Here is a 70,702-nt window from a genome sequence, read left to right as displayed (position 1 = left end):
TCCCATCACCCCAACTCCTATCTATTTAATTAGGGGGCCATGGAGTTTGGTCTAATTCATATTTTGAAACACATATTTACATAATGGATAGTCCCATATAGGCTGTTGTGTAGTGATCACAATGCAGGGACTCCAGCAACACTTAACACTTGCATTGTGATTTTTTTTCATCCTCTTCACGCACCTTGGAAGCAGGTGAAGTTGTGACAGAAATTTTTTGTTGTGTAGGGATGTCATTATGAAATCCACAATGCACAACACAAAGCTCAGAGCAAGGCATACTCCATCTTTAGTTCAAGCAAACTGCTTAAGCTGGGCATACACTGTGCGATTTTTGGCCCATTTTGAGATGATTTTTCACTCGTGCGACCATTTTGGGGAACGCCCCGAGTTTCACCTTAATCGTGTCTCCTGCATCGTGTAGGTCATGGGGTAATGAAAAGCGATTGACACCACACGACCAGCTCCCAATCAGCAATCGTATGGTCGCAAGAAAATTAAACCTGTCTGTTCTGGTCGCTCCTCGTGAGGGTATCGCACTGTTTAAGCAGTGCCACGAGCCGATTTAACGCGATCTCTGACAATGCGCATGTGCAAACACAGAAATGGAAGTGAAAAAGACAGAGTAGCATGGCAGTGCAGCGTGTGATCCGGACACAAGCGATGGAGGCCCAACATGTAGAACTTTGGCAAACTCATCCGAGCCTTTTCGATGTGGCCTCACAAAATTATCACGACTGCAACAACCGTGAATAGAGTTGGACGGACATTCCTGCTCAGTTGCAGCTGCCTGGACGTTTTTGAACACAGAATGCCAAGTTTCTCCTTGGTGAGCATTCTCAAATTCTCAGATTACCGACTCCCCACTTCCGGGTTCTTACAGTTCCGGAAACAAGAACACCACGTGTTGTGTATGGACGCACAGTGTGAGCACTCAGGTCACATCAGAGTATAGTGTGAGAATATGCAACGTGAGCTACGAACTTCTAACCCCTGCAATTCAGTCGTACAGTTTGAGCAGGAGCTGAATAACGCAACTGAAGAAATCCCAGCTTTATGCCCAGCTTTACACAACTAGTGGGATCCTTAAGTGTGGAATATTATTGGAGTATTACAGGGCAGAATAATGGCATGTATTGGAGGTATTATGTGCTCATGTAAAGTTTAGTGTGGAGCTCATTGTTGAGGTAGGGATTAAAGAATTGCTTCAGATTTTTCTATGGGAGGCAGAGAATCCAGCATTTCTGGTACTTGATCCATAGCTTCTAAAGACAGAATAGCATCTGCAACTATTTTTGCAACTCTGTCGTAACACAGAATAAAATTTATGGAGTTCCCCTCATGCATAAAAATGCAATCAAACTGATGGATCACAGACTCAAAGGAACAGTATCAAAGGTGTAGCCCTCTGGCCCTAGACAGTCATTACTGTAATGATGGTTATTGCACCAACATGAAGCTGTGGCTGGCTGGGTGAAACTCATTACTACTTTTCTTACTATTTTATTTAGCTGTACTTCATTGTAATATTGATCAGTATGCCTTAAACTCTAATTGGATGGTGAAGTTCCATTGACTGTGTGCATACTTTAGATATCAGAACAATTTTTCCTGAAGAATTAATCTTTTCCAGCCTGTTTCCAGCACATTGTGCAACACAATATGTGATTTGGGGTTTTAACAGTAATGAGGTGTCTGCAGCTGACTATTATTTTCCCCCTACCATTGATTACTGAATTCAGCAGCCATCTACTTGCTTTAACACTAATGAGAACTACATGAGTTATCAGTTCCTAAGCTCACTTATTAATGTGACATACAGTGAATCTGAAACAGAGAAATTTTAAAGAACAAAATGGCGACCAGAATTTCACTTTCCATCCATTCATCCATTATTTACAGTGCACCCCTTTTACTCAGCCTCTGTTGGGGCTGCTCCCCAAGCAAACAGACACACAAATACAAGACATTTTTAGTCATCAATTAACCTTTATTTGAACTGTTGGAGGAACTGCAGGGGGAACCAAATCTGGTTCCCCCTGCAGTTCATTTGTAAAAGTCATGTTTCAAAAATGATTAAAAAGTTCAGTCAGGGCCACTGACATTTCCATCTCAAATAATTTCTATTTGGACCTTTCCACCCATTCCATGTCCACACATACAAAGCTGGGTATGGAAAGAGCAGCAGCAATACACCAGTAGATAACAGAGAAGGCAGTAGCGACAACAGACACAACATTAAGTTCACATACAACATAAATGGAGTTGGTGGGTTGCAAAGTGGCTTGCAGATGTCCAACAGCACTTTAACACATAATAGAGAAAGTATCACTGACTTCACTATCATATCAGTGATATGATAGTGAAGTCACATACTACACAAAGTACACAAAGTACGCATAGTACACAAAAGCATGCAGTTTCAATATGGTGATAGGTACCACCTGAAAATCAATCAATCAGAGAGTTGGCAAAAACTTTAAGAGCGGCCAAATAACGAATCTGGGGCATTCATAAAAAGAAGGAATGCACAGGGCTGCTCAGCAACACCAAAAGTAAAGATCAAAGAAGACAACAAAACTGGAAAAACTGAAAAACCACATCCCAACAACTAATCAAGTCAAGAACTTTCTCCAGGAGTTAGGAGTCTTATTGACAAAGTCTATGAATAAAAGACACCTTCATAAATGTAAATACAGAGTGATTGTGCACTACTAACTACACACAAGAATAAAAAAGAATAAAAAGGACTGCACAGTTCTGGGGGAAAAAACAGAGGACACCAAGATGAACTCGTACCAGAATCATGGCAAGAGAAAAGTATGGAGAAGGAAAGGCTAATGAAACAGTTAATGAGCTGAAGCAAACAATAATACTCTCTGTCAAATATAGTGGAAGCAGTATTTATGCGTGGGCCTGTAATGCTGCCATGTGGAACCAGGTTACTATTTGGGATCAACTCCAGATCTTTTATCTTTCATCTATTTTCTTATTTCTTCATGAAATGATGCGGAAACCAGCCTCTATTGATCTATCGATTAGTTCATTTAAAATCCACTGTGGTGATGGTGTAGAAAGGCAAATGTGTGAAAGACGTGATATTCCAAAAAACCTAAGGACCTGACTGTAACACTAAGCTTTATTGGTTAACTACTTGGCACTTAGATTTGATGATTTTTGAATGAAAACGCGAGCAGCTCTGGTGCCGTCTAAAAACAGTCGTATCAGGTAGACTCACAAACAAAGGATGATTTTTTTTTTCTTTTTTGAAAAAGTTTCTCTTGATGGTCCAATCGAATGGTTGACTGATTATTTCAACAGAAAAATGCTAGCTCACCCAGAGTCGTATTCTGTGAAAGACTCTGCGTGCCCTCACAGCCCTGCAACAACAGATATGTCTCCCCTGAGAAGTTAAAAAAAATCACACACACTTTAATGCAGTGTGGATACTGTGACTGAAATAGCAGGAGAGAACAACAAAAAAACATAGCCTGCAGATAAGAGATGTATCAGCCACAGAGAAGAAAGTGATAGTGGATTTGTTTTTCCTGTAGGGACCAGGAGAGAGGACAGAACATCTCAATATCAAGGAATGCAAAATCTGTCACACATCAGTTTGTGTAGCGATATCCAATCACTCTGATGATGTAGACAGTCAGCTTCATATGAAAAATAACACTGAGGCAACATCAAAGGATTTTCCTGTCAAGTCACGCTTTTTCTTTTGAGAACGAATAAATAATGTGTAGAATCAGAACTGAACCCTTTATTATCTACTACCTGAATTCTCGCACTTTAATTATTAGTGTTTTTTCCTCCTTTCTAACCAGTTAAGCTGGCTGCTGCAGTCAGTACGTTTTCAGCTTTCTTATGTCGAGGACAATGAGTCTCAGCATGTAAGAAGCCTTGCTGTCTCCGACTTCAAGCCAGCCTTTGGGTTTTGGCTCTGTGAGCAACCCCCTCCCACGGAGAGCCAAAACCCAAAGACTGGCTGTAGCCCCGCAACCCGCTTATTTTTCTTCTGCCGATGCGCCTTCCCACGAAGAAGATTATTGCGTTTCTGATAAAGTGTTTTAGTTGCCGCAAGGTCAACGCTATTCCTGCTCCAGATAAAGCAACACATAGAAACCTGGAGCTCCGCTTGGGGGCTCTGAAACCAGCTGATAAAACTGCACTGGGTGTGGAAGGGGAGGGTGTGTGTGTTTGTGTGGGTTGGTGTGGTGGTGGGGGGTCCTGAAAAAAAGATAAGAGTGAAAGGAGAAAGAAGGGAAAAAAGAAGAGGAAGAAGAAGATGGGAAAGGTTGGTGGGAGATGGATCGCCAGCTTCCATAGCCAACAGGATGTCATCTGTGAATGCTGCAGGCCACCCACACAGGAACAGCAGCAGCGACAGGCCGTTTACTTATCTACCTTGGCCTACTGAGCCTCGGGGGTCGGGGATTATTAGAGATAAATGCTGCATTTTCCCCTCTGATGTGCGGTAACGCTGCACACTCTGATGCTTTATTAGTAATCATTCCTTTTATGCTTGCTTGCTTCGTACAAATTCTGCTCTTAAACAGGTGATATTAAACCAAAGGAGACTGTTCTTGGCCGAGCACGCTGCACCAGCAGCAGGCAAATTCAATAACAGCGCGAGAGGTGGTTGGCTGTCTCTTCTGCAAATAAAGTTTTTCACCTCTCTTGATTAGACTGTTGGAAAGGTAAATATTCAGCTCGAGTTTCGGTGCCTGTCAGACAACAAAGCAACTCTGCCCTCCGCAGGATGACGTCGAAACTGCGTGAAACACACCTCGTCTGGCACTGATGAGGCAAAATGGTCACACCTTGTGAAATGAAATGTCAGCTCTATCCTGTTTCCCCCCCTGAAGTGAACTTAAAAGAACAAATTAATCTGTCAAGCATTCATCAAGAGTATTTGCATTTTTATTATTCATTTATATCTTTTAATAATCTGTATCATCAGTCAAGAGATTTTAAAAAAAGAAAAATATATATTATTCTTATACATTTTTATGGTTTGACTCACTTAAAATTTATTATATATGGCTTTGAAATAAAGACCATTAGTGCAGTGCAATAGTGCAAATTTTGGTATACCCTACAATAATACATACAGAGAAAACCCCAACAATCATATGACTCCCTATGAGCAAGCACTTTGGCCACAGTGGGAAGGAAAAACTCCCTTTTAACAGGAAGAAACCTCCGGCAGAACCAGGCTCAGTGTGATTCAATGCAGAGAGGTCACATGTTGAGTGAGAAAGGTGACTGAAAAGGAAATACTTAGTGCCTCATGGGAATCCCCCAGCAGCCACGCCTATTGCAGCATAACTAAGGGAGGATTCAGGGTCACCTGGTCCAGCCCTAACTATATGCTTTAGCAAAAAGGAAAGTTTTAAGCCTAATCTTGAAAGTAGAGATAGTGTCTGTCTCCCAAATCCAAACTGGAAGCTGGTTCCACAGAAGAGGGGCCTGAAAACTGAAGGCTCTCCCTCCCATTCTACTTTTAAATACTCTAGGAAAAACAACTAAGCCTGCAGTGCGAGAGCGAAGTGCTCTAATAGGGTGATATGGTACTACAAAGTCATTAAGATAAAATGGGGCCTGATTATTTAAGACCTTGTATGTGAGGAGCAGGATTTTGAACTCAATTCTGGATTTAACAGGAAGCCAATGAAGGGAAGCCAATATAGGAAAAAAAAATGCTCTCTCTTTCAGTATAAATAAGATCCTACTGCGCTTGTGTCAATCCGATACCAATACCAGTGTTGGTGTTGAAACTATCGATATTTGGATCCATCTGTACAGCTCATGAGAGTTCCACTTTCGACATTCCGCTCTGCCCTGGCTTTAAACTCAATCAAACATAAAGGTAACAAAATGACGAAGAGCATCAACATCTCGTGCTCTTAACTGATGCGTGAAGGCGTTGCTGTATCACTGTGGAGCTGCTGTGACTGTCCGGTAAAAGTGTTTAATCAATTCAGAGAAAATAACACACTACAGCAAGGTGCTGCTGACCTTATTTGTGGGGGACAAGAGCACTTCACAGTGTGGTGCGATACAGATCAGGGGAAGCAGGGTTCAGTAAGTGTTTCAGCAGCTTCCAAGGGGGTCGTTTTATTTGCCATCTTGTATCAAGAGCTCCAGGATTACTGTGCTCAAGGAGCTGTGAAATCTCTTCCGACACCTCAAGCCACTGAAACAACTGGTGTCCGCCTCCCCTATCACAGAAACACACACTGGTCAGCATCTAACCTGAATAACAAGGAACAAAAAATATAAATAAATAACCCACACACACACACACACACACACACACACACACACACACACACACACACCAACAGTCAAAAGAATTGGGACCTGTCCTTTTTAGACTTTTAAACACTAACCTGACATGCCACCAATCCAATTTGTGTCAACTGCGGTCCCTCCACACAGCCCCCCTCGACAACAACAACAAAGACAGCAATTGGCGCTGACAGCAGTCAGGAGAATACTTACTTGACACATTGTCGTAACCTTCCCTAAAACAAATGTCACTGTCGATGGCGGGGCTCATCTCGGCTGACACAAGCCATGTCCGGTCTTTCAGCAGAGGCATTTAAAAAGCAAAGATGACACACAAGCAGGAAGCAGGGCAGCAGAATTCATTTAAAGCCTGCAAATAGAATTGTGAAATTGTGTTTCTGATTTCCTTCAGCTTGATCTTTCATACCGTGATTTCCTTTTTTTATTTATTTATTTTGGGGGGGGGGGGGCGCTCCTGCTGAAACATGTTTGTCCAAGATAAGGCCAAACAACAAAAAAAGGCATATATTTGGGAGAGACTTTTGATAATGTATTATTGAGAAAATGATATATTTGGACAAACCTTTGAAAATGTTTCTCATAAATAAAGGAAAACATTCTGCTATTAAGTGCAGCATCAGTGAGAGGCCAAAAATAAAATAAATATATTTTCAACTGTATGCGATGGACATGGATGTGCTTTAACCGGAAAATAATATAGTACAGTCTGACATACAATGCTGCACAAAACTCCTGAGCCATGCTTCATTTCTTTAAAATTATCTTTAAAAATTTACTAGAGAGTCTGGATTCGTAGAATCTTTTTTCTGAACATCTTTCAAAGTGTTCTCTCATTTTCAGTCCAGTCCTTGAACCTGAGTATTTTCAGATCAGTGTTTTTTGGATGTCATGTCATTTAACACTGACCTATAAATCATTCAAGCATAAAAAAGACATAATTCGAGGGATGAACCAGTATTGTCCATCCATCCATCTTTTTCCGCTTATCTTCCAGATAAGCCAGATCGCAGGGGCAGCAGCCTAAGCAGAGAAGCCCAGACTGTCTTTCCCCATCCACCTCCTCCAACTTGTCCAGTGGAACACCAAGGCATTCCCAGGGCAGCCGATAGATATGATCTCTCCAGCGTGTCCTGGGTCGGCCCCGGGGCCTCCTCCCGGTGGGACATGCCCGGAAAACCTCACCCAGGAGGCATCCTTGTCAGATGCCTGAACCACCTCAACCGGCTCCTTTTGATCTGGAGGAGCAGCGGCTCTACTCTGAGCCCCTCCCGAATGGGCAAACTTCTCACCCTATCTCTAAGGGAGAGGCCAGCCACCCTTCAGAGGAAGCCCATTTCCGCCGCTTGTATTCACAATCTCGTTCTTTTGGTCACTACCCTCAGCTTGTGACCATAGGTGAGGGTAGGGACGTAGATCGACCGATAAATTGAGAGCTTTACTTTTACACTCAGCTCTCTTTCACCGCAACAGACTGGTCAGTGCAGCCGCAGCACGAATCCGTCTGTCGATCTCCTGCAGGAACTCGTCCCTGGCCCGGAGTGGGCACTCCACCCTTTTCCGGCTGAGAACCATGGCCTCAGATTTGGAGGCGCTGATTCTAGCTTTTGTTTTTGGCTCAGTCCAGTGTTTGAAAGGTTTATGGTCACAGCTTTCAAAAAAGGGCTTTCTCAGAAGCAGCATTAGATTTCTTGCACATGCCAAACCGAAACAGACAGAATAGAAGAGGGACAGATGAGAACAGGTGTAGTTGACATGTAAACGAAATCAAACCACAACAATATAGATGCATATTTGTACACATATCTGTAACTATATGTAGTGGCAATACCTGGACCCTACAGAGGTTGCACAGTTCAACTCCTCCACATTAATAATGTAGAAGAGCTAAACAGGGCTGTAGAAGATCCTTAACCCATCATATGCTCCTGTGTGCAAGGAGGAACAGGATGAACACTGCCAGAGATACCTCAAGCAGGTCACTGATGTGAGTGTCTCTGACCAAACAATCAGAAACAGACTTCATGAGGGTGACCTGAAGGCCTGACATCCTCTAGTAGACCCAGTGCTCACAGCTCAGCACAATGGAGTCCAAAGGCATTTCCCATAGAATACCAGAATTGGCAGGTGACCCACTGGTGCCCTTGCTTTTCATAGATGGGAGAAGGTTCACCCAGAGCACATGTGACAGATGTGAAAGGGTCTGGAAAAGCTGCGGAAAATGTTACGCTGACTGTAAGTTTGTTCAGCGTTACCAGTTTGGTGGTGGGTCAGTGATGGTCTGGAGAGGCATTTCCATGGAGGGACATGCAGATGTCTACAGGCTAGGCCACTGCACCCTGACTGCCATTAGGAATCAGGATGAAGTCCTTGGACCCGCTGTCAGACCCAACGCTGGTGCAGTAGGTTCTGGGTTCCTTTATGTGTATGATAATGCCCAGCCTCATGTGACAAGAGTATGCAAGCAGTTCTTAGAGAAGGGAGGAAATGATACCATTGACTGGTCCCCACTCAACCCTGATCTAAATCCATTGGAACACCTCTGGTCCATGTGATGCATCTACACATATACATATCTACAAACATATAGATGAATATCTGCACATGGATCAAGATAATTTTGGACCCTCCTCTGCATTTTAGTGCTGCATCTTGAAACAGTGTAAAGTACAGTAATTTAGGAGAAGATATAGGCCAAATTACACAAAGAGATGACAGTATTGCTTGTTGGAGGTTCTAATCCTCATTGTAAAGAAAACTATTTGGTTAAAAACAAAGACTCTACAAAGTTCACAAAAAGCCAAAGATGTGCATAAAATTCTAACCGATGCAGCAGCTGCCCAGATGTTTTTGTCTGAACCACATAGACTATCCTGCTGGTAGCACTAGAGGCAAGACCAGAGATTCATGAAAGTTATTGGCTGGAGACAGTGAAAGAGTCTGTTCCAGTACTTTATCTACATCTCTCAGTGAGTATAGCAATGGTTACACCAACAAAAGTTCTATGTTAAAAAGAAAAAAGAATGATGTGGAAACGCTTAAATTAAACTGAAAAATATTAGCAAGTATTATATTCGGCCTTCGGAGTCTTTACTGTCAGCAGGATCTCACAATTTGTTTGGCTTCCACCAACTAAACACAAAAGCGCTTCATTATTCCATTATTCAGTGTCAAACCCCCGCCTGCCTTCCTTCCTTTTAATATTTTTTTTCTTGTGAGGTAATTTGCATTTCAAAACAGTCTCACTAAATTTCCAGAGACAAAGCTGCGCCAATGAAAACCAAAAAAAGAAAGAAGGCAAGAAAGAAAGAAAAGACGACGCTGTGCGTGATTGCACCCTGACAGCCAATCGGCAACCTGACTCATGAGTGTAATCAGGAAGGGCTGCTGGATCTGCTGTGTCCTGCTGGCGAGCCAGTGATTGTCCACTGTAGGCGAGGTGGGAGGAAGTTTGGGATGGTGGGGGTGACTTTGTGGCTGGCGAGATTCATGTCAGCCTCCTGCAGAACCTTGTGGACTGATTACACGTCCAGGAAAATGCATGCGGCAAATGGATATTAAATCAGCACAGCTTATTGCCATGCCAGTATAGGACCGACCCTGAGCATGGGCAAAATGCATCTGCAGCCAGCCCCTATAAACAGGCAGTGGGAAGAATTACATTACTATGGGGGCTCCAGATGAGTTAGACGATCTTTCTTTCAAAGGCAATGATTAATAGTGATGGTACCATAAATTGCTTCGTATGAGAATCAGTTGTTTTGCACTTGGAAGCCATTCTGTTCTGTTTGAGGTCAGCAGTTTGATAAGCCTTCCACAGTAATAGCACAGATCCAGTGAAATCCACTCATCCTTCAGGAGAGCTGGTGGCTGATCCATCGAAACTTATTGCCACATGCCGTGCACTGATTTTTAAGCCCTTTGGTATAAAATTAAGCTCCCAGAGACCAAACAATACAAAGAGAAATCTGGCAGAAGTATCTCATTTTATCTCTAACCCAGCATGCTCTTACAGAGTGTCTGCTGTCATCTGTACAGAGAAGTCTATTTTTGGACGTGTGCAGGGCTATAGTTGAGTCTGGTCCCCAGACCATTTTCTGACGTCTTTCACTTCTTACAGTGTTTATTTAAGAAGTGCATGTGCCAGTCTGAATTATTAGAGTCATATAAAGCACTCCATTATATTAGGAAATCTACTATCACAAAAGAAAATCTAATAGTATTAACTGAGAAGAAAGCCAGTCTTCCCTTGAAATCTAGCCAATTTCCTTATTAGGGCCGTTTGTCAAAAGTTGTGTTTTATGTTTAGTATTTCAAAAATTCATGAAGTCATGGAGATGTCTGTTTGTACTCTATTTGTTAACAAATGGCCATCTACTTCAAAGTTGTTGCTTTGTGCTTTTTTAAAGTAACGGATAAATTAGCTGATTTTTTAATTAGGCCTTTTTTACTTAAGGGTTTTTTCTAACTACAAACATTTTGTGTTATTCAAGTTTTAAAAAAAAAGTTTATAAATTTCTGCAAATCTGAATGACCATGGCCGTATTGGTGGAGGAAGTCAGTGAGGGAACTGTTCTCTGTGTGATTAGGAACCTTTCTGCATCAGGAAGGTTCTGGTTTAGACTCCAGCTCGTGCCTTTCTGTGTGACTTTACATGTTCTCCCTGGACCAATGTGCATTTCCTCAGGCATTACTCCAACTTCCAGGCACAGTCCAAAGACAAAGGACCCATTACTATCAAATATTGTTCACAAATCTGTCTAAATCTGTGTTAGTGAGAACTTCTCGTTTGCCGAGATAATCCATCCCACCTCACAGGTGTGGCATGTCAAGGTGCTGTTTAGAAAGCATGAATATTGCACAGGTGTGTCTTAGACCGCCCACAATAAAAGGCCACTCTGAAATATGCAGTTTGATCACACAGCACAATGCTTTTGAGGGAGCGTGCAATTGGCATGCTGGCTGCAGGAATGTCTACCAGAACTGTTGCCTGTGAAATGAATGTTCATTTCTCTGCCATAAGCCGTCTTCAAAGGCGTTTCAGAGAATTTGGCAGTACATCCAACCGGCCTCACCGACCACATGTAACCACACCAGTCCAGGACCTCCACATCCAGCATATTCACCTCCAGGATGGTCGACCAGGTGAAGACCAGCCACCCAGACAGCTGCAGCAGCAATCAACCAAACCACCAAAGAATTTCTGCAAAAATTGTCAGAAACCGTCTCAGGAAAGCTCATCTGCATGATCGTGCGCCTCATTGGGGTCTGGACCTGACTGCAGTTCGTCACTTTAACCAACTTGAGTGTGCAAATGCTCACATTCGATGGCGTTAGGTCAAGATAGCTTGTGTTGCGTCGTGTGGATGAGCAGTTTGCTGCCGTCAACGTTGTGGATTGAGTGACCCATGGTGGCGGTGGGGTTATGGACAGTGAACACGAGTGCATTTTATTGTTGGCATTTTGAATGCACAGAGATACCGTGATGAGATCCTGAGGACCATTGTTGTGCCATTTATCCATTATCCATGACCGTTACCTTATGTTGCAGCATATTGCAAGGATCTGTACACAATTCCTTGAAAGGTGAAAATATCCCAGTTCTTGCATGGCCAGCATACTCACCAGACATGTCGCCCATTGAGCATGTTTGGGACGCTCGGCTCGGCGTATATGACAGCGTGTTCCAGTTCCTGCCAATATTCAGCAACTTTGCACAAGTATTGAAGAGGAGTGGACCAACATTCCACAGCACACAATCAACAACCTGATCAACTCTATGCCCATTGCACACCATTTGCCTCACAAGGTAAGGAGGCAAATGGTGTGTGAGGAAAATGGTGGCCACACCAGATACTGACTGTTTTGCGACATCTGTAGCATTGTGCTGTGTGATCAAACTGCATATTTCAGAGTGGCCTTTTATTGTGGGCAGTCTAAGGCAAACCTGTGCAATATTCATGCTGTCTAATCAGCACCTTGACGGGCCACACCTGTGAGGTGGGATGGATTATCTCGGCAAACGAGAAGTTCTCACTAACACAGATTTAGACAGATTTGTGAACAATATTTGATAGTAATGGGTCCTTTGTATATGTAGAAAATGTTTCAGAACTAAGTAGTTCAGCTAATGAAAAATGGGAGCAAAAACAAAAGTGTTGCATTTATATTTTTGTTCAGTGTAGTACAGTTCGTTGATTTAGTCATTTTGTGTCTACATAGATGAGAACAGATACAGGAACTGTTTCCTCCCACAACAGATGTTTATTTTGTTTAGATTTATTTTATAAATTTTTTTTAAAATCTTTTCTACCCCTTTACTTTCTACTTATGTTTATTTAACCTTATTCTGCTAGTTTGTTTTGTCACTGTAACTCTACGTAATTTAAATGTATGTCCTGCATTGCCTTTTGTTTTGACTGCTGTAACTCATTCATTTCATTCCCCAGTTGTGGGAATAAATAAAATATTTATAATCTTAAAACCATTCTAACCTCTTTCAGTTGCATAATGTGCTTTTTTTTTTGCCACTATGGGGCCGAAAAACATCAAGCTGGAAGGAAAGACCACATATACAGTATATCCATCCATCCTTAAGTTTAAATGACTTGTAAAGTCCATCCTTCTATAGAAGACAGTTGGAACTCAGCTGAAGTCAGGCCAACAGAGAAGTGTTCATTTGTCAGATTTTTCTGGTCTCCATTCATTTCAACCTAAATCTTGCTTTTCAGCTTTTAGATATTCACTTAAAGTTGTTTACTCCCAATGCCATCACGTGCTTGGTAAGCATCTGACTGTTAATTGCAAGAAAAAGCCCCGGTTTTCCATGCAGCTGAACAAAATCTCAGATGCTCCACAGATTCATGTAATTTGACCTTTCTAACAAAAATACTGACTGATGCAAAAAGGTTGATAGGATTTTCATATTTGGAAAACCTCATTACTGCAGATTTTGGAACAAGTATTGGCTCATAAAAGTCTCGGAGCTTTTCTGGCTGTAGCTTCGGCTCAGCTTTGAGTCTTTTGGACATGATCTGGCAGACTTGGACTGAACCCAGGCCCTCCGCACTGTAGCCAGTCTTGACTGACAGTTTTATCAACACATAAAAATTGAGAATCTGACTGCAGCCAAGCTCCAATCCTGACTGAAGCCCACATAGAGTGAAAAAACCCCACAGTGACACACTCTTTACTTATCTGTATGATAGGTGTTATAGATTTTAGTGTTAGCTCATTGATTAACTGACTAAAAATTAGTTATTATACACTATGGCAATTGTCAGTAAGGCAGAAACTCTACAGCACTCAATCAAACTATAGCCAAGAGCCACACTTTGATCAATGAAGACTGCAATTGAGATTTTTCTCTACTATTGGGTTATTTGGCCTGAAGCAACTGCTAACTGTAAAGAAAATATAATCGTGTGCAGAATGTGCAGAGAAACTCACAAAGCAAACAAGTAAAAGCTCTCCCCCAAAGCAGCTATTAATTCACAAGTCATTTTTCAAAGCTGGTAAAGATAAAAGTATTTTACAAACATTCAGGAGTGTGATTTCAGCTGGGCTTAATGGTGGTCTGTTTGATTATATAACTCCAGTTCCAAACATCTGGGATGCTGTGGAAAATATAAATACTATCTGAATGCTATAATTAGCAATAATTTAATTAATACAACATGGAAAATATTCAAATGTTTATAAAATCAGACATTACATGAAAATATAAGCTCAGTTTGAATTTGATGCCATCAAAACATCTAAGAAAAAGAAAAAGTTGGGCCGAGGCCACCAAAAGGCTGAAAAAGTACGCGATACTAGAAGGAAACTGCTGGAGGAACATTTTGCAGCTAGTTAGGTTAATTAGCAACCTGGAATAAACTGTGTTTATCAGTGTGTGTGCTCTTCAACATAAAATTGCAAAGGTTTTGAATATCTGATCATCTACGGTTCATAATACCACCAAAAGATTTGGAGAATGTGTAGACAGCCTAGAATCAATATTAGATATCTGTGATCTTCATTCCCACAGGCAGCACTACATTAAAAGCAGGCATGATTCTGAAATGGAAATCACTGCATGCGCTCAGGAACACTTCCAGAAATCACTGTCTGTGAACATAGTTCACTATGCCATCAGCAAATGTAGATTGAAGCTCTATGTGAACGTGATCCAGAGAAATAGCCATGTTTTCTGGGCCAAAGCTCATTACAAGTCAACTGAGGCAAAGTGCAAAAATGTTCTGTAGACAGACAAATCGAAATTTTAAATTCTTTCTGAAAAACGCGGACTCCTCTCTGGTCTATAGGAGAGGAACCATCCAGCTTGTTATCAGAACTCAGGAAAGGTACATACAGAGCAGCCCATACAGACGCTGTCTTTTCATTGTCTTCTGTATCAGCATGACAATGCTAAACCACATACTGCAGCTATTACAGCAGCATGGCTTCAAAGTAAAGGAGTCCAGATGCTATTTGATGATGATGGCCCTTTGGTGGCCCACGTCTGGTTTGCCAGATGTGGCCCACACATGGACCAGCACAAGACCAGTTGCAGACAAACTGGTGGTCCTGTGCCGGCCCAGAACAGTTTCAGCTCTGGCCCCAAATGTCAGCCTAATGTGCACCGTAATCAAGCCATGTAATAACAACATGTGCACAATAGTGCAAAAGTAACACGACAAACCTCTGTTCATACAGTGAATGGACTGATTCTTATGTAGCACTTTTCATTATCCCGGATTACTCAAAGTGCTCTATACAACATGCCACAGGGGAGGCCGCGGGTCTGATTCAAACCCTAGCTGCTACTCTTCAACCCGCTCAGTGGGTGGGCATGTGGTTGCCTGCCCACCCACTGAGCGAAACTGGGACCCTGAAATGCACATTTCTTATAGTTGTGGATATACTTCCTCAGAAGTGTTTGATGCTTTATTGATTTGCTTCCAAACATCTACCAGGAGACACTGTCTGGGAATGGTTAGGATTGTTGTTATCCCCATATTTAAATGAATGGCCTGTATTTGTATAGACAATGTGTCACCTCTATTTGGATCATGGCTGGTTTTCCATGATCCAAATAGGAAATGCTTGTTGGCATGGTCCTACAACATAAACTAAAAATAAGTATAGCTCAACCTCAAGTCACACAGTTTTTACAGGCTGAGATCATGACTTAAACTGAGATCACTCCTATTTCATGCTTATGCAGTACTGACTGCCATGTAGTAGTACACCAGAAGGACTCATATGTAATGAGATTTTTATGTAGCCCTCCACTGATTAAAAAGTCTGGAACAATTACATAAGTTGTTCTTTTGTAACTGCTGATAAGATCATTACAATTCACTTGGCTGGTTCTGGTGTTGCAGTGCTCTTTTGGGAACAAATGCCTTAACAAAATAGTTCCCCTAGAATTGTTATGCTCAACAAAAATATAAGAATATAAGAAAACAAGACATGTTAAATCAAACGCAATAATGACAAAGTGTAATGTCTCATGTGTTGTATTTCATCTGAGCTTATATTTGACCTGATTCAGACTAGATTTTTATTATGATCTATAAAACCTTAAATATGATAATGGGTGTACTTGTTTTATACTATGGCTGTATGTCCTCCTGCTGGATTGTAAATACATGGCGTTTGTCCAACATTGCCAGCAGAATCAGGTGTATTTGCAACAGGTCCACTGAGACGATCACCAGCTGATGTATGTATCCTGGAATAGTCTCCAACCCCACGTGACCCTGACAAGAAACAAATGACACAGATAAATGAAGTCCATTGAAACAGATTTGTATCTCAAATAATGTTAAACAAGAAGAAGCAGAATTAAAAATGTACCCCATGCTGACTCTAATTCGTCAGAGTGAAGCATCAGCGGACTAATGACAATGAGATGTGTGATATAGATCACACTAATGGCTTCTCATTCTTTTCTAAAAAGACAAATTATCCACAGCGGACAAAGTCTATTCTCTGGCTTCTACTGTCAGATTTTAAAGCTCCTCTTAAAGTGTCCAGAAATAGTCGAAACTATGAAATGTCCATGTAAAGCTTTTCTGCGGTTCATTGCCTTGTGTTGTGTCACCAGCATCCTGCAGTTAAAGTTTACAATGGCAAGGATATTTATGGTGCTTATGTAAACTTGTATAAATCACACTATGCCAAGGGATTGTTTATATGTGTTGGTGGCCATTCCATCACATATGTCTCATAGATTTGATTGGTCTATAGCATTCAGTGGTGCAAATCCATGTACCGACAGTTCGTCATAACATGGCAGCATATCACTGCAGCTTGAAATGGTTGCGGATGCCTCATTTGCCAGCCTGTTTTACATGTGGGGGGAGAGCACATTTTCCTGTATGTGTCTGAAATGTTAAATGAATTAAGCTTTTTTAAATTCATGCCACTTTTAAGTGTTCAAGCTGATTATCACATCCTCTGGCCAACAGCTCTTTAGACAATTCCACCATGCTTTCTACAGCTGTACTTGGAAAATATTACAAGACTGCTGCATCTAAACCAGTGTGAGATAACATGCTTTTATGATGCTTAAGAAGTCCGGTAATAAAAATGTGCTTTCTATGTACATGACATTAATGCATTTAAGGTGTATGTGCCTGTTACTGGTAACTATTAGCCAGTGAGAAACTTCTTTTCTTGCATTTTGGCCAACCGGACAATGTACAGTATGGACACCCCAGGTTATGTTGACTGAATGTTTCAAAGATGATCTTTGGGAAGGATGATAATCTATGCATTGGTACACTACTGACTGAAGATGATAGACAATAGAGGCACCTTCCCAGTAAGTAAATCCTCAAAATGACTGTCATACACCAGTCAGCCACAAAATTAAAACCATGGATGGGTGAAGTGAGTAAGTTCCTCTTGTTTAAAGGCACCTGTCAAAAGGGTGGGGTATATTAGGTAGGGAGCAAACAGGAAAGATAGCAGTGTAAGGATGTGAGTAACTTTGACAAGGGCAAACGTGTGACATGATGAATGGCACAGTGTTCCTACAAAAGTGGTTTAAGAAAGGACAACATAGTGGTAGTACAATCATGGGTGTGCAAGGCACAATGAAACATGGTTTCACTCAAATAGAAGAGTTTTTGTAACACAAATAGATGGAAACTTTACCTTTCAGAGTACCGACATTTGTCATATTTGCTGAACGTCTAAGTGCAGAACATAGTAACTCAGAACGAGTCTTTAATGGTGATTGTTCGCTACTCAGGATCAAACAGGGAATGAAACACGGCAATCAAAATACTAGATACAAGTACACCAAGAAACTTTGAGGTAAGTTATACAGAACTGGGGTGTACACAGTCATGACAGATGAGGGCAACAACGAACAAGGCTATAAGGTAATCGGAGAAATGGATAACATCAGGGAAACTCAGCTGAAACCAGTCATGGAAGATGAGACACAGGAAACAAAACTAAAGACTAACAAAATAAATTCAGAAAGTAACTGAACACGGGTACATCTAACACCGAAACATTGACTTGCTGCGCAGAATACAGGAGGTCAGGAAAATAAACTCAGGGAATCAATTAAAAGGATAACTATAATTGCAAAAGAAAACACAATCTAACTGAGAATGGGAATAACATCATGGAAATAAGGTTAGAATATGAAACTCCAAATGACAGGAACAAGTAAGAAACTAAGCAGATTCCTTGATGGCGGGGGCCTCAAAAAAAGTTTGAGGAACATGATAAGAAGTTCTGATTTGATAAGGCCTCAGTTCCACACATCTGCAGGATGTAAAAACAAGTAATCCATGACAACTTGACCCCACAGTTTCCAGGACTTAAAGGATGTGCTGTTTAAGTGCTGGTGTCTAATACCACAAGAAACTTTCAGAGGTCTTGGAGAATCCATGCCTGAATGGGTCAGGACTATTTTGGCGACTTTGAGGAGGACCGGCACCACATTAAAGTTTGTGGTGGTAATGTTGCAGCTGATTGACTGGTGTAGTTAGACAGCTCTCTCATCTATCAATGCTGTGAGCAAGTGTTTGAACCGTAATGCAATTCTCCACTTTCTTTCATAACCTTTTGGTTCTGTCTCTGGATGTTACCCACTCCAGGGCAAAACTGTTGATGTCTTTGATGCTGTGAATCCGTGATGCATTTCTTCCTTGGCTTTGAAGGAATGAAGGCATTTGAAGTGAAGAACTCCTGTGCTGCCTCGTCACGTATCTTTAGATTTGTTTTTTTATTCAGCCTAGCACAGACTAACACAGCAAATGTTTCCCATTTTGCTGTTACAGTTAATCCTGAATTAACTCCTCCTCCCTCTCCTGTGTTTGAAGAGGGAGGGGGAACAGAAATCTTTGAGGATATAAAAGAAGCCATGCATCCACGCCAGGTTTCATGGCTGTACTCTACAAACAGAGTGTGAGACGGGAAGAATATTATACTGTCTTTCCGCTGATTTCTTTGCAAACATCCCAGGTTGCATCTTTTTTGGCTTCAGATTTATTGGTAATCTCAAGGCATGTGCAGTATTTTAGAGAGAAGGTCAATAATTCCTCTACATGCAAGCACCTTGTGACAGTGGGGAGGAAACCCAGTGATGATGGCTCTCTGCTTCAGCAGGTTAAGGTAGTGAGGAGTAGAAATGGGTAGAGAGGAGAGCAAAGGGAAAGCTGTGTATTTAAGGTAGCCACACTATTGGATGAGCATCTCTGACAGTGCTGTGTTGCTGTTGTTCCGACATCATAAATGATGTCGTTCTAGAAACAAGGTTATTAGAGTTCACTTAAACTAAATGAAAAACAAATGGAACATTGTTCAAAGCTTCTTCAGACTGACATATACCACCCTGGTCATTCTACCTATAACAAACACATTTTTAGCAAGTAAAGATCAAACGCAATTAAAAAAAAAAAAAAAGAAGAAAAAGAAAAAGCAAACCCACACTAAATGACACTAAAGTAAAATGAAAACAGCAGTTTTCCAGGAAGAGCACAGCAACTGACCAATCATGTTTTCATGATGTAATCACCTTGAGACTTAGTTTTCCTACATGGCCCTGGAGAAAGATCAGACTGCAGCACACAGTTAATGACTATATTTCCGTCATGGTTGTTATTAACAATATTACATTTTACCACTTCTGTCAGAATATGCTGCTGTTTTGCTGTTTTTTAAAGCTGAATACAAACACCTGTGCTTTTGAGCACTATCATCTTCAGTGGGGAGGATGCTTTTCAGTTTGAAAGCGTGCGACCAGCATGGCACTAAAGCTACACTACAATTATCAGGAGACAAGGGAGCAAAAACGAACATAACAAATACAAAACAAAACTTTTTGCTACAAAAATAGTATTTTACGCCTTCCCAACTGATTCAACTAAAGACATTGAAACAAATGATGTGTTTTTGCAACAGGATGTTAGTAACAAAGTGCCTAAAGATTAAATTAGTTCTTCGCTAAGTTGTGTGTTCTGTCAAGAAAACATTGGTTCATCTCTTGATGCTAGAATGAGTCATAGGTCAGTCATAGGTTAAATCAGTGTGTTTTTCTGAAACAACAGAGCATAGTAAAGCATCCCAAAAAATACATGTTGCAAAATGTAATAAATTCCTTCTTCAGAAAGCTAAAGTTATAAATGTAAATGGTATTGTAATAAAAAAAAAAAACATATTTATATTAAGCAGGGCTGTCAAACTCATTTAAAATTGTGGTTCATGACCAGCCCACTTTCATCTTAAGTGGACCTGACCAGTGAAACTTCATGACAAATGTGTAAAATTACAAAATATTGTTCTAACAGTTCATTATACAGACTGTCCTATAATAAACTTAAAGTTTTTGTTTATTTACCATGGACTCACTAGTAATGGAAAAACGGGGAACTTTTCTGTAATTTAATTGTTTATCTGTTAGTTGCTGTGGCATTGTTACGCCCCAGTCTAGGGGTACAGGAACGCAACACAAGTTTGGAAAGATTGCCCCGCCCTGGTCCCCAAAACCATACACAGAGGGAAACCAATTTCTTAGTGAATCGTGATTTATTTTTCTACACTGCAAAAATGAAGCTCCGGGGAGAACAAAGGCCAAAATAACAAACAAAACAAGCTAAGTCAGGAGGAGGTGCTATCTAAAACCCTATGTGAAATCAAACATCAAACAAAAGACAAGCGCTACACCTAACTCCCTAACTGAAATAAACAGGAGAAAACAGTGCAAGGAAAAACAATAAGGCAGCTCACCCCTTCTGTTGCAGTGCTATTTACAATGTGCTATTTACAATGTGCTATTTACAATGAAAACTAATGTACACACTATATACAAAACTCAGAAAAGTCGCACAAAGTCACAGGCACAAATGTCTCAGGTTTTGGAGGCCAGGGTCAGGTCTGCTGCTGCTGTCAGTGGCTGCCCCAGGACAACTGCTGGTGGGGGATTTGAAGAAGATCACATGGCCAGGGGACCAATCAGCAGCCATCAGCTCATCCACTCCTCGACCTGCAAAGACTTAAAGGCACAGACAACAACAGCCACCAAAACAGATTATGGACAGGGCCATAACACCCCCCTTCCCAAGACCAAACATCTCCCCTAAAGATGTTTGGCGCTTAGGGGTTCCGAAAACCACGTGACAGCGCATCTGCCAGTACATTCTCTGTCCCTTTTTTGTGACGGATCTCCAGATTGAAATCCTGTACTAAGAGGGACCATCTCATGAGCCTTTGGTTAGAATTTTGCATTCGGGTCAAAAACACGAGGGGGTTGTGATCTGTGTAAACAATGACAGGTGCTGAACTAGAACCGACATAGACCTCGAAATGCTGTAGAGCCAGCAACAGAGAGAGAGCTTCCTTTTCAATGGTGCTGTATTTCTGTTGGTGGGAGTTGAACTTTTTTGAAAAGTAACCAATTGGGTGATCAACACCCTGCCTATCCTCCTGCAACAGCACCGCACCTGCACCGTTGGCGCTGGCATCCACCTCAAGTTTAAACGGATGTGTGAAAACAGGAGCGGCAAGTACTGGTGTGCTGCAGAGGAGAGCTTTGGCAGACTCAAAAGCATTCTGGCATGTGGGGGACCATACGAATGGTTTTGACACACTTGTGAGACTGGTGAGAGGTGCAACTACATCTGCAAAATTCTTACAGAAACCACGATAATAGCCGGCCATTCCAAGGAATCGGCGAAGTTCACGTCTAGTGCGAGGCACCGGGAAATCTAGGATAGCCTGGACTTTAGCCAGCAGGGGGCGCACCTGTCCCTGACCCACCTGCTTCCCTAGATAGGTCACAGTGGCCTTACCAAAGTCACATTTGGCAAAATTTAGGGTAAGGGATGCCTCTTTTAATCTTTCAAAAATCTCCCTGAGTGTTCCAAGGTGTTCTGACCAAGTCTCTGAATAGGCTACAATGTCGTCTAAGTACACTTCACAGTTTGTGACACCACCTAAGACAATGTGCATAAGGCGTTGGAATGTGGCAGGGGCATTTCGAAGGCCAAAAGGCATGACGGTGTATTGGAGGAAGTGATCAGGAGTGACAAAAGCAGAAATTTCAGATGCACGCGGAGTGAGGGGAACTTGCCAATAACCCTTTAATAAGTCCAGTTTGGTGACAAACTTTGCGGAGCCAACCCTATCAACACAATCTTCCATGTGGGGAAGAGGGTAGGAGTCAGGTTTGGTCACACTGTTCACTTTTCGAAAATCACTACAAAAACGTGGAGTTTTGTCTTCCTTCGGCACAAGAAGGCAGGGGGAACTCCAGGCACTCGAACTAGGGACAGCAAGACCATTTTCCAGCAAGTAGGAAACTTCTTGTTGAAAAAGTGCACGTTTGGTAGGATTCACACGATAAACGTGTTGTTTGATCGGAGGGTGGTCACCTACATCTATGTCATGTTCGAGGACAGTAGTGCGAGACGGAGTGTCAGCAAACAGAGATGGGTAAGTATTGATCAGAGAACACACATCGGTCTGGGCAGCCTCATCTAAATGTTTTAGGTGGGATTTCAAATTATCCAATATTTCAGAGTTTCTGAGTCGGGAGCAACCCTCAGCACAAACGAAAGCTAAGCCATCACTTTCTGGGCTATACTGAGACGGAGATGCTGGCACAACTACCGGCACGGCAGACAGCGCAGCGGGGGATGAGGAGGAGTTTACACCTGCATCACGAACAAAATAAGGCTTCATCAGATTAACATGACACACACAACGCTTTCTCCTACGATCTGGGGTACCTATAACATAATCTGTGTCACTCAGTTTCTCTTGGACAGTATAGGGCCCACAGAACTTTGCCTGGAGAGAGGATCCAGGAACGGGTAGGAGAGTCAACACTTTGTCACCCACTTCAAATTTTCTCTGCACGGACTTTTTATCAAATTTACTTTTCATTTTTTCCTGAGATGCGGAAAGAGCCTCGCGTGCAATTTCGCATGCTTTATGCAGACGCTGCCTAAAACAACTTACGTAGTCTAATACGTTCTGCTCGGGGGTAGCTGTGTCGGCATGAACAGCAATGGGACGGGCAGTTAAAAATTAAAAACCTATGCACTCCTCCACATTTTTTTTAAAGCTGTCCATTGGTCCAGATTTGGAGTCTTTGCCCGATCAATTCTGGCCCCCGAGCCTTACATTTGCCCAAAGCTCAAATGACATATAATGTAATTTAATTTGCCAAATGATGTATTCTTTATGAAAAAATGATACCGCCATTAAAGGATTACACTGCTATTTTAACTGTACTTAAAGACTGCTTTATAGTTTGTTTGTGTTTTTTTTTATTCGAGCGTTACATTCACGCTGCGACTTGCGTCAGAAACTACTTCCGGTGTCCACGTAAGGTAGGCATCAGGCGTAAACAGTGTAAGTATCGTGCTATAGTAAGTGTATAGCATCTGGCAGGGCTAGTGTAGCCTCAGAACGGCTCCTACACTAATCTTATGTTTTATCCAGGGCAAAGACGTAGTTGTTTTGTTGCGGTGTGCTCTGTCTTCGCCATGTTTTTTCACGCAGGATGTCTTCGTAGTTTGCTATGGACCGGCTGTCGAAGGTCATTCTCACTTGCTTGACTACAGCAACTAGCTGTCGATCTGAAAAATCACCCCCACACCAAATTTATAAAGAAATATTCCTCTGCCTGGTAACGTAAGCAAATAATACTACATGGGTGGACAACATTGCCCGCTCCCAGGAGCTCATAATTCTTGTTAATTCACTCCCGCATGCTGCATGCTTTACCGTCTGTCATCATGACCTCCCGTGCTTTAACATGAAATTTATTTTAAATGATTTTCTCATTAACAAATACACCTGTTCGCGGCCTCTTGATCAAAAGGATCCTTCTGAAAAATTCGGCATACGTAATATAAATTAACTCTACATTATTGCTTTAAATATCAGTCTTTATCCCCGGCGTGCCGGCTGTTATCAGCGTTAGCAAACGCTACCTTTACAGTCTTAACTCGATTAAGCGGTGGTAGCTAAGCATAAGAAACGATAAAAATGGCACTAAAAGATATGCCGATTATAAAAGAAGGCGGTCACTTTTCATTTAACATACAGAGCCACGTTTTATGGAGCGTTGTTAGTTTGTTATTGCCGTGCCGCCGGCTCAGTGTTGCCAGATCCTGATGGTGTTTGGCGTGTCTTGCCCAGTGCCAATGAGAAGCGAGTGCAGTGCTAATCCTGGATTACCAAGCGCACGAACCTTACTGCAGTTTAAGACCAGCGGCACAAGTGAATATTAAAATTGACCTACAGTAAACATGGTTATAATCAGAGCAGCAGTTATCCTTCAGTTAGATCTTATTTTGATGGCTCTGATATGTCCTCTCTTCGTCTCTTCCTTTCACATCTTCAGCTTCTTCTATGGACCTCTGCCTGCTTCTTGTGTGTCAGTTAATTCCACTTGATTCATAAGATCAGCACTGGACCAGTTGCCTCAAACACTGCATTTTATAATCATGTGAGTGTGATTTTTCTTTTCCAGAATGGGGAATTTAACCTCCTCCCATCCAAGGGGTCTGTCCAGCACTGCGTGTTTACAGTACGTTCAGGTAAGACCTGCTACATACAAGCAGCTTGTTACTTTGCTGGGTATGGTAGCGTGCAGTGGGTCTTTGTGTAACTTGTTTTCAGTTGTGCGGGTCTCACAGGCTTATGTATTTTTTTATGGATACACAACCATGACATATTCTGTCTGTCTGATCCAATACATGTTTTACCTGAAGACTTTTGAATTAAACATATGTCATGCAGCACACCTAGAAGTGACATGTGTGAATACACGTGTTCACAAACAAATATAAATAAATCTGTGACAAGGCCCTGTAATGTTTCAGGGGTATGTCCATCTTCTGTAGACTGCATGAAAGTGGGTGTAACGTCTGGGTCTGAAAAGTGAAGTCTTAAGTCTGCATTCTTTTTAAGTGCCACCAGGGGGCGGTATGCGTGGCTGCAGAAACTGAAGGTACTGCAGAAATTTATGAGGAAAACTGGCTCTAATTTAGTAAATTATGGTCATTCATCTTGTGCGGCTGCATTTTACATACTTGCCTCTAGTATAGGTGTTATATCGGTTCATTACACAGTAGTCAGTCAACAAATCTTTCCATTAAATGACCTGAGTGTGATTACAAAGTGCACAACTGCATGCATCAAGATGCCTTGAGTTTTTCTTGTGCACATCAGTTTTACACTTCTCCAGATCAGTCGCTCTGTGGTATCAGAGCACATCATCGTGTCAGTGGCATGTTTAACTTTGAAGGCGGTCTGCTTATGAGTGGAGGTGACATCCTAAAATCCATTAAGACATCACCGACTCATCGATAATTAGAAATGTGTTTTAACCACATGAAGAATGAGCAATCTTTTAGAAACTTCTTTACCTTAAAACAAAGTCTTGTGCATTCAAATTGACTGCATCTTTAAACTTAAAGGCCTTTGCATTCAGGTGTTCCAAACAGGCAAAAATTCGAATAAAACTGGTGGTTAATCAGAATTCTTTCTACATCTGTTGACTATATTCCAGCTAAAGCTATAGATCTGTGGTTACTGACGTTATCTCCTTTACCAGCTAACCCTAAAGTGAGTAGAGCAGACAACACTCTGGTGATGAATCATCAATCTGCTAGAAAGAATGCAAAGAGGAGGAGCCGTCCTCATGCTGGCGTAGAAATGTGCTTGTTGCCTTCAAAAAGGAAGCCGTGAAACTTCCACCATAATTCTGCAATTGGGTCTCTGCCCGAAGTGGAGATAAGATCCTTCTCGCCCTTCACCAACTTGATTCCTGCTATGCTGCAGCTGTTTCTGGACTCCACACTCATAACTAAGTATTCTAATTGTGTCTGCCCTTTCAGGATGTGGTGTCACAGAACTGTGTTGTGATATTTTCCAAGACCACCTGCCCATATTGTAAAATGGCCAAAAACGTCTTCAACGAAATTGGCGCAACCTACAAAGTGATCGAACTGGATGAGCACAATGACGGGCGGAGTCTGCAAGAGGCCCTAGCTCAGATGACCGGTGCCAGGACGGTAAGAAGGACCTCACCTTCGTGTGCTTTTTTTTTTTTTTAAGTAGAAGAAGAATCAAAACACACATCTCTGACAGCTTGTTTGTTCTGGCAGCTCTGCCTTCAAGTTAAATTTAGGTGGCGTTAACAAGCATCTTTGTTGGGGTTGCAGCCAAGATTGAGGACTTTATAGGCGCTCAGAATAGCTGACTCTGAGTCAGGATGAATCCCCATAGCAAGTCCCATCTTTTTACATCAAGCATTTGCTCTGTTGCTCTTTAGTCACTTTCCAATATGCGAGAGTTCTGAAAACATGGAAACGAGGAAGGCTGTTCGCACATGAACACTGTGCATTAAAACAATGAAGCTGAAAAACACATACATAGGCCGTCTGCTTTCACTTTCAGGTGTATGCCACTGCAGCCTTGCTCATGTTCCCTGGCCTCAGCTTGAAAGCTGTGAAAGTTGATAATGAATTTTATAATTCAAAATGGGAGCATCTCGACTCAGGGTCGCTGTTAGGGTATTTGTTTTGTTTTTTATCAGAGAAGCCACGCGTGTCCTTGTGTTCGTACACGTTATCTGTGAAGTGTTATCGAACCAGATGTTTCAAAGCCCATGTAACTAATAAAGAACAGCACGTAATTTAAATCACCTTGATACTTTTATAGTCTAAATATTTAATCATTACATTTTCATGGCAAATTGAACAACATCTTGCTGCCCACCATCCACAAGGGGGCAGCAGCCCACATTTTGGGGCTCATCGATTTCAACAACTATGTCAAACTTGCAGCCCTTTGGCGTGAACTAGCACCTCCAAAAAGGCCAGTCTGGACCACTGGATCCAGTATTGCTGAGCATGAGGGAGTATGCTGTCTTTTTCTTTTTAATTACAAAGTATCTACTCTTTCTGTAATTCCATCCATTTTCTGCTACTTATCCAGGTCTGGGTTGTGGGGGCAGCAGTCTAAGCACAGATGCCCAGGCCACCGTCTCCCCAGCCATCTCCTTCAGCTCTTGCAGCTGAGGCATTCCCAAGCCAGCCTAGAGAGATTTAATTTCTCAAGCATTGCCCAGATCTGCCCCAGGGCCTCCTCCCGCTTGAAAAATGCCAAACAAACTCACTTAGAAGGCATCATAGTCAGGTGTCTGAACCACCTCAGGAGTAGTGGCTATACTGTTAGTCCTTCCTGAATAACCAGGCTCCTCACCAGGGTCAGAGAGCCCTTGGAGGTGGCCCATTTCCTCTACTTGTATTCTTTAGATCAGCAGTCCCCAACCCCCGGGCCTCGGACCGGTACCGGTCCGTTAGTCGTTTGGTACCGGGCCGCGAGAGTTGAGGCTCGGGTGAGAAATGTATGGTTTTCAGGGTTTTTATCGGTTTTCAGCGTTATTTTGTTATCGTTTTTATCGTTAACTCGGTTTTCCTGGGTCTTTTCACGTGTGTTATGAATAAATCTTCTTTTTTTCGGTACCGGTACTAGTTTTATTTTGTTGTATTTATCCGCGACACCTTAAAGGCCGGTCCGTGAAAATATTGTCGGGCATAAACCGGTCCGTGGCGCAAAAAAGGTTGGGGACCGCTGCTTTAGATCACTAGCTGCTCCTACTTTAAGTTGTAAAAATTCATTAACAGCTCACACAGCTGTCAAGTTGGGGCCAAGAAAGAACACAAACAAAGTCTGCTGTGGCATAAACCTGGAGCTACGAATAGACTGTGTGTGGGTCTTGAATGCAAAGACACATTGGAGATGTGAGATGGCACATGAAACTTGGGGGAAAAAACCTAACCTAATCTGAAATCGTTGATCATTAGCAACTCATTCATAGCATGCTAAAGTCTGTATCCCCCTGACACCCTCCCCCCTCTTTTTTTCTCTGTTTAGGTCCCAAGAGTCTTTGTCAATGGCCACTGCATTGGGGGCGGGTCTGATACCAAACAGCTCCATCAGCAAGGAAAGCTGGTGCCTCTGATCGAGCAGTGTGCTTCCTGCTGTGCTGCCACAGGCTCTGAAGGCTCAGGCGCCAGACAGTTTGAGGCGGCCAAATGACTAACCGTTCTTACGGTTTTTATCAATGCACCACTTATCACATGTTTGCTTGAGCTCATGCTACAAGGTGTACATTGCTTGAGCATGACTATAGTATTTATGCATCAAAGTGCAGTGGATACTTGATGTAAAAATACATTTTCATCCAGGGATGTACATTATTATGATAATGATGATGATATTGTTTTTAATATTATTGTTATGGCCTCTGTGTAAAGCGTGGGATTGCTGTATTACTCGTACAGCACTTGTACATGTTTGTTTTATTGAACAATATTACACTTCACTGAACTGTGAACATCTTGATGTATTGATTCTACCTTAGCGGTTGGTTTTTATTTCAGGTAACTTTTCATATTTTGCAAGAGCAAAAGAGGTACACTTTGTAAAAATATGCAGAGTATTGTGCTGTTATTTGCATAAAATGTGAATAAATTTAGTAATTTGTGTATTTTTTTTACAGTTGTCCTATTGCTTTCTACCACCCCTAAGCAGTCGCGGGGGATTGCTGCCCGTTCCTGGTTCTGCCAGGGGTTTCTTCCTGTTAAAAGGTTTTTTTTTTTCCTTCCTACTGTCCCCAAGTACTTGCTCAAAGAGGGGTAATTGATTTTTGAGGTTTTCTCTGTATTATTGTAGGGTATTTTCCTTATAGTAGAAAGTGCCTTGAGGCGACTGCTCTTATGATTTTTGCTATATAAATAAAACACAATTGAACTGAACTAGACTGATAAGAAATCCTGTTACAAATATACGCATTTACGGACAATCTTTAGGTCACGCCAACATTAAGAAGTTCCTGAATCTTTGACTTTAGAGCTAGACATTGAATTCATTAAATTAGTAAATAATAATTACTACAAAAAAATAGAGTGAATAATGATTTTCACATATTAAATATGAAGGAAATTCCGTTATAAGGTCACAATGTGTCCCTTCTACAAAGGGCGCTCCATATGTCAATGCTTCACCTCACATGAGGGCGGGTACTGGTTGTCGTGCCGGGAGAAAGAGATTGTTTTTATTATTTCTATATTTGTTTTTATACATTTATTTTTTTAACAATGTAGTCACGGATGTTGTTAATAGGATGTTAGTAATCGAATTTTTTTTTTTTCCTTTGCCAATTAAACCATTCCCGTGCGTTGTACGCTGTGAAACAAAACGCGCGCAACCATCGCGTCCACATTGCGCCGCATCACGGTGAGGTCATTGTCGTGCTGCGGTTAAATTAGCCTGGCTAACGGGAGCAGTGCACTGCTAAGCTATTAGCATTTCGTTTATGTGTGCTGTAGGCTGAATAAGTAACAGTGTGAAGGATGTCTGGAAGCGCAGGAGAGTGGTGTCTCATGGAGAGCGACCCCGGGGTTTTCACGGAGCTCATAAAAGGTTTCGGTGAGTGACTCGTAGGGTGACGCTAGCGGCTCATTGAATGTAACGTGGCTGTCTCGTCAAGCTAGCTAGGTGGTTAACTGGAAACAATAAAGCTAACAATAGCTTCCAAATTGCTACTTCTTACTTTTGTATTGCAACAGGAAAATTTTTTTACATACTGTGCATCTTTATTACACCTTAATGTTGAATGATTTGCTTGTAATAATTGGGTCGCTATTTTAATTAGGCGAGCTAAATAGCTAGCATTACTCAGCGTTCAAAACAACGCGCGTGAAAGCAACCCCTTTGACATGTGTCGTGCATGCTCAGCTGTCAGACTACAAATGCTTTCGCTCCGTTAGTTAATGGTTACTTGAACGGTAATTAGCAATGTAAATAAATGTTCGCTGCTTCACTTGTCATTGTCAGGCTGCAGAGGAGCCCAGGTTGAAGAGATATGGAGTATGGAGCCAGAGAACTTTGAAAACTTGAAGTATGTTCATCTACACCTCTTATCTTGCATGCCTCTGCTAAAGACAGGTCTTTTTAATGTGTGTGTTTTGTTACAGACCCGTTCACGGGTTGATTTTCCTGTTTAAGTGGCAGCCTGGTGAAGAGCCGGCAGGATCAATTGTCCAGGATTCAAGACTTGATCACATCTTCTTTGCCAAGCAGGTACTCTTAGCATCACAATTAATGTCCCTGTGTTCATTTAGATGCATTTGACTCACTATCTTCACTGCAGAAGCAATGCGTTTTCCAGTTAGTTAGTGTTGGTGGCGCTTACCAGACGAGAAATGAAGTGGCTCTGCAAAAGGCTCTAGTTCATGCACATTGGAAAATGAATGAAATAATAAATTGCAGCACATCTTACTTGGCTGGATAAATCTCACTAAGCCCATACCAAAGGATGCTGCTCCTCAGTGTAAAAAATATATATATATATCTTGAGCTACCTGATCTGCAAAAAAGGTTTGAAGTTATCTTTTTTTGTTAAATGTTTATGTTCATTATGTTTATGATCAACATGCAGATCCCACTTCCAGTCTCGTGTCATAGTTTGTTTTTAATTGGTCTATTTATTTTGTGCCTCTCTGATCTGTGTGTTTTCAGGTCATTAACAACGCTTGTGCCACCCAGGCCATCATCAGCGTTTTGCTCAACTGCTCTCATCCTGACATGTTGCTTGGCGATACGCTGACGGAGTTCAGAGAGTTTTCACAGAGTTTTGATGCAGCTGTACGTCAATGGTATTTTTGTCTCAAATCCAAATTAAAAAAAAATAAAAAATTTAAAAAGGAAGGGGAAAAATCTAACCGAAAAATAGATTTCAAGACATTTTATTATTTTATACATTTTATGAGATGACTCAGCCATCTGTCCTTCAGATTGTCATGAGAACCATACTGACTCAGTATAGTTTTTTCTTGTTGTTGTTGTTTTTAATTTTTTTTATCGCGTAAAGAGGAAAAAAGAAAACATTTTCAGCAGCGTTGTAGTGTAGCGGTTAGCACTGTTGCCTCACAGCAAGCTAGTCCTAGGTTTGAACAGCCATCGTGTACCCAGGGCTTTTTGGTGTGGAGCTCTTTTTTTTCTGTGCAAGTTCTCCCCTGGCGCCCTGGTTTCCTCCCACAGTTCAAAGGCATGTGTGGGTTTGGGTCATGTGTGATTCTAAATTGGCAGTAAGTGTGAATGTGAGCGTAAATGATTGTCAGTCTTGTGACAGTCTGGTGACCTGTCCTGGGCATAGATAGCTTTTTAGCTAGTCTTTCACACTATGAGAGCTGGGATAAGCTAATATTTTTGTTGGGAAGCCTTAGCTACACGAAGCACTTAAGACTACAAGCCACATTTTACCCATGTATACATCGGTTTGCACTCTAGACTCTGAGCGCTCACACCCATGCATGTCTGTGGATTGTGGGGGAAAAATGAATACCCAACCACACTGAGAAGATGCAGACTCCACAAAGAGAAATCCCAGCTAATCCACAGACTAGATTAGGAGTTATTCATGGACCACAGCAGTATTCTTGGGCAAGATTCATTTATTGGAGTCTTAGTGTTGGATAGAAAGCACATAGACAAGGGAAAGAAACACTTGTAGAATGAGACATGTTGTATAAAACACTCGAGTTGAGTATAAAAGTGCTACATAAGAACCAGTCCATTTACCATTTTAAAGATGTTAACTCATTAGCCTGTATCATTGTCAAAGTTCATGCATTTGTAACAAAGATCAGTTCAAAATGCAACAAGATCTGAGGATTATGTTTTTAATTGTATACGGACCTCGGCCTCTATAGACAGACATGGGAAGGCTCGGCGGCTCCGCAATCATGTTGACACATTGTTCTAATGAACAGTAGCATCAGTCTGTTTATTATATGTACTATACGTTGGTAGCAGTCAGTAATATAATAATTTACTGTAATGACTTGTTAACAAGCTATTTAAACACATGATGAGAAAAGAATTAAGTGGTGTCTTGTGACGACCTGTAAAATCAGCATCTTCTCCTCTCCTCAGATGAAAGGTTTGGCTCTCAGCAACTCAGAAGTGATCCGACAAGTTCACAACAGCTTTGCCAGGTGAGGCTCTGCTCCTGTCATTTCCAGCTGGGGAAGATGAAAAATAAAAGAGATTGGTCGATTTGTTTGCCAGTGGACGAGTGTGCCTTTTTTGTAAGACGGGCAAATGTGAGAGTCACTTCTGTTCTGTCCTGCATCCTCGCTTACTCGATAATTTGTGTATGAGGTTTTTTGTAATTGTGTTTTTTGCGTTTGCAGACAGCAAATGTTTGAATTTGACGCAAAGTCTTCGGCGAAGGACGAGGACGCATTCCACTTTGTGAGCTACGTTCCTGTAAATGGCAGGCTATATGAGCTGGACGGGCTTCGAGAGGGGCCGATCGACCTGGGTAAGCAGAAAAATGTCCTTTGTTACTTTTTTCATTATGGTTTTAACAGCTTAGTACAAACTGACAGTTTAATGTTTAAAGTCCCTCGGTGTGCAGCCCTGCTGTGCACAGCTGATTTTTGTCTTCTTGGCTGTGCTCCTTCCTCATAAAGCTGCCTGTTTTTATGATGATGTAGAGTGCGTTCTTGGGGTTAGTGCAGGTGTCAGTGTATATGCTATTATTTTTTTTTTTTCCTGTTTTTTGTCACCAGGTGCATGCAACCAGGATGACTGGATCAGCGCAGTCCGCCCTGTGATTGAGAAAAGAATACAGAAGTAAACATTGTGTGTTGTACATGTATTTCACGAACGGCTTGCGTTAACCAGATACTTTGTAATTACACGTCATTGTTTCCTTCTTCAGGTACAGTGAGGGAGAGATCCGGTTCAACCTAATGGCCATCGTGTCTGACAGAAAAATGATATATGAGAGGAAAATTGCAGAGCTCCAGGCCCAGCTTACTGAGGTGAGAGGCAGTGAAAGGGGTTGAATCCAGTGAAGACGTGACAGAGAATCATTTTTTATTCTGTTGCTTTCTGCCTCTGAGGCAACCTGTATAATGCGTCAGCAGCTTTCAAAAGTTGGAGATCATAAAGCTCTGCTACACTGGAAGTGAAGAGAAAGAAAGAAATGAGGCAAGAAATGTTTTGTGGACTTCATCTATTCTTTTTTTTTTTTTTTCTTTTTTTTCCCCCCATAAGTAATACGATGGGTCAGAGAGGGACTCGGTTGTCTGTCATGTTGATGGACAGGGTTGTAAAAATTCTGTCATCTCATTTAACTTAATAACGTTGCAATTTCAAACCCAGCTGAACCAAAATAACATGCAGAACAGAGTCCGTTTATAGGGATATGCAACCGAAACAGACTGCACATGTGTCATGTTGTTATTACAACAGGCAAAAATGGACTGAAGCACGGTGCTTGCTTGAATATAAACAAATATAGCAGGGATGTTGCTGCAGAGGAAATTAGGGGTGGGCGGTATAAACGGTATACGGTAGAAACGATATAAATTTGGCCAACGGTAGAGATTTTTACTATACCACTCTACCGCAATAGCGCATGTTGATGGTGTCATCAAGCTGCGCCTGTTTTGGTCGAAAGCATTGCAGCGGCTGCAAACAACATCATCTGCAAATTATGCCAGGCGACAGTCATAGCAAAGACACGAAGCACTTTTGGAATATGAGGAAAGCCAAAAACTGCGCTTCCTCCTTGATTCATTAATGCTGAATTCTCTTGCAGCCGCTCTATTCCCGTGTTGTTGCAGTATATTAATGACTAACCTCGTTTTTTGGATGGATTATCTCAGTTGTTCTGACTGAAGTTTGGTCCGTTTATAGCCCCTAACCACCAGAAACCCTCACGTTAACTTTTATCGAGTGGAAAAAACTTAGCGTTCATCCTTCAGCTTCACTGTGCTAATGTTATGCTAACATAGCTGTTTTGCTAGCGATCACGTAGGACATCATTATATACCATCTAGCCCAACTTCAGTAACCCTACAAACGTCACTGCTTAGTTTTCTGTCTTCATTTATGTTGGAAGTGATAGCAGAGCTGTACGTTTTAATTTTTTCAGATGTCTCTCAGTCAGAACATGGCATATCATGTTTAGGTGGAAACTAGCGAGCTAACTTCCTGCTAACTTCTAACTCCGTTGAATTGAATAAATTCTGTTTTCATGGATGCCTGGATGTTAAACTTAATTGTTACACCTGGTAAAGCAGCAACGCTGATCATTTTATTAAAGATGAAATAATTTAGACAGTTTTTAACTCTCAGTGATGCCCCAGTGTTCGTTTTACTGTGGGACCTGAAGCAGATGGAGTTTTGGACCCAGATTACTCCACGAGACTCCTGACTACGGCAGCCATAATGCTCCGACAATCCATCAGGCGGTGCGGCTTCGTAGCTTACCAAAGTCGTACTAAAACATTTTTGACAGATTTTTGAGTGCCGTGTACTACATAAAATCAGTTTGAAGTCGGTAAGCGCAACCAGAATTCATACATAAGGCACACTGTCGATTTTTGAGAAAATTAAAGGATTTTAAATGTGCCTTATAGTGTGTAAAATACGTTATACAGAAGAAAAGAATATATCACGATATATATCGTTACCGCACATGCTTCAAATTATACCATGATAGGGATTTTAGGCCATATCCCCCAGCCCTAGAGGAAATTCATTTGTCCCTCTTGTTTCAAAACAGCTGCCAAATGACCTCGAGAGAGGTTCCGAGCTCCATCTGAACCAACTTTCAAATGTACACTTCAAGTTTGAACTACAAAACGTTCATAGCAGGGTATACTTTATTATTATTATTATTATTATTAGTCCTTTATTTATCCAGGTAAAAAATGTCATTGAGATTAAAAATCTCATTTTCAAGAGAGACCTGGCTTCATGGCAACGAAAGTCAAAATACACATACCACATAAGTATATAACATTTAAAACAAATACAATATCCCATACCCATTTATATTCTTAATGCGGGAACGTTCTATAGATGTCCAAACGTTTGTATGGGCTAGCAACTAGCTGTGAAACAAACGTAAATTCTCAGTCTTCTCAAACAGGAAACAGACTTTTGTTGCTCTGCCTCGGTGGAAAAGCTACATGTTTAAAAGCTTTTTTAAATAAACAAATAAATTGAGATAAATGTGTAACTGTACATACTTGTGATTAATTTCAAACTGAATTTCTGTTATTATTGTGGCCGACCTGCAGTACCATCATGTCCCACCAGGGGGCCCCAACGCACACCTTAAATCAGTGCTGAAATGATGGGACTGAAGTACTGAAAACGTTTTACCTTTTGAATGAATATACAAGCAGAACGACTGTAGAGGGGGAGAAACAACCCTGTTAGGCTTACTGTGAAACAGAAGCTCTGCGGGCCACTTTGAGGCCCATCTATGTATTAGTACATAACGACAGCCTAACAGCTTTTTAAAATGGTAAAAGGAAAGGAAGCAAGCCGCTCTGAATTAAATTTAGGCTAAAGTCCGGCTGCGGATCTCTCCGTTCACTGCTAAGTTCTCCCTTCTCCTGTGTCACTTTTCCTTTTTTGGATGTGGAGCCCAAAGCTTGGGGAACGGAGCTTTTTGCCATTTATGTGTATACAGCTGTGCTCCCCACCACTGTCGAGGTTCAGGAAAGTTGAGACGATAAGGCATCAGGTGATGCAAACATTCACTTTTGTGTCTGTATAAGCTCGACATCAGTCATCATCAATGATGAATAAAAATGAAATGCCCACTGTTCATTTTCATATTCGTCTATTTTTTTTTTTCTTTGCCCCCCATTATTAATTCAAAACCACAGTGAGCCACTGAAGATGAGCAGAGAGCATCATGTGGCTCTGGCCATGGTTCAAGACTCTTTTTAGCTGTCAGTATTTATGTTCATTGGTTCAGGATCACAGATTGCATCAAAAAGACAAGCGTGGAAAAGTTTTACATCGGCTGCTGGTTTACACGAGTAAAAACTAAAAGTTAACCCAACTTTTCGAACAACACAAGAACTGCATATCATCTTACAGTAATGGATACTCTGCTGAACATAACTGGCCTTTTCTCATTCCTTCTGTTTAATAGTGAGACAGTTCCTTTTTTTTAGTCTCTCTGCACAGAAATTTAGTTTCTTAAAGCTTTTGAAGGCAAACATTTGTAGGAACTTGTTTCAGAAAAGGAGTTTAAGACTGTCTACGGCTGAACTTTACGCTCTGACACTGGTTGAAATGTCAAACCTTATTCCACTGCTTGATAACGTATATTAGATAAAATATTGAGTTTACATGACCTGACATGAGTGAAAGATTTCATATTTATGAAATCAATGGGATTTCATGTTTATGAAAGGCGCTGCACAGATACATGAGCCAAACATGGATATCAGCTTATTAGCAAATTGCTTGACATTTCTTTATCTGTTCACATTTAGTTAATGATTGGAAGTTTTGCAAAATCTGTGATTTGTAAAGGGTTACGGATTTTAAGTCCCCGCTCCCCCCTTTTTAAGAGGGAGAATCTTTGAACTTCGAATTAAAATGAAAGAGTTGGAACAAATACAACTTGGCACCTTTTGCGCTGTTAGAAAGCGGCCTGTCTGTTGCTGTTGTGCTGACCTTTATTTAAATACAGTTCAGGCTAGGGCTGTGAGATATGACCAAAATCTCATATCCCGATATAAGACATCTATCGTCCCGATAACGATATAAATCACAAAAATTTAACATTTTCTGTAAATTCTGTGAATCACGGGCAGCTCGACGTGTGTGAAGTGTTTCCAGCTGGGTGTCGTGTACCTGGAGTCGAGTGTTTTAACCGATGCATGAAACGATACATTTTTAGACATAAGTTGTAAAGGCCGCCGTTTTCTTTGAGTATTTATTACACAGCATGCTGCGGGGAAAAGCCGGTTCTAACGTTTGAGTCTAAGGTTTATTTTTTTTAGCACCTGACGGCTATTTTATGCTTCTCATCCGTAAACATTCTGCATACTCTTTCACGTGATTCAGTTTATTTTGAAAAGTCTCAACAGGATCTTGAGCTTTATTGTGAAAGGTTTATGTGGAAAACAAACAAGCGGACACTCGATGATGGTTTTACCATCGTTGTTGCTAACGACAACGCATAAAAACAGGCGCTTGACCGTCTGTAGTGTGGTTATATTAAATATAAGAGAAAGAGAGAACTTTAAGAAATTAATATAGCCACTACAGTGACCATCAAAACAGTGAAAAAATATTGCTGTAAACAGTTTATTTTGCGACACCACGAAACAAACGATAGCGTAAAATGAGACGATAGACGTTTTTATATCGTCATCCGATATATATCGAACAGCCCTAGTTCAGGCTGGTCCTGCTGACTGATCAGAATAGCAGGGCGTAGGTTTGAGCTGTTTTTATTTGGGTTTTCAAAGTGGGGCCTGCCAGAGAAGAGCAGGTGTCTTAAGAGAGTGATGAAAGAAAGCTGGCGTCTCTCTGATTGAAAGCTTTAGTCCGTTGCCATGGTCCTGTGCACTGTTATGGGATGTTGCTGTAACTAACCACACCTAACATTCACAAAAGTTTTCTGAATGATGGGTGGAAGAATGTAAAAATGACTAAACATATTGTTCACTGCAGCTCATCATCTAGTGTCTTGCTTCTGTTAAGACTAATAAAATCGTTGCCTGTGTTATTTTTCCATATCTTAGTGATTAAAGCCGTTTGCAGAGGTTTAGCTGCTGCGTGCGTTTCATCTAAGTATCATCACCGTTTGTTCTGAGTGCAAGTATTCAGTGAGTGGACGGAAACCTTCTCCCACCTTCTGTTTCCAGGATGAACCAATGGACACAGACCAGAGCAGCACGTTCCTCAGCTCCATCCAGTCAGAGATTGCCAAGTACCAGCTCCTTATTGAAGAAGAAAATCAGAAACTAAAAAGATATAAGGTGGGCCTCTTCTTCACTAATAATTTCATAATGTTGCATGTGACGGGTCTTACAGAAAGCCGGTCCATGAAGACGTAATTCTCCTTCCAGAAAGATTGGTGGATGCGGATTTTTTTTTTTTTTTTTCTTTCTTACAGATTGAAAATATTCGACGAAAGCACAACTACCTTCCTTTCATCATGGAGCTGTTGAAGACGCTGGCAGAGTACCAGCAGTTAATACCTTTGGTGGAGAAGGTAATTCCCCCCCACTTTCTCCAGCTTTCCACAGCCCTGTTTACTTTGAGCAGGCAGTGTTCTCAGAAGACTTGAGTACTTTGACATTTTAAAACATTGTTCTTTTAACAAGCACATTATTTTAATTAATAAGCTGAGCGCTGCCAGCAGGTAGCTTTTATGAGCATTGGAGGAGTGATAATGAAATACCTTTTCTTAATGTGAAGGGTCTCTGTGAATTAAGAATTCCCTTTTGAAATTTTGGTGAGGGCATTTCTTTAAGAACACGCTGATTAGTGAAACTGTGTAGAAAGCCAGACTGTAATTGGCTTTTGTGTCCACTAGGGGGCAAACTTGATTTGAAAAGTAGGTGCTGTCTTTCAGTGAAGTAATTTCTGTTTATTAATACAGGACCTTTTCATGGGAAATAACTTTTCATTTCATTAATTGATTCCAACTGGACAACAAAAACAGAAAATAAATGCATTTATTAATCTATTAGTAACTAGAGCATATGAGTTTAATTGTTGTGACTATGATAGTTTAATGGGAAATAACCAGAGGAATTATACAAAGAAATTACATGTGAAATGAGAAGATCCTCCGTTGCTATTAATAAAAATGTCTCTGGGTTTGTTTCCCCAGGCGAAAGAGAAACAGAGTGCCAAAAAAGCCCAGGAGGCCAAGTGAACAAGAGCACACTATGATTTATACACACACACACGTCCATCCTGAACCCTACAGTCATCTCTCCCCCTCCCACACACACACACACACACACACACACACACACACACACACACACACACACACACACACACACACACACTGTACCTGTCACATATGTATTAATGACCGAAGATGGTCTGCAGCACACTCTCACCATGGCAACCCATTAAACCATCCAGAGACTGAGGACTGCCCTTCGGGTGTAGCCAAAAGACTGTCTGGCAAGGAAAAAAAGAAAAATCATGTGTCCATCAGCTCTAATGCATGCTCGAAGGAAAGCGGTTATCAAATGATGTTCTGTCTTATTTTCATAATAAAAATGTCTAGATGTTTGCGGACTGCTTGCTTTTATGGACCTGTATTATGCGTTCCCCTGATGTTTAGATGTGTCTGCAGATAGTTTACCCATCAGTGCTGTGTAGCTAAATTTCTAGTAGTGGATCTTTGGCTCCATCTGGTGGTGTAGCAGTGAAATAGCAGGGAATGTATTTACTGTACTTCTTGAAGGCCGTGTATCAAGACTATTTTTTTCCAGGCTTTGTCATTTAATTAACATAGTGGCACACTTGTACTACAGCTGTTTTTCTAAAAGAGCTCCTACTTAAGCAATCAGACATTCAGATCTTTGTTTTAGAGCCGGACCTGATGGGAGGACACAATCAAGCCGCCAGGTCCTTATAAGTGCATCATCAACAATGGACTGGAAATTTAATGACGTCTGTGTGGCTTTTGGATACATTCCCATTGCAGTGTTTTGATAATTTTTAACACTGAAGGCAAAGTATCTCCTCTTAATTTGTCAAGTAAATCAAATTTGGGACGGCGGTGTACAGAAATTGGCTGCGCTCAAACAGTGTGTGCGTCTAAAGGCCTGTGCAGACTGACGTATGTGCAGAGTGCTGACCAAAGTAGGACGTGGCCCGTTTCTAAATTTGGATCCAGTATTTACACACCTTTTGAGTACTCCTGGGATCTGATCCCAGTAGTCTGTTGCCATGATCGTCCATGGCAACAAATGAGAACCCACAGGTTTTACTACCAGTTTAGAGAGAGAGGCAAAGACAGTTTTATTTTCTTGCATCAAGCCATGTGGATCAGCAAAGGTGTTCACTATGATGACATACCAGTTTTGCGTTTGTGAATACCAACACCCTGTGCTTTTTTTTGGACTATCTGCTGCTGTGTACACTAATTGCCATTGTTTTTTCACGCCTGTTGTATCCTTTATTTGGCTGTTGTCACAAAAATGAGTGTGATGATGTGGTAGATGGATGCAGATGTTAGATAAAAGAATTAAGATTCTAAAAATAGCCAGGCATCTGCGTAATGGAATGTGTGCTGGGTAAGTCTACTTTAAAGATCAAGGCAAGTTTATTTGCACAGCTCATTATCACATATGATTCCTCAAAGGCCTTCAGAGGCCTGAAGCGAAGACGGTTCCATAATCAGACATGGAGAAAATGTGTGGCAGAATAACATCAGCACTAGGACACAATTCACTTTTTTGTATTCCCTTACTGTTAAATTTCTCGGTTGCTTTCTTTTTGTTCAGCCAGCATTTCAAAACCCAAAAGAACTCTATTTCACAGTGACGCATAAGCATTGAGAAACAGGAACCATCGAATGTTTGGCAGTGTTTGTTGACTAAGATTAGGAAGATTCATAGGTTTTCATGATTAGTCTTTGGGGGGAAAGTAGACATTCTGGAAGAAATACTTCTTCCAGAGTTCTTTTCTCCTTTGACAACTAGATGTGCAAACTGTATAAAAAGTCTAGCAGTGCTTTGGAGACGTATCTATGGGCTAAACACTAAGCATTAGTTTACTTTGTTTTGGGGGGTTTATTTGTTTTCATTGAGCATTAACCTTCAGCTCACTCTTCAAACCAAGTGCAAGAAAGCAGCTTTCATCTGTTGTGGTGAAGAGAGCTAAAAATGAAAGCCAAGCATTGAAATTAAAGCTATTTACTGTAAATTTGTGTTTCTACCCTCACGTATGTGGGCAAAAACTGTAGAAAGTCACCAACAGAAAACAGTCACAGATGCCAGAGGCGGAAATGGGCTTCTTCCGGAGGGTGTCAGGACATGCCCTTAGAAATAAGATAAGTCATTTGGGACGGACTTGGGGTAGAGTTGCTGCTCCACGTTGAAAGGAACCAGGGGATTTGAGTAGACACACCTTAGGCAAGGTGTTTCAGACATGTCCAGTCACTACGACATACTGGCTGGTTTCAAAGTACCTCAGTATCTCAACGCACTGGTATAAAATCGCTGGCTGATGGTGCTCGCATCGCAGAGAACAGCAGAACATATGGTTCTGGAGAGCTGCCGCTTTAAAAGATGATTCCGTCTCGTCACGACAGCAGGGCAGACGTCTGACAGAGAGAGCAGAAGTGAAGGTCTGGGTGTCTGGCCACTGTCAGCCACCACTGTGAGTTCACAGAAGGGGACTCTCCCTGTCAGTCAGGCGGCCCTCTTCTCCTACACTTATAAATTTAAACATAAGGGGTTACTCTTACAGTGTGCGAACTCAACTGTATAAAAAGGAATGCAATGTTCCAGGAAAGACGAGGAATGTTGTTGTTGGGCAACTGAACATGCTGCACGTTATCTAATAAGTCTGACTGCTCTGTTAAACATTGCGAGGCATTTATCTCAGTAATCATTTGTTATTGCTATTTTAAACAAAGAATTTGGGATTTTAAAGGTCCTCTAAAACTTTGTATTTGTACGTATTTCTTCAGCATTTCCACATATATTCATTTGTATTTTGAATGTAACACTTTCCTCGAACTCCCATTACTGTGCACAACTTCGACATGCTGCAGGAACTGGGAAACATAACTCGTATGTTGAAAATGTATGGAAAGAAAATATAGAACAGCTAAGGACGTATTTCCCTTGAGGCCTGGTGGAGACCAAAATTTGAGTTTAAAGACCAGAAACTAACTTATTGTATCAGTATATTAGGTAACATGGCAGAAAGTAAAAAACCACCAACAAATGTGATTTCAATACTGCTGGTGTTAGCTAGCTAGCTAACAACAGTATTTTTAGGCACAGGTGTTCAAGTATGTGAAAATATCACCTTAGAGTAGAAGAATTTAGTATTATATGTGTTATATGTATATGATAATGTGTTCTGTCATGAACTCTGCAAATGCTGCATAAAAAGAGCTGGCGTGACAAAGGCAGTCATTATTTCCGTCAAGTCTTTCCTGTTTGAAACATTTGACGTTGGGTGTTGGGTCTGAGTCAAAAGTACTCTGTCAACACTTTGCAAAACGAGTACCTATGCTTTAATGTACATAGCGTACTACATTCAGTTGTAAGTATGCAAACTCAGACAAACTATATTTGACTATATTTATGCTGTAGTGTGGTTTAAAGCAACGGTATACTAAACACTTCGCACATATTAGCTTTGTAACTTGAAAAGATGTCGACTATGTTTGAGTTTTTCTTACAGGCCCCAGTTACCCCAAAGAGTTAGCTTGGGCACAAGCTAGCCTCAGCTAGTTTATTTACGTCAGCTAGCTTTTTTTTTATTTTTTAATTCATTATTTTAAAATTTACTGTTGAAGTGAGTTAAGAAAAACTCACTCTAGCAGTAATGTAGATTTTACATTTCCGAGTAGTTTGCTAAAAGAGGATCCAGCTAGAGAGCTACCTTAAATCCCTTTTGCTGACGTACTACTTTTTCAGACAACTCGTGCATTCTTCAGTGCTACATATTTTGTGCATTAAACTGGTAAACAAACACATCCAGAACATTTCAGTGTTGAAGAAAACATTTTAATAACCAAACAGTCCAGCTGCTCAATGCTTAAATTCACATTAAACACATAGTGCAACTTCACATATTTACAGTATCTTACAGTATCACAGTAATTTCAGGCCAAACATAGGCATTAGATGAAACTGTGTCATATAAATTACAATTGTAATTTTGTTTTAATGTAAACTGCTGCAACCAGCAGAGAAATGCAAACTAGAGTTACACGTGAGGTGTGTTTGACCGTACAAAGCCTTCAAATGGATACTGTGACAGAAAACACTTCCTGTCACTGTGTTTGGTTTGATGTAAGGTAAGAGATGCAGGCAAGTGTTTTGACTTTGAATGCAGTGGAACTAGATCTGCATCATTGATCAAAATGTCTATTGGTATTGAAAAGAAGGTTCAGGTAATGGCTCAGTGATAAAAGCTTAGCATTAGTCCCATCTGCTTGAGACAGTCTGTGCACTGTCTGCAGCGACATACAGGATCCGGCCCAATCATTCCCGCTTCCTCGTTGAGAGCTCTAGACAGCACTTTGCATTTTCCACACTCGCCCGTTAATGTTTATGCTACGAATTTGCATTCAGCTGTATTATACCGAGGTAGCGCCTGGAATGAACACGGTGGACAGTCTATTTACAGTCACAGGGGTAAGCAAATGACTCCACAAGTGGATGTCTAGTTATGCTAGGACTTAACGTCCATGTCCTCTCTTGCTGCAGCTGCATACAGTTCTTTGTAGAGGTCAGAGCTGATAAACCTGGGGTAAGAGTTGTTTTCCATCAGGTTGTAGATTTTCCTCTGAGCTACCAGGAAGCTAGTCGCAGTGGGCTTGTGGAGACTCTGTGCGATGGCATTTTTGGTGTGGAAATCCAAGTTGACCTGTGACCAAAGACAAAACATCCAGAATGAGCCTTTGACCCCCATTTTAACAAAGAATATCTTTATTATTAAAAGTGCGTGAATTCTGATTAAAATCAGCTTAAAAAGAACAAACAAATCCGAAGCCATCTGTTAGCCGTTACCTCCTTTGGCGCTTCACTTTTAATGAACTCCTCGTAAATGCGGTTTGCCTTGGACACCATTTCCTTCCGTGACTTGATCTTTTTGAACTCCTCGCAGGCCGACCAAAACTCAATGTTCTCATCGCAAAATTCGGACCTCAGAAAGATACAAAATGCAATTTTCCCATCTGCGTGAGAGATACACAGAGGGAGAAGAGAAAGATTAGAAAACTACTTCCGTCACACCTACTGGCTCTTTGCCCATTCATGTAGGTGAAAGGAGTGGCAGCTTTGTTTTACTGATGACTATAAAAAGATTTCATTCGGCTCACAGTAACCGTGTAACCTTAGTGACTCAATGTGCCAATCGAAGCGTGAATGATACTTACATTTATGACTGAGCAGCTTGTCAAGCGACTGCGCCCATTGGTTCACGTCATCTACGCTTGGCCTGAGGGTAAAGAACACAGATCACGTAAGAGATAATTATAGTAGCGCTAACTACTACGTTAGTGAAGTGTCACTGTAAAGAATTGCTTATCAAAGTTGAGTCATATTGCATGATCATATTGCATGATCGTGTTGCATGATTGTTTTGCAAACTGTTTGATGAATTAATTTGCAGCCATTTGATGCTCTCATATCTTTTCCATTAAGAATTTAAGGACTTATATGAGCCGTGTACAGTTCTCACTTATATGCACAAGTGAAAAATATGCCAAATCTTAATTTACATAAAATGCAAATTAACTGAACACTTGAAATTTGATACATTAAATCCACAGAAATCATTTTAAAACAACTTGTAAAACAAACAGGGCTTACCGGCAGAGTCTGTTTTTCACACGCTGTGTAGAATTTGTCTTCAGGAGAAGTCGTATTCTGTTCCTCCAGTTTTTCCTCCTTTATAAAAGAAAATTAAAAAAAGAGTTCACTCATCTGCTTTTAAAGATGTGCAATTCTTTTACAAGGACATAGTGACCAGGAACGTGCTCATTAAACACTGCATCAACTTACTTGATCTCCTTGTCTGCGGCCAGCTCTGTTGGTTTCATGCAGTCAGTAAATGCCATGTTTGGGGATGACACACTAGCAAGGTTCTCTCTCATTGTTCAGTCCTCCTCTCTTTCTCCCTCTTGACTTGTCTTGCAACTTTATAGCTCAGAATCATGCGTCGCAGCAAGGCGGAACTAGAACGGCGGGTCTGTAATGTGATTGGCTCTCCCTGAGTAAACAGCAGCTCGCCCCGCCGTGACTCTCAGCCCGAAGCAACGATAGGCTGTCGCTGCATAAATATTCCCTCCCTGAGTTGCCTGCGGGCTTCCATTTTTAAGAGTAAGGTCAAAACGTGACGTATATAGCACACTCAGTGCCCCTGTTCTTAAAATAAAGTTGTGTTGGGAGAGTAATGGAACTTTTCTCTTCTTTTTCTTCTTCCCTCCTGTGTTTATAGCCAGACACAATCACAATATCTTTAAGACTGTAATTGGTGAGTTGAAAACAAAATATATTTGAAATGAATAGATGAAACAGGTGAATCGTTGTTACAAACACTACCTTCTGTGTTGATGTTTAATTAATTACTCATAGAGGGTGTGGATCAGTCACTTCGCATCCTGACTCCTGTCTTGATGGCATGTTAAATATGGGCAAGTTGGAACAAACGTGATGATGTAATATCCTCTTACCTCTCTAGGTAGAAATGTAGGAACAATGTTTTCATTCCTCACATTTTATTCTAATAAAAAAGCTTTAATTGAGTCCACCAGTAAACTTTAGGTGGTTACCTCCGGTATTGTTATAAAGCTCAAAAAAGGTTTACTTGTTTTTAAAGCATAACCTTATCTAGAGGGGAGTACTACCTGCTTTACTTAAAGTGTGTTTTAGTCAGTTAGAAACACAGTAGTTAAGGAACTGACCATTTATAGCAGAAGGTTACAGAGGCGAGATTTAGTGGATAAGGCCGTGCCTTTTGAGGGAGCTCTCAGACGGATCTGAGCTGCAGTAAGCTGCTGCTAAAGAACTGATCCGCCTTCACCAAACACATGCTCAAACATGAGATTTTATTACAGCGAAGACAGCCAAAAACTTTCAACACCAGAGGCAGAGATCTGAGTAGCACTCCAGCCCAATTATGTTAGCACGAAGGTATCAGCAGTCACATGTGAGAGATTCAACTTATCAAAGCTTTCTCAGGCACCACTATCAATACCAAAGAATAACGCTGGTGACTGATCAGATACAAGATTACAAAGTATGACTGAGGTATCTGATACTGATCACGCTGAGTTTCCTGTCTGGAGTCTTCCACTGATACTCGATTAGATTTTATATAAAACAGGGATACAGCCACCATGAGCCTTACACACACGATTGGCATGCTGATTTGACTAGCAAGACACAGGCTTGTTTACTGGAAAAACTAAACAGTAGACTCTTTAGAACTGTTGCTCAGTAAGAAAAAAATGACATCCATGTCACCCAGAGCCTCAAGGCCTTAATTATTCATAACTTTAATTTGTAAAACAATTAAAATGTGTAATTTACATAAAAATACATTCCCTTACAAATGTCAGGAAAGGAATATGAGGGGCAAAGACCACTGTTTTTACCAGGCTACAAGATGTTTGTTTCTGATATAAATGTGAGCAATTGAACATGAAAGTCGGTGAAGATTGAATTGAATTTGAATCAAACCAATAGTGGTTGAACGTTTCAAGCCCTACTATATTCACTTTGTTTTTAACCATGGAGTGTGCTACTTGACTAAAATCTACACAATTACAACATGTTAAAATATTATCAAGCAATTAATACCTTTAGTAAGTATATATATATATATATATATATATAACCAATACTTGTAAATGTTAATGTTATCAGCATTAATTTGCGCTTGTAGGCTGTCTGTGAGATGTATGCATGTAACTCAAGCATATAGCTCTTAGCCGCTAACGTTTTATTTTCTACCTAGTATTTAAATGTTTTCTCTTAGGGTAAAGCCTATTCTTTTTCTTTGGTCTTTTTTAGACTTTGCTTTCTGTCTTTTAATCATTTTCTTCAAGCAGCCACGAGCTAGCACTGGAAACTGAATTGATATGAGCTCACTTTTGAGCCAGAAAAAAATTCAATGTTGCTAGCAACATAGGGCTAGCAACATCTAATTCTTAAATGGACTTAATTGGGTTAATTCACTTAACTATATGTAATTAATGGGCCAAACTACACGTAGAATAAATACTCTGTTTCTATGAAAAGAACTCCAGTCTGTAAGCTAATGCTATTCCAGCTTTCAGGGGCTAGGTTTTGACTACGTTACTGATATTATTGAAAGGACATTGTGTTCTTGTTACCAAACGTGCCAGTCACGTTTAAACCTACGTATCCTTGTACACGCATTCTGTTGATTTCCATATTTTGGCACAAGTAGCCAGGTGTCATATAAAGAAGATGAGTAACTGTTTTGCTAAACCTGCAGGCCCGGTTTTTATATACAGTCAAAGAGTAACCCGTACCACCTTCATGTGGCACTAACCCTGCCATCTTTCCACTCGCTTGTTGTTTGTACCTAAAATAGCATGACAACATTTTCATGAACGCAGTTTTGAATGCAGAGTCTGCACGGCTTTGTGGAGAAGTAAAGGAAGAATAATAATATTACTGCAGAGCTTCCATTCATAAAAAATACTACTCTATGTAATGACATATACCTGAGCAGCGATCAAGTAGGAGAAGTGCAAAAATAATGTGATGGTCCACTTGGTTCAACCATCTGGACAATATCTATCACGTTTTAAAAACGACTGCTTGTAAAGGTCACCTGTTCAGCTTAGTGAACCCTTTGTTCTGGGAACTTGAGTTGAAAGTGACGTCACATCCCAGAAAGCCTAAAAGAACGTTTCTGCCATTGAACGGGATGCACGTATGTAAAAATCCTCACATTTTGTCCCCCAGTATTGGCAGCATTTGCAACTGCGTCACCTGCTGTGTACTGTTGTGATAGTCGCTGGCCTCCCTCCTTCTCTCTCAGCTCGGAGCTCTGCAGGGTGAAAACATTGGTGTTCGCCTCACATGTTTATTATGATGTGCAGACAGTGTATAAGCAGCTGTCTGTCTAGAAGTGGATGAAGCGCAGGGCCAAGTTTCCATTAAGGCGCGAGTTGTGTCCAAAGAGGGCTTACGCAGAAGAAGGTGATTCCCAGCACCGGTTTGCAGAGTTTGTCCTCTTTGTGTTTGGACTTTACAGCTGCACTCATTAACCCTTCCAGGTGATTTTCTTTCGTGCTTTATAACTGTCGGCACCAAGCCAAGTGCCGACAGCCATCCTAAAGTTAGCATGGAGCTCCAAACCCTTAACGAAAGATTTGCTCCAGACCATTGGGGGGGGGGAATCCCTAAGAGCCATTCTGGCTGCTTCACACGCGCTCGTTCCAAAACAAATAGGTGCTAAAAATAAATTAAAGAAAAGCTTTGGATAGTGTTTGCTTAGAAATTGACTTTCTATATTTTAGCAGCAATGTGTGCTACTTGTCTAAAGTTCATCTCATAAACACAACACAAAATCCCAAGTGGGCAGCTGCAGACACATTCTGCAAACTAACACAAGCTACTATCACCTTTATTTCAAAGCTAGTTTGTCTGCTCTGAAGCACCTGATACTGGTTAATCCTACGTGCTAGGAGAAGCTGATTAATTATTGAAATGAATCGTCAAAAAAAATTATATCATTAGTAAATTGCAGGCTATTTATCATGAATCAGCACACAAAGAAAACAGATAAATATATATATATATATGTATTTGTACGAGAGACTCTCCTTTATTCTTCACTGGGCATGAGGATACATACATTGTTGAGCACTGTTCACAAGTAAGTGCCATTTCTCCTAGTTACGTAATCTAAAGAGGCTGCTTTAGTATCTCAGATGAGGAATTGATAAATCTTTTTTTTTCTTCAGGCTGATACCTCCGCAGAGCCAGTTCCGCTTTACTGACTTTTAACAGTCAGCCCATATAACAGAGAACCAATCATTCAAGCGTTGGAGTTACGTAGCACAAGTGTTGTAATTTCCACAGAACACAAGGCATTTGCTTTGGGATTATGGGTGTAGCTAACACCAGTATCAGCAAATATTAGCCTTCTAAACCATCGGGCTATTTTTGTGATGTAAAATGGACAAGAAATAAACAAAAGGTCTTGGACTTGCTTTGGTATTGAGTTTACCATCCTTGTGTCAAAGACTACATGAAAATGTCTGGTGGCACGAGCTTTCTATCATTTTCTGCACGTACCAAGAAATGCCAGTGTGCTTACCCATGTGGGTATGTACTGTGGAACTGGGGTACTGTGACACAAGAGATCACAAGGTCAAAAAAAACAAGTACCCTCTATAGCATGACTGGTGGAGTGTGCTATCTGCGGAGCATCCTGTGAGTGTCTGTCTATGCCCTTGTTTAGACATTGGATGTGTAATATTGCTGGCTTAAATCCCACTGATGTCATCCTGCCTTTTAAACAGGTACATTTTATGTTAATGTTCCTCGTGGATTCCGAGAGACAGATGCATGAAAATTTCGGAGTCCAAGAATGAAAAGTACATAAAATGGCACATGAGGTCATCATAGTGTATGCTCACTGAGTGCTCATTGAACACATAATGTAGCAATGTGTGCTATCCTTTGTGCAGCCAGACCTGAGCTGGGTGATTTGAATACTTTATTGGCATTTGGTGTGACAAAGTAAGACTATTGCCGCAACTTTTTATTACAGTTTTTCTCGATTGGTTTGGCTCATTTCTTGAAACCGAGATGACATTCTCAAAACCATAAGGTCATTTGGCCAAACAGTCTTACAGTCCTGCCCAACATTATAGCTCACTAGCAAAATCAAATATCTTTCCCCAAACTCTTCGTCCATGCTTCAAAAGCAGATTCCTTTCCCATATAAAAGGTCAGTACAGTCAAAATAGCACAGATCCTTCTCAGTTGCCTTGGCACATGTGCATTCATTTAGTGCTTTTGTCAAAATAACCTGGATGGTTTAGCACAACACCATGGATCCCCTGCAAAAGCTCATATCTCTCCCAAAAGAGTTTATCCATGTGTCAAAACTAAATATCCTTCTCATATAAATAGTCAATGCCCCCAAAATGCATTATACCTTCGGCATTGTTTAAGCACTGCAAGTCAAAATGCTTAGACGTTTTGTCACTGAGGCACAGGTCTAGCAACAGAATACCACTATGAATAAAACTAAAAGATTTTACAGTAAAATCAGCCTCCAATAAACCACTCATACTCAAGGAAACTGTAAACATTTTTATTCGTACAAAGAAATGTTAACATTAGAGAACATACTGTGAAAAGAAAACATATACAGGATTCTGTAAATGTGAACAGTTATAAACACAAACAAAAAACAAAAAAAACTCTAGCCTACCATACTGTAAATAAAGTTTCAGAACTATAGTACAGTAATATTTTCAGTGGTCGCCATTGTCACCCTCTCTTTCCTGGCCACCATCCTCATCCCCCTGGCCATCGACGCGCTGCTCTCCGTCAGGCCATAAATTCTCATCCACATCGCAACAGATATTTTCTCTTGGGATGCAGCGAGGGAAGAAACGGCGTGAATGTCTCAACCATCCCCTACATTGATCCCCTGTGATGTCCTCACATGCAGCATCCATTGCATGCAGCAGGGCCCTCTGGTCTTGAGCCTGATGCTCATACACCCTCCACCTCCAAGCTGAAAAAAACTCCTCAATTGGATTTAGGAAAGGAGAGTAAGGTGGAAGAAACTCCATTAGCATCCGGGGATGGGTGGTGAACCAGGTTCTGATGCGTGGGCCGCGGTGGAAGTTCACATTATCCCACACAATGACATAATGTGGTAGCTGAGGTCCTTCTTCACCTCTCTCATTTTCTGGGATCAGATCAGTATAAAGGTGGTCCAAAAAATTGAGGAGCTTTTGTGTATTGTAGGGCCCTAAACTGGGAATGTGTGTGGCCACACCTCTTTCTGATATAGCGGCACACATTGTTATATTTGCTCCTCGCTGGCCTGGGACATCCACAGTGGCTCGGTGGCCAATGATGTTACGGCCACGCCTTCGACCTTTGGCCAGGTTGAAGCCAGCTTCATCAACGAACACTAGGATGTGAGGGGTTTCGTTGCCTTCTAATGCCATTATTCTCTACAATAGAATAGAAATATATCTAATCAGTCAAGTAGAGACAGATACTGCAGGGAGGATCTAAAGTACTGTAAAAACAGGGAGTGGAAAACTGAAGACAATTTCTAGGCAAAATGCTCTAGTCACACAAAGCTGGATTCTGAAGGTAAAAAGGATAACGCAAAACAAAAAAACAGTGGTAACCATGTCTTACTGTAATAGTGTTACAATGATAGACAACCAGTAGTTGACTTATATGCACATACTGGTACCGCAGCCCTTTCACTCTGTCAGAGTTTCTCTCAAATGGTACCCTGTAAATCTGTTCCATGGTCATCTGATGTTTCTTCAATACCCGGTCTATTGTGGAGATGCTGATAGAGTTTATATTTTGGAACATTACATTGTCTAGCAGGATTGCATTACGAATCTGTCTCAGTGTGATGGCATTATTTGCAATGACCATGTTGCATATTTCTCGTTCTTGTTGTTCATTTAGAAGTTTTCTTCTGCCACCCACTTGAGGCTGTCGTCCAATCCTAGACATACAAGTCAAAGGTCAACACTGTAAATTTGTTACAAAATGAGTTACCAATGTAATTGTACTGCTGTTTTATGGTACTAAAAGTGTGATGCACTGCACAGTGACTGGAATACTATTCACAGTATTTTCTCCATTTTTTTTTCTTTGTCATTTTTATAGTATCATATAACATCACATGAAGATATTACAGTACTCTAGGCCTACACACACACCAACACTGAATAGTTCAATAGCATAGTTCTGTACCTGTTTTCCCTGCGAAAGGTTTGGATGATGGAGGAGACTGTAGACCGAGGCACATTAGGCTGCACTCGGCGACCTGCCTCTGCCATTGTGAGGCGATGGTTTATAACGTGGTCAATAAGGGTGGCCCGGATTTCATCTGGGACATCATGGTGCCTCCGTGCTCCTCGGCCTCTTCCCCCTATTCCTCCACGCATTCTCACTCCTCCTCTTCCTCTTCTTCTTCCTCCTCTTCCTCGAGCAGGAAGTTGCTGTTGTACTTGGCGAGGTGCTTCCATGTTCACACTGCAAATGAAACTGGCCCCGGGCCAAGCTCTGTCTATATACTTTTGGCAGCAGTCATAATCATAGACAACACCTGTCAGGTATCTAAACAACCTGTTTGATTGGTCATCTGAGATGTGGGAAACTGCTCCTTCGTTAGTTCTAATTTCACCTGATTGATTGTCAAGTACTGTCATAACTTTATCAAATGTTCCAAGATATTCTTTCATGGTATTATATCTTTGACTAATTTTGACAGTTGAACAGACAATTGTGCATATGATGACTTACACAATGAAACCATGCTGATATGTTTTGGAGTGAGTAACCATTTCACTGAAAAATCAACTAATCAGTTTAGATCGCCAAGATCTATTTATTTGGAAAATGTGCTAAATGTGGGCTCATTGTCCTAACTGTAGCTACTTGTACATAATCATTTGAAAAGAAGCACAGAGTCACTTGAGACATGTACTAAAGCATTTGCAATTTGATAAAACCAATGAAAAATGACATTCTGTTGTGAACAATTGCAAGGTGGTTTGGAGATTTGTCCATGTTATTTTGGGAATGTCATCTCGGTTTCAAGAAATGAGCCTAACCAATCGAGAAAAACTGTAAGACGGGTTAAGATGCCATCAGATTAACAGAAAGGAGAGGTAATGGCCATGTGAAGTCCCCAACTTTAGGCCTCATCTTGAGTATACTTGAGTATACAAGTGAAAGCGAAAGGTTCTGCATTGTCACTTATCTCTGACCCCTATTTCCTGTAGTTTTCTGTATCAGCAAAGCTAAGATGAGAATAGTATATACTGTCTATTTATGCTTAGTCTGCTGGGCCCTGGGATAGCAAAAACCTCTCCATGGCAACTGATTCTGCTATGTTGTTGTTTTGGCATATTAACAGGAAGTACAGGTTGCTGGCTTACTCATAACAGTGATCCTGTCCAAGTGAAAAAAATAAACAGTGGTGCATACTGGCAGCCTGTTTCATTAGCACAAGCATTTTGCTCTAAATTTGCCTCCATAATTGCTAACTCGGTGGCTTGAGACTCAGGTCCTGGCACATCTTACACAAAGGCTCGAAAGGTTTTGTGTCAGGTGGGCTGACAGAGGATGCCATTTTCAGCACATTCTACTATGGAAAGCTGCTCATTGTATTTTTATCGTCATTATTTATTCATTTGTTTATCATGCGGACATATTTAAGTCTCGGAGTCATAAAAGTCGTAGCTGGTTACTGGCAGCAGAGGATGATAAATTTCATGGGTCCACAGGGGCAGTACGGGCAGTCAACAACATAGAGGACAGCACTAACCCATAAAAACTCTGAAAGAAATACAAGAGGACATGATATTGCTCAAGAGGCAGACAGAGCCAGCAACAATTCATTGTGGCACCAATAAAATAAACACAAAAGCCGTTTGTTTATATAGTGGAGGCCAGTACAGAGTCAGGGCAAATGAGTAAAAACTACACCTAATCTAATCTGCACCTACAACAAATACCCACATATGCAGATGATGTCACCTACATAGTAACAACTTTTATTTTGCATCTTCAATTGTTCAGTCAATCACTTGTCTCTCAACACCACAGTAATAACCATAAAGTATGAAGCTGAAACATGAAAACCACCAGTTTGTTGTCTTCAACTTTTAGCTGTTAGTTATAGCGTGTAACTCTGGAGCTTTCTTCGATTTCATCTTGGGTATAATTATAGGCACTATAAAAGGCACAATAAGTCACAGATGTCAAAAGACCTCTAAAAAGATGCCGTACTAGAATGTGGATTGCCCTTTACGCTAAATTTTAGTGTCTTTACGCAAGAAATGCTTTAGTCAGTTTGTCAGAAATGGCATCTTTCTTCTAGTCATGTATAAAATCCTTAGAGGCTTAAGTCAAAGGCGTCACTGCCAACTTAAAGCTCTTACATTTATTTCTGACTTAATGCAAAACACACAAATTAGTTTTTATTAAGTTGGATTTAGTTTTGGTTCTAAATATCTAAAATTGTTGGTATGAACTCTAAGCTGTCTCACATCTGCAATCCTTAGCAGTGGTTCTGTACAGATTGCACTCTAAGCAAATGCATATTAGGACATGCAGTAGCAAAAATATAAGTGACTCTTAATTTTAGTGAAAACAGTCCTGATGCTTCCAAGTAAATATTGGCAGGGTTTCTCTCAGAGGTTTTACAGTACTATGTTTTTTATCCACTTAAGACTAATGAAGAAATGACTGATGTAATATTTTCTCCGGTCTTCAAACAGCCAGCATTCACAAGCATTTGTAGATATGGCCAATTTTTATTTATTTTTTATTTTTTTACCTCGTTTGTAATAGGTTTCCCAGTAAATCCTAAACCTTTTCAAATTTCATGCCAAGGTTTTGCATATTGGAAAATATGTCATGTCAAGGGGAAGCTCAAAAGCAACCAATATCTAACACAATAAAAGCCATAATATATGCACATGTGACTGTGACTGCAATATGCCTTATTTCACTCTTATTGACCAACCATTCTTGACCTGAGTGGCACTCTTTTATTCAGGGAAACTCAATATTTGCAGTGTGAACTGTGTGACTAGCTGTTGTCAATGAGAAAACATTAAATAGTTACATTACCCATTTGACAATTTCTTTAAAATCTTTTTTTTATTGTGTGCTGTATTTAGCTGAAATCCTAGCTACAGTAACGCTCATCAATACTTACATTTTTTAGCTACGTTTTCAAAATTAAATTTTCACTGTGGGCTAATTTAGCTGGTTTTCAATCCTTTTATTGGAAACTACAAACAACATTGATCGGTAGTGTTTTGGATGTGAAATGTAAGATGTGGCCAAAGTTGTGTAATGAATTCATACTCTGCAATGGCAGACATGTACTGTATTGGGAAGTCAGACAGAGAGTGCATGCAAAATGCACTGTGTGTAGAAATGAAGGCTGCACCCTTAGCATTGATGTTAGTCAAAAGTTACAAGAAATTATTAACACATGCTGCACAGTACCGATATTTTTGCACCACGTTACCAAAAAAAAAAAAAATTCCCCCCATTGTGAGGCACTGTCCTTATAGTTTTGATATGCCCACATGAAGGTGCACTTTGCCAGCTGAGCCCAGTCCAACAGTGTATTTGTGAAACAAGCACATAATTAAGTTGACAACAGTGTTGATAGGGGTGCATTTTAATCAAAGACTGTACCACAGCAAATCACCTGCTGCTGTGTTGACAAGCTTCCTGTCCTCAACCACGCAAACCCTGTTGCTGCTTGTGTTTAAGCATGCAGATGATCTTCAAAGGAGACCAAAACAGTTAGCATTGCTTTGGCGGCCTTCTCTGCTTTAGTGTACAACTGCTCTCCAAAAGGTGTTTTAATTGTTACTTTGTAAACTTTGTAGAGCAGGTAATAATTTAAATTCCATTGGCTAATGTGGTAACATGCCACATGTGAGCTTTATAATGCATTACTGCCTGTTCATTAGACCTTGGAGGAATGAAACACAGAGAGAAACTTGACCTAAGGCACTGCCAACATTAGATTTTGCACCTTTAAGTGGTGCAAACATACCACATAATAATCCAGGACCGAAAAAAATCAGGCGATGCAAGTCCTTGAATGGCCACTTGATGTTGGCCTATAAGGCTGTATAGAAAAGACTGACATAGATTCCAGTTCTGAAAAGTGAACCCAGTGTGGAAATATTTGAAACTGTGATGGTTTCAAATAGCCAGCAGAGAGCAAATCCTCTGTATAGAATTTTCTTTTTCTTTTTTTTAATCAAAGTTCATTTGTGTAGAAATCTATAATATGATATCTTGCTCTGCAGTAACTAAAAACTATCAAAAAACCTGATGAGATTGCGGTCTTTTTGGATTGTCTCAAGTCATAATCAATAAAACATGAGGTTAATTTTGTATATTATAATCAGAAAATCATAAAAGGGCTAATTAGACCATTAAATCATCAGAAAAGTAGTTACAGTGGTCACAGGGAGCTGGTTTTTAAGGGCTTCCTCAGGGCCATTAAAAACCACTTGTCATCTAGTTTCACTTATCATGCCTGCACGCTACGTCAGTCTTTTATTTACAGTCTTTATCACCCTATTATGGTCTCTTTTAGCTGTAAAAAATAAATAAAAATCAAGATAGTGATGGCCATAAAGCTAAAATTGAGTATATTAAATGCCTGCGTTACATCAAGGTGGCTCACACTATCGTTTTTTACAGTCTGTGCATCAAGTCCAGTGTGAAGATACTGAAAAATTATAATTTTGGCACAGAATTCTTTAAAATTACCACAAAAAAAAGTTTGTAATGATTGTGTATTTTATTGTGTATTGTGTGAATATCATGCCACATCTTCAGCCTTTGTGAGCCTTGTTAATCTGCTCCAGTGACGCCTGTTCAGCTGCACTACATTCCAGGAAGGAACAGAGAAGGTACAAAGTCAGGCAGAGAAAATCTCATTTCTCACAATGTCTGATTTCACAAGAAACTGGAAGTTCGTGCCTTCCTGTTTCTGAAACAGCACGTATCTGTTACGAGCTTAATTTTCAAGACACCAGATGCCTTTCAGTGATTGAAAAAAAGAGGATAGCAGGCAACTGCGAGAACTCAGTTTCTCCGAGTTCTCCGATATCTTAAATACTCTTAAGATATCGGATATATTGGTCCGATCTCTTAAGAGTATTTTTTTTTCTAATGTCATTTCATAAACTGAAATTAAAACTGGAAGTTAACACTCGTTGTGATCTTTGAAAGGATTTTGTTAAGTGAATGAGCTTAATCTGTACTTAGGTACATACATTCCCACGCATATATGTTTGCATGCGAATGTTTGCATATGTCTGTTATAACATAAAACCCACAACCACATGCAAACATCCCATTTCTTTTTGAATGAAATGCGTTAAGAACTGTTTCACTCTAAGCGTCTTGAAGCCTTCTATAAATAGACCACAAAACTGTAATCAGAATTCTAAAAGTGACATTGTGAGAACCTACACCGCAGGATGGTGCACAACACTGAAAAGTTCACTTAGTTGCAGGTAGGCAATTAAAATAATGTAAATGTGGTTCAATGTAATAATTTAATGTAATTCAAATCACTAACAAGTTTAACAAGTACTTAAACACTGCAGCAAACTTTGTACTCAAATGGTGACAATGAAAAATAAATAACACAACATTGAACTTTTTAAGTTAACTTAACTATCAGCTCCCTAAGAGTACATTCACACAGTGCGCTTTGGACATCAGCAATCAGGCCTATTCTCATGGTATAAAAGGAGTTTTGACATCCCGGCATGCAATGTGAGACATCCTACTTCTATAATCATTCCACGCCAGAAAACTTAAATAAACAAAATCACAACTCATGACATTTCAGCGTTGTAAGGACTCTGCTTAGATTTTAGTCTTTACGCGCTGCGTCATTAGGCTAGACGTCAGCAGCTAGAAACGGCAAGTTCAGATCCCACACAAAAAAATATACATGATTAGGCTTCTCGCAATCACAAAACTATACCATTAATAGTTATTTTTATTGAAACAAACTATTTTTACTTTTTGTAGTTTCAAAACAACCCTAAAGGATATTAAATATCGGCACAAAATAACCCCTATAGAAAGCTTAAACTAAAAAAAACCTAAATCATCAGTTTTTCAAACCCCATATCGGTGCAATCTACATTATTTAAAAAAAAACAAAAACAGAAAGTGTCCATGAGTGGCTCTTGTTAGGTGGCCTTCTGCATGCTTTTACTGATGATGGCTTATCAGTGTTAAATCTATAGATTTGTTGTCTTCCTTGGTGCTGTCATCCCGTAACTGGGCGGCTCTTTTCATGACAGCTTATTCTGAATCAGTGATGGTTAAAAACACTACATCTAAAATGCTCGCTCTCTTTCCCTCTTTCTCTCAAATACATGCATGCACACACGCATACACACAGTTTCTCAAGTGTGACCGTGACATGTTACATCCTCTATCCTTATCTGCATAGGAAACACGTCTCCAAAAAAGGCCAAAGGGCGTCTACTGAATGGTTTGCTTACGCAGCTCTACAGTCAGACCGAGAGGCAACCAGCCCGCTGATTCATTCACTGTCAAAAGTGCGCACACAAACTCATGATCCAGTGCGAAAATGCACACTACATGCTTGATATTGAGAAATCTGCCTGTGCTTCTCATTCTTATATAGTCCTCAGGTGTGTGATGCTAAGTGTGAGGTGGCAGGGAGTCGGGGGGAGATACTTCCGTGACGGGGCTTGAGGGCTGATTCTGGACACTGAGGAACAAGTCCTCTGCACGCGTGTGCTGCGCCGGTTGGCCCTTCTTCCATCTTTGTCGTCAGTCCTTCCACCTGAAGGAGCTCAAACATTCCAGTTATGGGTTTTATGTCCTTTCTCTCCCCTCTGGCCGTGCTTTCATCCCTTCATGGCGTCGGCGGCGAGGCTTTCCAGAAGAGTTCTATAAATGTCCGAGCGGAGGAACCGCGGGTACGAGTCTCTTTCCATCAACCCGTAAACGATCTTCTGAGCGTCGTCAAAGCAGTGCATGGTGGGAGTCTTGACGTTCCTTTTGATCTGCTCTCGGGTGTGATAGTCGATGTTGATCTGGAATGAAGCACGAAGATAGGCATGAGGGGATTTGAGCCAAGAGCAAAAGATGTGAGATTCAACATTTCAGCTGGCACTTCTCTCCTCTTTCAGAGGACTGCTTGCACTGACATATAAAGACAATATGTAAGGGAAACGGTGTCTGTGTGTGACTCTGAAGTTACCTCTTTAGGCGATTCTGCTTTAATGAACTGCTCATAAATCTTCTTGGCTCTTGAGGACATTCGGAATGAAGACTTGATCTTTTTGTAGTCCTCACATGTGAGCCAGAACTCAATGTTCTCGTCGCTGTATTCGGACTTGAGAAAGTTGCGAAAAGTAGCCAGTCCATCTGAGGTGAAGCAAATAAAACAAGCCCATTTTCAGCTTTTATTTAAAACAAAAAAAGAAGAAAAAACCCAAATCAGTCTGCCCAAACTCATTCTTACAAACACAATATTGTTTTAGCAGCATTCTCACTCTCGGGGGGAAAAGGAACCTACATTTAGACTCGAGAAGCTTTTCCAGTGACTGTGACCATTGTTGGGTATCTTCTAAACTTAGCCTGCTGGGAGAGAATGCAAGTTGGATTACTTAACAGAATCAAATTTGAGCAAAGCGAAGCTGTAAAGGGTGCGAGTCACACAGAAGCACACTCATTAAGAAAGCATAGCAGATGGGCTTATCGAATTCAGACAAAAATGCCGAACCCTGGGATATGCCCGGTTGGTGTGCGTGCTGTGCCAAAGCAAACATGTTGTCTCAGGATCATTTGAATCCTTTCAATGATGCCATAGATGGAAATCATAGGCGCAGGCTGGCTATTTTAAAACTGAAATGTATGCAAAACACTCCATAAGTCTCCTTACCTCTCAGAGCTGGAGGAGTGAGAGAACATGCACTGGAGTCGGCACATAAAGTTCTTTCCACTGTGTAGGGAATAAAAAATATATGAATATATCCCTGTTGCGTTTATTGCTGTTCGATTAGCTTCCAATGAATGCGTCAAAGAATGTTAGGAGTGCTGGTGTTTAGAAAAGACAGTGACTCGTGCCGTTATATAAGATGAATGGCTATTTTCAGAGATAGTATGAAGTATTTTTAACATATTTTTTTAATGTCACCACACTATTTGCTATTAAACAGCTCGAGATTTTCTCGTCAAGCTCCAAGTCAGCACATTTACTGGAAACTCCAGCTCAGCGTTAAAGTCAAAAGTTTCACTCACATGTTTTTGTTTCTCTTCCTGTCATCTCTGTCCATGATGAAGCGCTGTGTGTTGGGTGGTTCGACGATTAAGCTTGGCATTGTTTTATTAAGTCCACTCTCTCGGGCTCTCGGTCCTGGTCATGCTGTGGCTGAGAGACACTTAGGAGGATTCCCCCTGCAATGCAGCTTTTTATACCAAGGTTTCCTGTTGACGGTCTGGGGTTGATGGGATACATCAGAAGCTCAAACTAAAGAGGAAGCACCCCTTCCTTCCCTCCCTCTCCTCCTCCTCCTACCTCACAGTTAGAAACAACACATACTCACTCGGTGCTTTGCATGCATGTCTCCCTCCCTCGGCTTGATGCCTTACTCCCTATTATGTCTCTGCTTCTTTTCCTTCCCTTCTGCTGTTGCTGCTCCTTCCCGCCTCCTAACTGGACTAGCCAAACAAACAGCACTCTCTGTGGCTGAAAGCTTGCTGTGTTCCCATTATTTTTAGTCTGCCAGCACAGATGCAAATGACAGCAACAGTGACTTTGATAGGCAAATCGTGACCTTCGCACGCTGTTTGTGTAGTGAGTCCATTAAATGGGATGTAAAAGAGAAGGCGGTTGAAACCAGATATCGGGATTGTCCTTCTGTCTTTCATATTTAACATTTTTTGATCCCAAAAAAGGGAAATTCGTCAAGATGTGGTGAAAATGTGCACAACACAAGGCTACAGTCATGAGTGAGAAAGAGGAAACAGCAAATTGATTGCAACAGAGAGGCTCCGCAAGGCTACAGGAAGCCAGAAAGACTGTCAGAACATCATATCCTGACCACTCTCATCTTTCAGCTGCAGAGTTATTACTTTATTATTGAAGCCTTCCACCATCGTCAAACTGCAGGCGGAAATCCTTATATGATGGCTAAAACTAGTGTAAAAGGCGGGAAAAAAAAAGTTGCAGCTTTAATCCAATGCCAAATATCTCCAGAAAATATAGAAGGGTTTGGAAGTGCCTCAAAAAAACAGAGGGTATTCTGTCAGCCCTCACATCAAGCACGATTTGTAGACTACAGAAAGAATTAAAAAAGAAAAAAAAAGAAAAGAAACATACAGTTAAATTTTAGGCAGATTTTACCGTTAAAATGAAGAAAGTGTAACATCAACCCACACAAAAGGTAGACATCCAGCAAAGTCAAGTACTATGATAATGAGCATGTTGTCATTGCCAATGTCAGAGACCCATACATATTTGAAGGGCCCCAATGTTTTACATCTGAGCCTGTTATTTGTTTAAGGGACAGGGGAACAGACGAGGAGTGAGGAGAACCAACCGAGGTCAGCCAGAACTTGTGGCTGTGGCCAAAGAACCTTTAGTGAACTGGATGGGGTCTTGGCAAGAACTAGCATTAGCTGAAATTAGCATTAGTTGTGGTGACCCTTCACATTTCACGTTCCTTTCAGTTCTGCGGTGATCTACAACAGATATTTTCTCTGGCATTTAAGTAGACGTTTCTGCTGATAATTGTAGCACAGAAAAGAACTGTGGGAATTCAAACCCCAAACTCTTATCTTAAAGATAAACTAATTTATGTGTTTGTCTTTCGGCTACATCTGAAGGTTTCAAGTAAACTGTTTGGAGCAAATGGTTGGATGAGAACAGTGTGCTCTTTAGTAGAGTAAATGCCAGAAGGCATTCTTGGTCTCATGCTCATAAACTTTGAAACTTCTAAATGTGCTAACGATATTGCCAGAGAAAACCACTGGTTTAAGGTGTTGTCAGTCAAGGTTTCAAATGATGATTGTTGAGCGAAGGTCCTTGTTTGAAACCCACCTAAAGATGGAAGCGATTTGTCTATTTGGATAGACAAATGGATGCTGGGCTTATACAGGTGTGGTCAGAAGTTTACATACATTTATTGGAATGGATATAATCGGAATTTGGGGCTTTTCTGGATTTTTCTTAGCTGTTCTTTTTCTGGTGTGAAATAACTGTACAGCATACTTTTAAATACTTACATAGTCTTTAATCACTTTAAAAAACAAGAATTGGGTATACAATTTATTATGGATATTTTCCTAATCCACACAGGGTGAAAAGTATATACTTAGTATATACTAACTTTGTCAAGCTATAGAAGAATGGTAAATGGCCTGTATTTGTATAGCGCTTTTACTAGTCCCTAAGGACCCCAAAGCGTTTTACACGTCCAGTCATCCACCCATTCACACACTGGTGATGGCAAGCTACATTGTAGCCACAGCCACCCTGGGGCGCACTGACAGAGGCGAGGCTGCCGGACACTGGCGCCACCGGGCCCTCTGACCACCACCAGTAGGCAACGGGTGAAGTGTCTTGCCCAAGGACACAACGACCAAGACTGTCCAAGCCGGGGCTCGAACCGGCAACCTTCCGATTACAAGGCGAACTCCCAACTCTTGAGCCACAATCGCCCGTAGAAGAAGACCCAGGACATCATTCTTAGAAAAGCTGAAACTGGTTAGGATGTTTGGGAACAAACAGGGACTGCCATTTATTGGAAAAAGCAGGAACACCAGTGTCACTGTCTATTATGAAGAAAGTTTTACATCACTACAAACTGAAAGAGCGCCAACCATGAAACAAGCCCCTGTTTCAAAACTAACCATGCCTTACTGAAACATGCAGTCAATCTTGACAAGCCAAATGCCTCACGAAGAAATTCTTATGTTCATGCAAGATAAAGATTGACCTATTTGGCCACAATGACGCTACGTTTGGAAGAGTAAAGGTGAGGGATTCAAACCTAAAAACACTGTACCAGCTGTCGAGCATGGTGGTGATAGCTTCATGGGTGGGTCTGTTTTGTTGCCAGAAAAGTGGATGCAGTAATGAAGGAAGAATACTTCCAAACTCTTCCAACGTCCGCTCAGATGAACAGCTAGATTGTTGAAACTTGAGCACAAGTTGGAACTGCCTTCTTAAATGGCCTTGTCAAACCCCTGACTTCAACCCTTTTTAAAATTTGTGTACTACACTTAAAAGCCAGGTCCATTCCAGGGAACCAACCAATTTATGAGGAAATATGTCAAGAAAAGTGGTTAAACATACAGCCAAAATTACACCAGAACCTTTTTGATTGCTACAAAAAGCGTCAGGTCAAGAGCAACTTGTTAAGAGACATTTCACCAAGTAATAATATTTGAGCCTGTGTGGATTTGAGAAAATCCAAAAATAAATTCAGTTGTGCACCGAATTCTTGTTTTGTTTTGTTTTTTGTTGTTGTTGTTTTTTTTTAGAATGATTAAAGATGTATGCTGCACAATTGTTACACCATGGTAAAAAAAAAAAAAAAATCATAGAAATTGTCAGAAGCCCAAAATGACCATGATATTTATGACCATGAAGAGTTTAAGTAAACTTTTCACCACAGCTTCATTATTATTGTTTTTGGAGTCCACCTATAACAACATTTGAAAAGAAAAAAAAACCATCCCTGATTTGAATTTTATCATTTGTGCAGCACAGGAACTCTTCCAGGAAGTTCCTATTTGACTAGAGCGCCTATAGGTCTTGTTTGCATATGGGACCTCCTCCTGTCTGTCAAAATGAAGGGGCTACAACTGTGTTAGCTGGGCTAAAACACATTGTACTGGCATATGCTGGCAACTCGGGTAGTTTGCAGCAAATCATCTTCATATATGCCTCAGTTTGTATATAGTAGCCTGTTTGATTTTGATACCCTTTGGGCTTCAACACTCTGGTGGTCAGTTTGGCACAAGTTGAAGTTTGCATGTAATTTGCAATGGCTTTTGATCTGCAGAGTTGCAGAACTTTTCAACAGCATTGCTTTCACTGCAATGTATCACCCAGTATAGGAAAATACAATCATGGGACATTAAACAAGCAAGGCCGCTCTGGGTTATCACTCATTGGTTACAACTCTAATCAATGTACTGACAATAGTCACTATGGTCAGTTTACATTTAAAGCAAAAATAGATCAGGTTATTAGCAAATGTAGCCCATAGCCTTTCACTGCTAGCTGGGAGTGTGACAGTACTGAGTCACACCATCTGCCTCTGCCTTCACATGTTGCAGAAGATTTCCTACTCATTTTGTATAGAGAGAGGATGTTGGTGCTTTATTCATTCTCATCCTTGACCACATAGCACAGAAATGTATGTTCATTCCCCCCCCAATCAATAGAAACAGCTTTGCATTGACATTGTAGCAAATACACAAAACCAGACAAAAATAGCAACTCTGCAATCTTATTAATATTTGGTAGTGTGAATAGATTTACTGTTGGAGGTGTGAAAGCCCAAAGCAAGTGCATTTCACAGATCTCAGATGCGAACTTTGGTTCCTAACTGGGGAATTTGAAGTCTTTAAAGCTTTTTGAAAGCTTCCACTCGAAACCTGATGCCATAGGCTACCCTGTTATAATCTACCCTTAGGCTTTGCTTCACTGACGCTTCCCTTTTTTGCCCAAACACGGTTATAAGTACTGAGGCGTTGCGATAGAGTCAGCAAACACTGAGGTGAAAGCTGCATTCCCTGCCTGAAGTTAAAATGTGGACAAGCACATCAGTGTATAAGACTTAACATTCAGCATCCAGCTCTTATAGTAAAGTTCCTCCCAACCGTAACCGTCTTGACTAACACTGTGCCAGCAGCAGTACTCACTTCCTTTTCGCTACCATGGTAACGGTTGTGGGCTATGAGAAAACAGTGACAGATTGTGTGCCATGTGATGGAGGAGATGTGAGACCTCTGTCGTTTATCAGGAACAACCCGTGACACTCGGTGTACTGAGAGTTTTCTGACGTACGACTGTACACCTGCAAATAGTTTCAGCCCAAAATTACAATCAAAACCAAGTCAACCATAACATTTCCTACAGTATCCACATAAAATTAGAGTGAGCACTTTCAACCTTTTCATAGCACACATGGATTTTGTCCTGCTTTAAAACTCATTTCAACCTTTTAACTTAATTGTAATGCTTTCAGAGTTTACATTCAAAAATTCAAAAAATTATTCCCCAAAATACTGACTTTATTAAGCAAAAGCTTACATGTAAATTTTCCATGTAATTTGCTACATATGTAATAATAATGTAAAACATTAAATTTAATGGAATCTGTTGATTGGTGTACATTCGGTTTACACCAAGAATATTCTTTTTTAATGCTTAATTATTTGATTAAATATTTCAGTTGCATTTTACACAAAATTATTGCTTTATGTTCATGAGGGAAAAGTATTTTTTTCTTTTTGTGTGTGTAATTATGAGATTAAGAATCCAAAATAAGCTTTCCAATAGCTATATCTCTGAAACACAAGTGGCCCTGGATATAATAAATAAAATTAATAATATTGTTATTAAAAGAAAGAGTTGTGGTTACTAGTCCATAGAAAAACAGTATGAGTGGATGTGTCTCTATAAAGATATTTCTCCCTGAAGTAGTTTGGTGTCTGAAGCTTTCTGGTTTCTCTCGGCGACTATGAAACATGGATGTTGGGACATGACTAATTGTAGGTTCAGTTGCAAAGTTTTAAAGTTTGCATTTTCGCTGTAGCCAGCTCAGCAACTTAAAACTGGAAGAGCGAGCGGCTAATTTGACAGACTTTATCATCCTTTTTTCAATCTAATGGCAACCAGAATTTACAAAATGAACATGATATAGAAAACACTTCAGTCTAGAGACCAATACCATAGAAAGTCTTTATTGAGGTCATGCATCGAGGAAGCCAAGGGGTCATGTTCCCATAGAACCATAAAGGATGTTCTGCTGTTATACTGAGTGTATGATTTCTGTTTCTATTTCCCTTGATGTCCAAATAGCTTTAGAGCAACCTTTCTCACATCAAAGTAAATAGTTTGCATGGAAAGCAATAGCCAAAACCTTTGGCTTTTGTCTGAAAACATAACTCTTCCATCGCTTTTTAAAATCCATATGCATTTCTATCTAATGACTAGTAACTATAACAGGCAAACTCAAACTGAATATACACCTAAAGGCCCAATCTGTTGTCCCTATAATGGCAGCTGACTAACAGACTGGGATGTGTTTAGACTCCACTGCCATGACACAAATGACTATTTGTGTCATGTTGAAGTGAATGTTGATTGTAAACTAGCTAACACAGTGAAACAATATAGCAACATAGTTTCACAGCCTTCTTCACTTGTGTTGGAACTACAAAAAAGTGAGCTTCATAGTTTGTTTTCATACCTTTCATTGGTGTTCTCTTTCATATGGTAATACATGAACTCTGGGCTTTCACCTTTATGTTAAAAACAGAGAAAATGCCTCAATATAGTATTTTAAAAATAGGATTTCCAGTCATAAAGCTATTAGTCTTTGACCAGATAGGGTTCAAATATCCTTTTGAGTAATGGTATGAGGCGCTTACTGTTGTAAAAAATATAAGCTACTGTCCTTTTATTATCAAATCTGATAAGTGATGAAGCAGATTCTCTATGACCACGTCCTCTTTTTTTGCCCCACAGTACTCATCATGGTTGGAAAAACTGCTTAAATTTGTTAACAACATCAGGCCATGAGTACAAACCGATGTGACAAAAACCTTTATTAACGTGGAACTGTTTGACATACACAGTCTCTCTATTTTCATCTGAACAAACCTTTCCCAGACTACTCTTTCTGGCTTTTTTAAAAAAAAAAATTTCACAAGTATTTTCCCCAGTCATTGTCTGTGGGTGATGAGATTATTCCCCTAACAAGGCAGCACATTGAGGGCTGATCTGTTACGCATCAGGTTGTCTGATGACTCCTGTGTTGTCATTTAAGCCCTTGAGTTATTATTAGCTGCCTCAGTACTCCTTTTTAAGGCACAATCTTTAGGAATAAGGCCGTTTACAGAACAGAGCGGGATCGAGGGTTAGAGTGGGGGGTTACTTTTTTCCAGTTTAGTAAACCCTGATGTTGGTGTACAGAGTCAGGCCCACACCTAATTAAAGGATATAGCAGACATGTGACTGAAAACAGAATCCCTTTGCTGGGTAAGCTGTGGAAACTGTTATCCTTTATTTTGACTCATGCCCTTCCTCATGTCTCAGTTAGTCAGTCAGATAAATATAATTCTGACTATATTGGAATAAAAAGAATACTTATAGATGATGAATGACTACAGTTACTGACTGAATTAGCCAAATTTGGGCAAGAAGTCCTAACATTTCACATCAGAAACAAGCTTAACTTACCTAGACTTTCAGTTAACACATACAGTATTTCAAAGAACCTTGAACTCTGCAAAGTCCTCTAAAGTACTAACATATACCAACATTCTTTATACGTACATATCTCCACACTCACATTACTTTTCTGTCATTGTGTTTGCCTTGCTGTCCACAGTCCACGACATTTTATCAGTACAAAAAGAAAAAATGATATTGCACACTGTTAAAAAATATTTTTTTATGTTTGGGTTTAAAGTGAAACAGTAAATGAGTTGATCCAGTGTGAAATAAAGTTTCGGAGCAGCTGAATAGAAAACAGGGATGGTAGCTCTCTTTAAAGGTACCACAGAGTCCTGGATTTGCGCTTTAGACTCAGGTAGGCATCTGAGTGCAGAAATCTGGGGCAAGAGTCTCTTTCCATCAGCAGGTAAACATGTTTCTGGGCCTCGTCAAAGCAGGAAAGGCTCGGTTTCTCAAGTGCCTGCTTGATCTTCTCTCTAACATGCTGGTCTACATTGATCTGAGAAGGAAACAAATGTGACAAGTCAACATATCATCATGTAATGTGTTCCCAAATTGGCTGTGTTTGTTTTCAATTTGTAAAAAGGTGCTTTAAAAACGTTAAATCCAAAATAATTAAAATGCCACTGCCAAGATGTACAAAATACACCCCTGGAAGGAGGTAAGAAAATACCTCTGAATCCTAGGGTTACATTTTTAAGAAAAAAAAAAAAAAAATCTATTTTGTGGTCAATTTTAATACTGGTACAATAAAAAAAAAACATTAAATCAAACATTAACTTGTTAGCTCTCTTATATGCTTTTCAACTCAGATGAAACTCCATGAAATTCAGAATTCTAGCTACTGAGACAGATCACACACACACTACTTGTCCCTGAAGAGTTTCCTGTCCTGTTTTGTTTTTTTAACTATGTTATTTCTTGCTCCATTTGTATTTGGATTCTGCTTTTTCTTTGTAATTGAAATACTTAATTCTTTCAAAGAAACATTGAAGAATATATAAAACATTTGGCTTGCCATTTAGCTGAATGATTACTATTGTATTGGTCTTGCTTCACTTCAAGTTTCAACTAACTAAATAAGAAACCATTGTGGAAGTTCCTTGAATGGCTACATAAGTCAGTCCCCCATAGACTTCTATATTTCCAAGAAATACAGCATTAAAATTTTTTTTAACAGCCTGCTTCAAAAAAACCCTAACTTTATTCTATGTGGGTAAAATCCCCCTTTAAGACAATGTTTTTTTAAAATACCTTATTCATGTGGATGTTGGAGGTAGGAGTGTGACTGCTTATCCTGTCACAGGCAGCTGGTGGCCTCAGTTCTGTAACTCCAGTTATTAAAGTGGACTTCTTCCTCTTCCCTTTGTCTATTGTGTTATTGTCTTTTAGAGTACTTTAATTAAATTACCTAACAAATAATATAGCATGCTGTGAGGTACAACCTGTATTAGAAGAAGTTTGTGTTTCAATTTACGATTGCAGGTTGCTAACCTAGCACGCTAGCTATAGCTCATAACTTAAGACTCCAAACTCCAAATATGGCCACATCTGACTCCAAAAAACTAACATAAATATCTAATCCTATAATAACGTGTAGTAGAATTAGTATCCAAGTGTATGTTGCTTGACAACCCCACATGATACATGTGCTGCTTACTTGCCACCACTAAGTGATTTCTTACTAGGAATGTATATATTTTGTGTGCAGTCTGTGGTTCACAATGGGAAAATTCTGTGCCATATTTGAAATTAATAAAACACTACATAACCTCCCTCCATACTCCTCTACTTTGGTACTTTAACTTGTTTGTTGGTATGTTTACGTGTTCGGTATTGTTCTTACTGTCTTGTACGGAAGAGGATTAGGGCCACTGGAAAAAAAAAAAAAAAAAAAAAAAAAGTGGGCACGTCTTTTTTTTTTTCTTCTTTTCCTGAATTCTGAGAAAAAAGTCAGAATTCTGAGATTAAAGTCAGAGTTCTGACTTTTTTTCTCAGATTTTTTTTTTCCAGTGGCCTCTTCCGTAGTCTTGGAGCAACTGTGACAACATCATTATCTCTGGGATTTCTTAAAGTATTCTGATTCTGATTCAGTGCATCTTCCCTGAAAATATGGCACAGCAAATACTCTACTAAAATCACCAGAAGCACTGGAAGTTATGAAATTTGGTAATCATCTGCATTGCTTCACTGAATTTGTAAAAGTTTTGTACAGTTTTTTCTCTGATGCAATCATACTTTCCTCTTTTCTGTAATGCCAGTTTGATAAAATGCAGTTTATATTTGGGCCTACTTTTAGTTTACAAAGTTACTCAGAAAGTCCAAGAAAGTAATTTCTTCTTTTAAGTATGAAATATTATTCAGCTCTGGTATAACGGACAAACTGACTTCTCTGCAGGCTGTAGGCTGGATGAACTCCCGGTAGATCTCCTCTGTTCTCCATTGAAGGTCTTCTGGTGAGGTAGTCAACCTGAACTCTTCACATGCGAGCCAGAACTCAATGTTTTCCTCACTGAACTCAGACTGCAGAAAAGAGTGGAATGCTGCTAAATACTCTGCAAAGAGGGAAAGGGTTAAACATACAGAATTATTCATTACGTGAAATTCATTTGTAGACTCACATGGCTCAGTTTCGTGAAGAGTAACACTTCTTACTTTTGTCCTTTAGCAGTTTTTCCAGGTGAAGTTTATGGTCAGTCTGACAACTATAAGGAAATGATATATGGCTATTATTTTCTTTCTAATATACACCATGGAGATGAAAATAACTAACAGTTCCAATCATATGATACCTTAGCTTTGAAGAGTACATCTCATCATTACATTTCTGTACACTGACACACTGGATATCCTTCTTACGCCTCCTGCAGTTCAGTACAATGTCAATCCTTAAAAACAAAATCAAGTTCAATATGTTTGTTAATGTAAAGTTTATAAATGTAAACTTAGTATCATTAGTGTGCTTGGCTTACCTTCGTGGCCGCTTCATGTTGGGCATTAAATCCTTAAATTCGTAAAGTCGAATCCTTGAAAATAAGAGTTTGGGCATTTTAATATCCCTGTAATTCCCTGTAGGGAGATACAATAGCCTGCTGTGATATGTGTAAAAGCACTGTTCCCTCCTGGGCTTGTCCTTAAACTGCCAGGAAAGGTATATCTATGACGCTGTGGGCCTGCTGGTACCTGTATCTAAACGCCAATTGGATACGAATACAAATGTCTGTTGTTAGACTCATCTACCCTTGTTACTGACTCACAGCTGTAAAATTCCTATGGGAGAAATTTTTTTCTGTTACTCAGATTTCTGGAAAAAGGTATTTAGGTGACTGATTGACTACGTGATGTGTGTGTAGTCCATATAGGGCGATATGAGCGTTTGCCTTTTTGTCTTTTACTTGTCTGTATGGAGATTCTAGATGCACTACCTATGCCATATTTTAAATCAGTACTTCACAAATGGTGTGCCGAGACATGGGTGTGCCGTAAGGGAAGTCCAGGTGTGCTGTGGGATCTTGTGAGAATCATAATTCATTGTTACAATGAATGGCTGGACAAAAGTCACGAATTAGCAGTTAATTTACTGATCAGTTGTTTGCATGCATTCATGTCCCTGAAAAAAAAGGCATAACTTTTGTTAAAGGCAACCGACTGACCGTGATTGACAAGATTTTCTTGTGTGAAAGAGGCTATGATTAATTAACCACCAGCAGAGATGACCCACGATCTTAAAAACCCAGAAAAAACAGCTGTATTGGGATGTAAACATGCAGTAAAACAGGGATTGGATATTGTATGTCCATTTTTTGTTGCTATGTGATGACATGAAGAGAAAAATTATGGGAATTCAACCAATTGGTGAAGATGTGATAACACATACAGTGAGCCCAGAGGTACTGGTACAACAGGTCAAATAATCTTGAAAAGGAAGGGCGCCAAGGAGATGATGCCATCAGATAAAAACATAGCTGACAATGGCTGCAGTGAACAATGTCAATTGTTTTTAACACTGTTTCACTCAAACATTTTTGACACTGTTGTAGCAGTGATATGGTATAGAGCTGTTATATGTCGACAAAGC

General features: G+C 40.4%; 5 protein-coding genes across 12 annotated transcripts; 2 read left to right on the top strand and 3 right to left on the bottom strand.

The window, feature by feature from the left end:
• The first annotated feature begins 23,134 nt into the window (after nt 1–23,134).
• Nucleotides 23,135–28,336, top strand: glrx2 (glutaredoxin 2). Of its 7 annotated transcripts, none has more exons than XM_084909657.1 (5): nt 23,161–23,368; nt 24,179–24,211; nt 24,308–24,374; nt 25,677–25,853; nt 27,721–28,336. In XM_084909657.1, the coding sequence occupies exons 1-5, from the start codon at nt 23,259–23,261 to the stop codon at nt 27,883–27,885; spliced, it is 552 nt and encodes a 183-aa protein (XP_084765783.1). In that variant the 5' UTR covers nt 23,161–23,258; the 3' UTR covers nt 27,886–28,336. The 7 variants fall into 7 exon arrangements, with proteins under 7 accessions (XP_084765788.1, XP_084765789.1, XP_084765783.1 ...); XM_084909661.1 differs by lacking the exon at nt 23,161–23,368 and adding an exon at nt 23,388–24,054; XM_084909662.1 differs by lacking the exon at nt 24,179–24,211 and having other exon boundaries at nt 23,135–23,181.
• A 528-nt stretch (nt 28,337–28,864) lies between these two features.
• Nucleotides 28,865–38,941, top strand: uchl5 (ubiquitin carboxyl-terminal hydrolase L5). Its single transcript, XM_084909655.1, has 11 exons — nt 28,865–29,277; nt 29,686–29,749; nt 29,826–29,931; nt 30,370–30,495; nt 31,786–31,847; nt 32,046–32,176; nt 32,427–32,490; nt 32,579–32,681; nt 37,551–37,664; nt 37,802–37,900; nt 38,525–38,941. The coding sequence occupies exons 1-11, from the start codon at nt 29,202–29,204 to the stop codon at nt 38,567–38,569; spliced, it is 990 nt and encodes a 329-aa protein (XP_084765781.1). The 5' UTR covers nt 28,865–29,201; the 3' UTR covers nt 38,570–38,941.
• A 2,152-nt stretch (nt 38,942–41,093) lies between these two features.
• LOC146369811 (regulator of G-protein signaling 2-like) lies at nt 41,094–44,540 on the bottom strand. The gene is made up of 5 exons (XM_084909656.1): nt 44,406–44,540; nt 44,214–44,291; nt 43,778–43,839; nt 43,410–43,576; nt 41,094–43,266 (listed from the first exon to the last, which is right to left on the bottom strand). Exons 1-5 carry the CDS (start codon nt 44,495–44,497, stop codon nt 43,072–43,074), a joined length of 594 nt encoding a protein of 197 aa, XP_084765782.1. The 5' UTR covers nt 44,498–44,540; the 3' UTR covers nt 41,094–43,071.
• A 12,151-nt stretch (nt 44,541–56,691) lies between these two features.
• On the bottom strand, nt 56,692–59,945 carry LOC146369810 (regulator of G-protein signaling 21-like). Of its 2 annotated transcripts, none has more exons than XM_084910321.1 (5): nt 59,448–59,945; nt 59,089–59,148; nt 58,723–58,787; nt 58,405–58,571; nt 56,692–58,237 (listed from the first exon to the last, which is right to left on the bottom strand). In XM_084910321.1, the coding sequence occupies exons 1-5, from the start codon at nt 59,525–59,527 to the stop codon at nt 58,049–58,051; spliced, it is 561 nt and encodes a 186-aa protein (XP_084766447.1). In that variant the 5' UTR covers nt 59,528–59,945; the 3' UTR covers nt 56,692–58,048. The 2 variants fall into 2 exon arrangements, with proteins under 2 accessions (XP_084766447.1, XP_084766448.1); XM_084910322.1 differs by having other exon boundaries at nt 58,723–58,784; nt 59,448–59,660.
• Nucleotides 59,946–64,687: 4,742 nt separating this feature from the next.
• Nucleotides 64,688–69,807, bottom strand: LOC146369809 (regulator of G-protein signaling 21). Its single transcript, XM_084911199.1, has 5 exons — nt 69,597–69,807; nt 69,417–69,512; nt 69,280–69,329; nt 69,013–69,179; nt 64,688–67,123 (listed from the first exon to the last, which is right to left on the bottom strand). Exons 1-5 carry the CDS (start codon nt 69,671–69,673, stop codon nt 66,938–66,940), a joined length of 576 nt encoding a protein of 191 aa, XP_084767325.1. The 5' UTR covers nt 69,674–69,807; the 3' UTR covers nt 64,688–66,937.
• Nucleotides 69,808–70,702: the final 895 nt, after the last annotated feature.

This window comes from Perissodus microlepis, chromosome 17 (assembly GCF_051167445.1).
Source record: "Perissodus microlepis isolate ML-2025 ecotype Zambia chromosome 17, ASM5116744v1, whole genome shotgun sequence".
Classification (NCBI taxonomy): Eukaryota; Metazoa; Chordata; class Actinopteri; order Cichliformes; family Cichlidae; genus Perissodus; species Perissodus microlepis.
This window is presented reverse-complemented; position numbering and strand designations above follow the sequence as displayed.

Bases quoted from the DNA above. Each gene is read 5' to 3' on its own strand.
- glrx2 (XM_084909657.1), top strand. From the start codon at position 23,259: ATGTTTTATCCAGGGCAAAGACGTAGTTGTTTTGTTGCGGTGTGCTCT. The intron at 24,212-24,307 runs GTCAGTTAATTC...TTTCTTTTCCAG, and splicing joins CCTCTGCCTGCTTCTTGTGT to AATGGGGAATTTAACCTCCT. The intron at 24,375-25,676 runs GTAAGACCTGCT...CTGCCCTTTCAG, and splicing joins CGTGTTTACAGTACGTTCAG to GATGTGGTGTCACAGAACTG.
- uchl5 (XM_084909655.1), top strand. From the start codon at position 29,202: ATGTCTGGAAGCGCAGGAGAGTGGTGTCTCATGGAGAGCGACCCCGGG. The intron at 29,750-29,825 runs GTATGTTCATCT...GTTTTGTTACAG, and splicing joins GAGAACTTTGAAAACTTGAA to ACCCGTTCACGGGTTGATTT. The intron at 32,491-32,578 runs GTAAACATTGTG...TTCCTTCTTCAG, and splicing joins ATTGAGAAAAGAATACAGAA to GTACAGTGAGGGAGAGATCC.
- LOC146369811 (XM_084909656.1), bottom strand. From the start codon at position 44,497: ATGAGAGAGAACCTTGCTAGTGTGTCATCCCCAAACATGGCATTTACT. The intron at 44,292-44,405 runs GTAAGTTGATGC...TCTTTTATAAAG, and splicing joins GCCGCAGACAAGGAGATCAA to GAGGAAAAACTGGAGGAACA. The intron at 43,840-44,213 runs GTAAGCCCTGTT...CTTTACCCTCAG, and splicing joins GTGAAAAACAGACTCTGCCG to GCCAAGCGTAGATGACGTGA.
- LOC146369810 (XM_084910321.1), bottom strand. From the start codon at position 59,527: ATGCCAAGCTTAATCGTCGAACCACCCAACACACAGCGCTTCATCATG. The intron at 58,788-59,088 runs GTAAGGAGACTT...ATTCTCTCCCAG, and splicing joins CACTCCTCCAGCTCTGAGAG to CAGGCTAAGTTTAGAAGATA. The intron at 58,572-58,722 runs GTAGGTTCCTTT...GCTTCACCTCAG, and splicing joins AAAGCTTCTCGAGTCTAAAT to ATGGACTGGCTACTTTTCGC.
- LOC146369809 (XM_084911199.1), bottom strand. From the start codon at position 69,673: ATGCCCAAACTCTTATTTTCAAGGATTCGACTTTACGAATTTAAGGAT. The intron at 69,513-69,596 runs GTAAGCCAAGCA...TTTGTTTTTAAG, and splicing joins AACATGAAGCGGCCACGAAG to GATTGACATTGTACTGAACT. The intron at 69,330-69,416 runs GTATCATATGAT...ATTTCCTTATAG, and splicing joins ATGTACTCTTCAAAGCTAAG to TTGTCAGACTGACCATAAAC.